At 37.4% G+C, this 72,089-nt stretch overlaps 4 protein-coding genes and 1 long non-coding RNA gene across 5 annotated transcripts; 1 reads left to right on the top strand and 4 right to left on the bottom strand.

Moving 5' to 3' along the window:
* The first annotated feature begins 2,488 nt into the window (after positions 1 to 2,488).
* Positions 2,489 to 15,656, top strand: LOC112685365. Its single transcript, XR_003148789.1, has 2 exons — positions 2,489 to 2,647; positions 13,870 to 15,656. It is a non-coding gene; the product is annotated as an uncharacterized LOC112685365 (long non-coding RNA).
* Positions 15,657 to 50,103: 34,447 nt separating this feature from the next.
* On the bottom strand, positions 50,104 to 51,345 carry LOC112685370. Its single transcript, XM_025557225.1, has one exon. The coding sequence runs from the start codon at positions 51,157 to 51,159 to the stop codon at positions 50,215 to 50,217; it is 945 nt and encodes a 314-aa protein (XP_025413010.1). The 5' UTR covers positions 51,160 to 51,345; the 3' UTR covers positions 50,104 to 50,214.
* An 898-nt stretch (positions 51,346 to 52,243) lies between these two features.
* LOC112685369 lies at positions 52,244 to 53,699 on the bottom strand. Its single transcript, XM_025557223.1, has one exon. The coding sequence runs from the start codon at positions 53,576 to 53,578 to the stop codon at positions 52,553 to 52,555; it is 1,026 nt and encodes a 341-aa protein (XP_025413008.1). The 5' UTR covers positions 53,579 to 53,699; the 3' UTR covers positions 52,244 to 52,552.
* Positions 53,700 to 58,287: 4,588 nt separating this feature from the next.
* On the bottom strand, positions 58,288 to 60,442 carry LOC112685361. The gene has a single exon (XM_025557216.1). The coding sequence runs from the start codon at positions 59,770 to 59,772 to the stop codon at positions 58,636 to 58,638; it is 1,137 nt and encodes a 378-aa protein (XP_025413001.1). The 5' UTR covers positions 59,773 to 60,442; the 3' UTR covers positions 58,288 to 58,635.
* A 101-nt stretch (positions 60,443 to 60,543) lies between these two features.
* LOC112685362 lies at positions 60,544 to 61,989 on the bottom strand. Its single transcript, XM_025557217.1, has one exon. It carries the CDS (start codon positions 61,901 to 61,903, stop codon positions 60,779 to 60,781), a length of 1,125 nt encoding a protein of 374 aa, XP_025413002.1. The 5' UTR covers positions 61,904 to 61,989; the 3' UTR covers positions 60,544 to 60,778.
* Between the last annotated feature and the right edge of the window lie 10,100 nt (positions 61,990 to 72,089).

Raw genomic sequence — 72,089 nt, 5'->3', positions numbered from 1 at the left:
AACAAGAAGGAAAAAAAAATAATAATAATAACACGGACGTCGACGACGACAAGGAACCGGAACAGACTACCGGTGAGGAGCGTCGGGTGGTGCCGCAGCGGTGTAGGGTGTGAAAATTTGTACCTCGCCGCGATTCGGTAGCGGCTGTCACGTATTATGTCAAAACGAGCGTGCCTGCATACCTATACGTACATATCGGTCGTAAGCGGTGGTTTTGACGGACAATGTGTTCGGGCGTAACCCTTAGGGTCGATCGGCGGCGGCGGTGGTGGTGGTGGTGGTGGTGGTGGTTACGACGATATGACTGTCGAAGTCGTCGTTGCGCAAAAGAATGCGGTGATCCGGCGGAAGGAAAAATCGTGAATAGGAGTGAAAAAAAAAAGTAATGTACACCGGAGCGGCGGCGGAAAGAAAGGGAACGATAATACCTATTATGCAGGCATTGTGCTGTCCGGGGCCGACCCTCGTGCGAAAATAATACAAAATAAACACGCGGTGTTCGGAAACCGAGTAATGAGCTATCTGTATGATAACGGCCGCAGCCCGAAATCTCTGCCGCAGACGTGCGCAAGTATATTGCATAACGTAGGCACACCGCGAAACACTTCCGCCGCCGGACCCGGCTCAAACGTTTACTTGCACCTAGGCAAAACCTAAGTTTTGCCGACCACCTCACGTGTAAATACTACATCGAATATTGTTCTTACATAAACAGTACCGAAATAGACTTAATTCCGAGTTGGTTATATTTATTTATGTGAAGTGATAACAATTTTTTAAACTTGTACATTTATAGACAAGTGAACCACTGCCAATTTAAATAAAACAAAACAGTTTTTACAACGCATAATTTGGTATGAGTAGGTACAAGTAAATGTAGTGTTTTTTTTTTTAAATTATCCACTGTTTAAAAATGTTAAATTCCGCCCTAGTCTTGAGCCTACGCCACCTACCCCTCGAGTCGGGCCTGTCCGCCGTCTTCGTGCCGTTATTGCACTCTTGTCGACCCGCTCGAGCGCCGCAGCGTTTTCAAAACCATACAAACGAGCGCATGTCGTCCGCGACGTCCGTTCCAAAATCGTTTGCGATCCAAACGATCGGGGACGGGGTGCGGGCGATTGTTACGTGCCCGTTCTTTTCGATTCGTCCGGGTCGAAAAGGCGCTCCGAAATGACGTGCTGAGAACGAAAAAATACCGTTTTTATGTGCAATCTGTAACGCGTAGCGGCGTCCGAAGTAGATTTCAATCGCAACGCCGTCGTACAGCTCTACCAACTCGCGTGCGACTGTTGCGCCCGTGACGGACGCGAGATCGACGTACGTCCCCAGTCGGTAACAATCCGTCGTCCGTCGGGCGGAATGCTTTCGGGGGCGCGTTAACTTCGCGCACTTCCTCCTCTCCCTCGCACCGGCCACGCGTGTTTCACGTGTAAAATGCGTTCGACGGAACGACGTGTTTAATAAAAATAAAATGAACGTTCATCCCCCATACGGATCCGTTAACCCGTCCGAAAAATAGCAAAACACATTTCAACCCGATCCTAGTGGTTAAACCGAGTCTGTGGTAGAATTGAATGTAAAGTTATCCGTGTTTCGGTATCGAAAACCGTCGGACCGTTACGATAATTTGTGTAAATTATGATTAATGTTCGAACGCGTCATCGACGCCCGGCCAATTTGCGTGTTATTGTTTAAAACATCGCCGTTTGTTTAAAGATAATATATTTTAAATTAAAAACATTAACAGTTACTGTTCATCACGTCTGCTAGCAATTGTAGATGCCGGCAGTTGTCAAGTCGAATTTAAATACTTTTTTTTTTAAAAACACTTTAAATACTTTTTTTACAATTACAACGATAAATTAAACAACTGTATTACAAACATAATAGAAAATGAATTCATTAGTCGATAAAAAAATAAAGTGGTTATTACAACAAAAATTCTTAAGCCGAATCCTTAATAATATTATTAAACGGCTCAAATAATTTTGAACGCTATTGTTAAGTCAACCATTTTTAAGTTTAACGATAAACGATAAACGATAAATTAAACAATCGAAATTTAAGTCAATTAAAATGTTAACTACCCTATGTAGTTTATGTTTCACCTGATAACCTGATATAAATATAATCATAGGTAATCATCAACCCTAAGAGAGATTTTCTTTAATAATTGCATATTCATTTTAATATATCGTGTGTGTTAAAAGCAATTTTTTCAATTGCTTTTGTAGAGGGTTGTAAAATATCAGAACCATATAGCGTATAATATTATTAACATAAAATTTAAATATGTTACTAGTCCACCTTGTCCCTCCGATATTATCGTGCATGATTATCTTAACTTGCTTGTATATTACGTAGAACTCGATATACATCTTTGCGTGACGCGTGCTACAACAATATAACCATAGATACCAAAACAGATGGATTAACACAACAAGAGCAAGGGTAACAATGTTTTATTCCGTTAGTCGTTCTAGATTATTCAACGTAAAAACATTTTTTTTTTTTTCGTGGCAAATTATGCTCCTTCTATTTTGATTTAAATATAGACTTCTACTCCGATCGCGGAAGAGATGCAGGTATTGAGCTTTTGGAAGATGTATAACGCAACAATGTTATAAAGTCACGGCAACGAACCAAGGTATAATAATGTTGTTATTAAAAATATATAAGCCGTAATATAATTTTAAAATAATAAATAATTATCCGATTCGGTACATAATAATATGTGCATTGATTTGTAAAAACAACATTGTTTTCTTCTTTAACATGATACAATTCTGATTTCCAATATAAAAATGCTCACGTTTATTACACATATCCATGTAAAATACAGTTATGCACAACCAATAAACAATCAAGTTGATAAGTTACCTACTTGGTAATTTATTGTTAATTTATGCTATTAATTATTAATTATATTTGTTGTATTGTTCATTAAGTTAGTAATAAATACAAATCAATATTTATAGTCTGATATAAAATCGCTCACTGTTTTTTTTTCTTTTATCCTACATAAAATTATCCTCCGGCTTGTCCCCACTATAATCCATTAATTTCCGCTGTTAGTACTGTTAATACCCTCTTAAAAAGAGATTTAACTGTACAATATTAAAAAAATAAAACAAACAAGTTGATTTATTAATGATTCTTGTACTTGTATGTCATCAATGGCTATCTTATCGTTATTCAAACGATTACATCTTTTTTATCAACTCATATGTTTATTGTTTCGTTCAATCCGAGTACATTATACTAGGTATTTTCAAAGTTCTTGTTAAGAAATTATAGATCAAATCAACATGAAAGTTATGGTGTTGGTTTTTTTTAGCTATTATTGTAACCCGTTGAGTTTTGATAATCATTTCTGTTGATCGGAAACATACTTGTGACAAGAATGTCTTCGAAAAACCATATCATACTTACGTGGCGTTATCGAGGTTATAAGAATTATTGATTTTTCAAATCGCCTATTATTACACGGTAGGATACGACATAAATGTCGAAATACACATCGTGTATCGGTTGCACCGCGCAGCAAAAGGCATACGATCTCATGGAAAATATTTCGTCAGATGACCGCATCAAATGTACGTCTTATCGACACGAGTTTGAGCTGTTGTACGTTATGCATCTGATAATATGTGGTACGATAAAACCTGAATTGCAATAACTTTGTGATGAAAAAAAAATGTTTAAGAGTATTGTGTGTGTGTGTGTGTTTTTATTGTTATTATTACGATAATGTTATGTAATGGTAAAAGTTTAACAAGAGTTAATACAAGGTGCAATACAATATATTTTGATTGCGGTGGTTTTTTTACATCCGTTTTATTCAAAGTAGTGATGTGACCTGATGCTCGTACACATTTCACGGTTTAACGTGCCAAGGCGTGCACATAAAACACAAAAGGAGTTGAAGAACACGAAATTATTATTTTAAAAATAATAAACTCAACGGCAACAACGACGACTAGCGCGCGTAATATATACATTGCGGTACTTGATTTCAAATTGTAGCGTTATAAATAAAAGCGAGAGGGTTCGACATTTATTCTTTTTACCTCTCTCGCCACAAAGAACGGCTGCGACACTGTACGTGTGTAATAATAATAATAATAATAATAACATAATGTAACGTTTTATTGCTCTCGCGGACGGAAGAAATTTTCCACTCTTTCAATGGATGTAATCAGTGTACCACTTTATGCGTTTTTCGGGGCGTAATTTTTATTTCAGAAAACCCGTTTACCACCGCTACGTGCAGTTGTAGACCGGCTACGTGTGTGTATAATAATGCGATGTACGTTCTAGCCTTTAATTGTGAAATCGTATAATAATTATGTTTTCTTCGCCACCTTGTAATTTGACCCTCCCGGCGACGGCGGCGTGGACCTCTTATGAAAACACGCGCACAATGACGATATGAAGTGCCCGATGTAATAATCTCCGCGCGAAAGGGATTCACCGGAGCATCACAATGCGACCGTTTCTAATAAAAAACTCGAGAGAAAAAATGATCATTCGTTTATACATAATGCACACTCGATCGATAAATTATACGACGACGGTCAACGGCAACAACAACTACATAATATAATATCGCGTCGTAAATATTTCGCGCCCAGGTGAACGTACACGGACCGCGCGGATTAGACGACGTCGTTTCGTTTTTCCATCACGGTGATTTCATTCAAGCATAATACTCGCCCGGGTGGACGTGTTTACGAATCGAGTGTTTGGCAACTCGACACCGAGTCCGCAAACATTTGCGCGCGCATTGTTCGGGTTCCGTCTTCATTAAAATACGCGTCCATACGTATATAATGATAATAAACGAACAAATATAAAAATAACTTATTGGTTAACGGTCGAGCTGGCCCGAGATTTTCCCACCCTACCGTCGGACACCGCCACCCCACTTCTGCGAGCCGCACGGCCCGCGGACCCGGTCAGGAAATTTATGCAAATCATAATTTACTGCGAAATTGACCTCCAACCCCCTTCGCCGGCGCGTACGCGGCCGCTCACCGTGTTCGTACAGCAATGTACATAGGTTGTGCGCCGTACTTGACCGCAATTATTATTATCATTATAATATACGAAACCAGTTTTCCTCGTTCGTCCGCAGAAAAGCCCGTGCGTAACATATTGTGATATTTATGTGTGTACACGCATATTTTACGTCACGTTCGACCGAACGAGTTTTCTGGGCGCGATTGAGAAATCGTATTTTTATCCACTGTTAAACAGGGTCTCGCGCAACGAAAACCCGACGCCGACCGGTCGCCACTTTGTGCTAACATAATATTATTGTATTTTCCCGTGACGCGACGTGCAATCGACTCCTGCACGGTTTAATCGGTTCGTCAACTTTTGACGGTAATACGTCAGCAGCATCGCGTAGCAGCTGTCCCGACTTGTACGCGTGTCTACGTCTGTCTGGACGTATTAATTTTGAGCAGGGGTTATTTTTCTTGTGGTTTTATATTTATAGAAATATTTGCGATGTTAACTGTTTATTTAGTCAAACAAATTTCATTGTTTTGTGATATTTTTATGAAATTTGTGCTTTTCGTAGCCACTTGAAATCTTTGATTTACCAAAACTTTAGACGTCTTTTTGTTGAGAAAGTTAGAACATTTAAACGTTCAACCTATCCTATTCAGATATTAGGTTCTTTTTTTTATATCAATCACCTTCAAAAATTTAACCTGATTCGCTTCACTTCTTCCGCCACACCAAATCGTCTGTCGATGTCAATGCTACATTGGTTTTTAGTTTTAAAGACTAATACAGCAATACCATTCATCCATCTTTATATTTTACCCTACCATGGTTCCTCACCTGTCTTAGGAATCTTGCCCTCAGATATAAAATCCTTAATTTTTGTCTAAGTACTAAAATTATTACTTGTCCTTAAATAAATTAATATTTAGTTACATTTGCTTCGTTTTCATCTCGATTGCTTGATAAGATTTAAATTTGATTGCCTATATTTGTACTGGATTTGGATGTTCAATCTTTTCTTAAAAAAATCACGTCACTTTTTGACGGATTCCGTGATATTTGCGATTTCTTCAATGCCAGATTTTTTATTTATACGGTTCGGTAAATAAACTCGTTTATTTTGCATTTTTCATTATTATTTTATACTAATTTTGTCTTGTAAAAAGATACTTGCATTCCGCGGATTTAATTGCTTATATACCTGTATCAGAAAAAACTATATAGTTCTCTGAGGTATTTCCATAAATATTTAATATTCTTCGTTAACTGCCAAATATATAGAGTAAAGTGGGTAAATGCAAAGAAATTTCTTTAACTTCTCCATCTGATACATCGTATTAAAAAAAAAAAAAATAACAAGATGATAAAATAAATTTAGTTTCTATAAAATATGCTATAAAATACTCAACTAAGAATTAATACCGTTTTAAACCCAAATTGAAAAATATCTAGATTAAAATAGTAATTTTAATTAAATAGCAATCAACAAGTAAACATTTTATAAAAAAATAGACGATGAAAAACTCAACGGTGGAAAAATTTAATTTATTTATTATAGTACGAGTATATAATACAGCACATACTATAAACTTGCGATAAACTTCCAAGTTTTATTCGATAACACACGTTTTACTTTTAAGTAGATTCGCGAGAAGGCTGATGATAAATTTGAATGTCACGAGTGGTTAATATATTTAAGCGCATAATGTATGTAAATTGACGATTTGCTACGTCAAGTGGCGCATGACATAATGTTATACAATTCAATTATTTATTGACATAAAATCATATCAAAGACGAATATTCGAAAGCCGTTAGCTGTAATTACATTCCGTCCGAATGTATAAAGAGATTAGGGCGTTTCGCTCACTCTCTCACACACACACACACACACTCGTACGCTCATATGTACGTATTGTTGTAGAAACGCGGAATTACGTATTATAATTTTATACTGTTTCTTCGGCATACTGTTTGTTTGTCGTATACTGTTTGAGCGCGCCATAAATAAGATATTTTCATTGCAACGCGATTTTAACCTCACGTGCGATCGGTATTGGATTTTTTGTGGGCATGTGACTGTTGTCAGTTCCAGCAATATAATCGCGATCGTGTTTGTATTCGTATGAATCGTCTTGAAGGGACGTTTCACGTCAATTTGCCGTACCATTTGCGTCATTCAAATCCGATACGCGCAAAAGGACGGTACTGCGATGTAACTGCATGAAGCATGTTCGGCGTCTTTTTATTTATCATATCGATCCCAACGCCACTCATAGACCGGTGTCGCGAAAACAATGTCAATCGCGATGGAATCACGTTCCTTAGCACCGAGTAAATCGCAACAGCCATTTACACCTATATCGTATTACCATATTGATTACCTATATCCATATCTCGTGCGTAAGAGTGTAAATCAATGTTTACCGTAATTCGGCAATACAAAAGCGTCAACAAATATTTGTTCGCGAATACGTGCACACAATGTAAATAACGTGTATTTAACTTCGTTCTTCCGACACCGAATACGATATTTGTTCTGCCCGGGTGAAGCGCCGCCACGCGCATGTTACATATATTTATCAGCCGCCTCAACCCTTTGGATATTTTGTTCACGAAGTAAACACATGTTTGTCTGTGTGTGCCGTGTATGCGACTCGGTGCGGTTTTTGATTAAATCGACCGTGAGCGATGAACAATGAACACGTGCCCGTTTTAAATAAGCAAAAATTAATGAAGATTTTCGGAAAACGCGCGCGTTGTTGCCCCGCCGCCTCGTGCGAACAAGCAACATCGTTCGCCGTCCGTGCGTGTTTACACGACTTGTACAGGTGTGCGTTGCAATAGTTATGACGAAATATTTCTCTCGTCTCGCTTCGAGTGCCGAGTGGTACTCTGAGAAAACGCATACCGCGTACACAATATTAGGTATTACGGTGGCACCGAACCCTGTATTCGGGGCAGATAATCTAATTGTGCTTCAGCGGCAGATGCGTCGGCACATCGAGTCATCATCGGTTGCTGTGCGAATCGTAAACACGGTTGGTAATCAACTCGTTGGTACACACTGCCCCCGAGACTAAATCCCACCCGTCTTATTTGTTTGATATCATTGTTCGTGCCGTGCAAATGTTATTATTATTGGGCTCCAAGTCCGATCGTCAGTTAGCCTCTAGATTTTATGATCACGTGCCCTATCTGAATTGTTTGGTTTCGGCGCCACCGGAATACAACAATACCCTGTACACTCTACCATCGCTAATATCGTAATTTACACGCACGAAGTATACTCAACAGCGTCTTCAACCGTTCCGAGACGAAATACGTCTTGCTGATCCGTCCGGCTCTCCGAACAACAGCCGTAGAACAAGATATTATCTTCCACTTTCACTGGTTTTCTCGGTCCCGGCTGGTCCGGTCTTATCGTACGAAAAGATCCGACTCCGTATTTTTACGAAAAATGTCGGTCCGTTTCTGGTTTAAACTGTAATCACTCCAGTTCGATCAGGTTTCTAGAATATTATCAGAACGGTAATCGGTATAATCAGGAACTTCACAGTCCGCAATTTGTTTTAGTTCAAATCGTTGGTCCGTTCAATCAAATAATATTTGATTTTCGGTCTGGTCCGGTAGAAAGAAAACAAATGTCCTGTCGTAAACTATTACGGTCCGAAATGTCAGGTCGCGGTCAACTCTAACAAATAAGTTTAAATTTTCAGCAAGGTTTTGTCAAAAACAAAAAAAATTTAGCAATCGGTTCGGTCCAACTCCGGTCTTCTGTTACCATTTTCATTCCGGTCCGGTCCTTAAAATTACGGACCGTGCAGAGTACCGACGTACCACTACGGTCCCGTGGCTATCAATAGTCCCTCCCTGTAATGGATATACCTTATTATTATCGCGGCAAGGACCTATTTTTCACCGGGGAAAAAAAAAACAACCGAACAACGTCGTCGTCTTCGTGACGTACTACGCTGCACTCGTGGGATTCCCGAATGAACGCGTCGGCTTCCGCTCCGGCTGCGGTGACAGAGGGACGCATAAAAAATTTAACGTAGAATATTTTTCAAAAGTACGCGTACCCGTCTCCGTCGATTTGTTTCGTTCGCTTTTTACGTCCCTGCGTATCAATAAATGAACGAACAAAAGGAAACCCAACCGATCGCATTAGACCGATGTTTAAATATATATGTATGTGTATGGATACGCGGCGTGCATCAGTCGTAACGATAATTGGAAGTCTCCAAGACAGTAGCGCACGGTCCCTCGGGTGTCTCGCTAAACTGATGACTCGCAGTTAACCTACTAAAAGCCGGCCCCGGTACAAATTGTCTTCGAACGCCGCGAACACGTGCAGCCGTTTTCGTATTTATTCATTATTATTATTATTATTATTATCATTATTTTTTTTTTTCGTTTTGTTTTTATTTATGCTAATGCGCCGTGACTCACCTGAACAAGGGTCGGCGCCCAACAGTGAGTTTTTGAGTACACTATTACGTTCGCGCGCGCCATATGGTACGTGACACCGCGATAGAACACACATTAAGCGCCGTATGAATAATTATTTTTATGTTATTATATCGTTCTGCGCGCACGAATAATACGTATATTGTGTGCGCGGACGTATGATGTGATATCGCCACTAATGGGTTACCGCGCGCTCGTTCACCTGGCAAGGGCAACGGCTTAAGTGCCGCTAATAATACGACTGTATATACTTATATACACCGGGTGGTGGTGTTGTCACACTCTGCAGCGTCGGGGTTAATTTGACATCGACTGAAATCCGATTTATTACGTTCGAACACGATTTCGTTTCGCGATAGACGATCGGACAAGTGATTTCGTTTCGAGGGGGTGGGCGACGGATATCGAGTCTCGAGGGTCAAATGGACGGTTTGTATACCTGCCCGAAAACCGTAATCTCGCTATTATAACGATATAATACGCCGTTACCTGCTAAACGCCAAAACCCGGAATTAATGAAATGTCGAACTGTTTTGTGTACGCCCCCGACCAAATGTCAAACGTGAAATAAAAAGACCGTAGCACACCTGTGACGCACCTGGATAAAACATGAACGACATAATTAATAAGTGCAATACATATTCGAAATTTTAACAGTTCCGTAATATGCACTACAATAGTATAGGATATACGAGTACTGGAAAATCGTTATTATGCTTCACTAGTTCGCAAGTGCGACTGGAAGCGATTTATAATTTAATGTACGCAAGCATTGTGTAAGATTTTATTCAATTGAATATTTTTTTTAACTGCTATTATTCAGTCGGCAAACGATACATCCAAATTTTGTTCATATCAACGAGGAATCAGCGGTAAAATTTTACTTCGTATCCGAGTTAATAGTGCATTTATCTGTACAAAGGCCATAACCGCCTTTACGACGTACGCAGGGTTAAGTCAGATACACGTGCGTGTTGTATGCTTTCGCACAATGATGATATAGAAAATGTTCGAGGGATAAAAATATTGCATATGAGTGTAATGGAAATAAATGTGTCCGTGTTCGTTTACCGAACAATATTGTGCGATACGAACAACGGTCAAGACGGTTGTTGTTTCGTTTTCCGGTAAAGCGTTGTGCACCGTGAACGACCATCATTTGTTACATTTTTCTTCTATTGACGATCACCATTCACGGACATATTTTATACGTACGCACACGGTGTGTGAAACGTCAAGCCCCCGAAAATGCACTCGGTGGCAAACTATAATATATTACTTTTGACGCAACGAAGTTCCGAATGGTCGCGCGTATTCTTACCCGTCCCCGCCCTTCTTTTTCCGGAAAACGAAGACGGAATTCGGATTTTTGGACGGAAAAGTTGCATCGTTAGCGTTTCTATTATTCTTAAGTGTGGTAATTGATCATTGTCATTGCGAAACGATCCGATCACATCGCGTCCGAGACAAGTAGGGACTGAATCTGTGCTCACGTGCAGCGTACAAAACACTCAGTTCAAAGAGTTCAAAACAAACGGTTCTGTTAAAAAAATGATAAAAATAAGAGATAACGTTAGATAATTAAATAATTTATATCAAAATACGTAAAAACCATAATGAAAATAGAGGATTATTTTTATATTATTACTTTTTTTCCCCCACCCGCACTCATTCCCTTTCGAATAGCTTGTGTCTCAATTAACCTAAAAAATAATTAAAACATTTATAATACGGTATACACGATGACTTTATTATATCCGCATGCGTAAAACTTGAAACTTGAAACGTTGTCTGTGTAAATATGAATATTATTAAAAACCACTTGGGGCGAGATGCGAATGCGGCCCGCGTATATTAGTCAATCCTTCCGGAGGAATTTCTTTTTTTAATTTTCTTTTTTTTTTTTTTTAATTACACGATCTCCCGGCCGAACGATTCGCCCGAGAAAATACCCTTCGGAAAAACATTCACGCCGATTACGGACTAGTCACGTTTCCCGGGCTCGCGTGTTCATAATAATTATTATTATCGCGCGGGTTTTTACGACGTATGGTGGCTTCGGTGGTGGTGGTCATCACGTACGTGGGCGAAACCTACCCCCGAGGGCTCCCGCAGAATCGTCCAACAATCCGCTTGACCGGTCCGACAATCGCATTATTATAATAAATATACTTTATACGACCATATTACGTTATTGCATGCGTATTTATATATATATATGTGTGTAATATACGTCCTGAGGCAGTTTTCGAGTATTCGGCACAATCACGAGCACGTCACGTCCACCCCGTCCGCGTACGCACACCCCTCCTTGGGCCGAAATATTATTATTCCATGTCCAGCGGTGGTCATTATAATATTATAATACGTTATTGCTATTATTACTGCGATCGACAAAACTCGCCCCGAAAAACTGTCATACGCACGTTTTACCCACTCGCACGCGGCGAGTCTCTTATAGTAATTGTATGTGTTGTTGTGCGCGGAGAAAATATAATAAGCTTTCTCGTCGGTTTTTCTTGACCGCGAACCACACAACACAGTACATAATATTAGTGGGAGTGCATTATTATATATAATTATGAACTCGATGGTGCCATGTGGTATAACGCGATAAACGTGTGTAGTACGCAGCAGTTACTTCGTGCACCCTCCCCTAAGCCGAACCGATTGTGTGAAATAATAATTTCCACCACGCGAAAACGAATCTTTCGACGACACTTTACTTGAAATTCAGAGTGAAATACAGTTTACTCCCGATTATCCGTGGAATAGGGTGGCAGGACATCCACGGATAAATGAATTCCGCGGATAATCCGTAAAATTAAATTTTATAATAAAAACTAAATTGGAAATTGAAATTGAAAATTATTATTACATATGTATTATTAAAAAAGATATACATGTATGTACAATGAATGTACTCGTATGTACATGTATAATAAAAAATTAATAAAAATTATAAATTATTTATGTGCAAAAAAAATCAGTCACAAGTTATTGTTTATTTGTTTGAAAACTCTTCTTTTTAACTTGTGATTGAAGTTTTTTTAATAACATTTTGTCACACAGAGTTGTATTGTCTTGTTCTTCTAGATATTTAATGATCCCGTCTATATGTTTAGAGCTGCTTCGTGGCTCACTTGTTTTACTTCATTTACTTCATCGTTTTCTTCTTTTTCACCTTCACTTTCCGAAACTGTACCTAATGCTCCACTTACTATTTGTTCAACACTAAGACGCTCAAATCCTGGATCATTAGCATCACAATTTATCCATTCATTAATGTTTTCTTCGTTAACATTCTCTCCTCCAGTAAGAGATTTAGAAAAATTAGCCAATATACAATACATATATATATTTTTGTATACATATAGGTATGTAGACAATTCCGTAGAAGACAGCAGATAATCCGCTCGCGGATAATCGAGAGTAAACTGTATATACATAACTTCGGAGCTCAGCAGCACAATGAAGCATAGAAACAGGAGAAAAAGGAATATTTATATGAAGGAATGTGCTTTGTTTTACCACTAAGCAATTTACTTAGTTTTATAAAATATATGTCTTTGATATTACTTTCTTAACTTGAGATACATTAAGTATATCTAATGAACATTGTAACCATTGACTATTTCGAATTAACTTCCACGAGTTGTCTTCTGGACTAGACTGCTACATTTGATTAATCCAACTTGAGTTTTCCCAACATAAATTTATCGGAACCCAACTCGTGTACTCGATAAAATCATGCCGTTTTTGAAAATTTGGCGTTCAACTCGATATTAACCATCAATATTCCATAAGCGCTTATGTTATTAATCGTTTTGGCCGCATTGTATACGGATGTAGTCACTTTACACCAAAATTGACCCAAAATATATACATGTGTAATTTGATATGTCCCTAAAATAAAGACATGTAATTTGAACCACAACTAAAATCTATTATTTTTTCGATAGTATCTCGATAGTACAAACGTACAATTATTAATATATATATCGAAATATAAGAAGCTAATAACAAAGAATTTTAGGTTTTAAATTCTAAGTCATTATTTAATTTACTTACACTGAAGTCTATACTGAACTTCAGTGTTGACCTCATAGCTACCTTATAAGAATAGTCAATAATTTATGAGATAAAAGTATTATAATTTCATTATTTTAGGCAAAAAATATCATTTTAAAACACATAACGTTTTGAAATTATTTTTATACTATATAGATTTCAAAAAATAATGTCTATAATCCTAATATAACTTTAGTTTAGTTTTTATTTATAAAATAGCTGAACTTATTATTAAGAATATAAAAAAAGCCAATTAAAAAAATTAAACGTAAAATTAATAAAAATAATTGTATGTTGCATTTGATTTTTCAGATCTTTTTGATAGCATTTTGTGGTTTACGGTTATATGAAGATGGAATAATCTGGATATAATCATTTTTAATTGAAATAAAATAAACTTTGGTACATATTTAATACCATTAAACGGGAAGACTGAACGGTTAGCTGAACTAAGTATTCGATCAAAATAATAAACTGATGTACACTACCTATAAAACATTTTTATGTATTTATATTTAATATAAATATAGCGCGAATATGACCAATAATTGGACGTCAAACATCAAAATATTACCAAATAAGGCGAAAAATCCAGAAAGATTATTATTGTTATTCGAGTCTAGTTTTCTACGTCGACGAGGACACCGAAGAATAATCGAATATTATAATATCGAATAATCGATAGTCGAAAAATAGATACTTATTTTGGTGAAAATTACAAATTATACTTTTGACTACTCACAGTGGTGAAAATTACACATCTTTAATTTGGTGCAAATCACAAACTCCCTTGTGTACATGTAGTGTTATCATTTTTATAGTTTTTGTACATTTTCAATAGTTACGATGGTACGAAAATCAGTACGAATGTCTCTGTTCGATCGGTCGGACGGTAGAGAGGATAAAATGCTAAAAAAAAAAAATATAGTTTATCGCCACGCACGCGAAGTCCGTAATGTATACGAGTATATTACAGCGAATATAAATAATATGTAAATATCCAACGATAAGGACCGCATATAGCAATGTTTAACGTGCGTTCAGCGAAACGCGTCCGCAGGAATCGAACAAGTATAAGAACATTATTATCTATCTCGTTTCCCCCCCCCCCCACATCCACCGCCCCTAACGTAATGTTATGCAGCACGCTGCACGAAATGTACGGTAAAATATACAATACGCGCACGAATAATGCCACGTACCGTTGTGTTCTGCGGGAGCGACGAAACGATATTTACGATACAGTTCTGACTGGGCCTAATGAAATAAATTCAACGGCATGGAGGAAAAGAAACCTGAATTTAAATCAAAACAATATCACACGGAGACAATACGAAAATATTATATCGGACGTTCAGGCCGAACATCATCACCCCATTCCGAACGGTCCTATTGTCGGCGAACTGGTTTTCCCGCCTCTGGCCCCAAATTGACTCGTATCGGGGACATACGCGTATCCTGGGTACGGGGCAGCCCTGCGATCGCACCAACCCGTAATAATGTAATTACTGTGCGACCCACCGCGCGTCAATGTTAAACGAACGAAAACAAAATAACGATAAACAAGTCGAAAGAGAGGGACACCGGTGACAGACAGAGAAATTATACTACAATCGACTTCGGATCCATTCGGCCGTGTAATGTATTTCATTCGTGGACTTTATTTTTTTCGATTTTCACAACCGCTGGCGTGCGATTCGCGGCCTAAACGTCTGCATTTCACTGCGTGCGCATGTTCGCGCGTTCGAATCAACCGAATGCTCAAATCACGGACGCGAGCGATTTGATTGCGAACCGCGGACTGAAGAATGAATTCGACCGGAAACACACGTTTTTAAAAACACGATATTCTCTCTTTTAAAACGAATATTGCATTGAAACTACTCAGATTTGATGAAGCGTACGTACTCATCAATCATGTCGTGGTTCTTTTACAAATCGAACAATATTCCGTAAAATACGATTGTGTAAACGCCGGGGGAGTATAAAATGTTTTCAAAACGACAACAATTTGTAGTGCGTTGTGCCAGAAATTATATTCAAAAAAAATGTATAAATCATAATTTTATGATTAAAATACAAAATATTTCAACTTTCTATTCAAGTGTTATACTTATTTGTAGATTGATTTTAACTGACTTTTTTTCTATAGAATTGTTGAATTATTTTCAATCAAAATTAACATTACAATAACGACGTTTTATTTGAAGTATACAATTTGTATAGTTTCCATTTTTACCATATTTCGTTATATTTGTGTTGTAGTCATTTAATTTTTTTTTCGTATGATTATTGTTTTACCAGAAAAACAAATGCGAATGTACTTTATACATTTTAAACGTTAATTTTGAGAATTTCAATAATACAATAATACATTGTAACGCTTTATAATTTTAAAAATTATTAAATATAATTTATTCATTTATTGAAAAAAAAAACAAAAATAAGAATAAAAGAATAACTAATAAAATATAACTGTTGAATCTTATATTGATTAAACAATGAAATGTTTTTAAATATAATAATATATCGCACGTAGTAAGTGGTGTTGAAAATCAAAATATATTTCGTTATAACTGAGTATTACGTTTTTTTGTTATCGAACTTGTATCACGTGAAACGCAATCGACACATGACTATTTTTGTGTCACATAATATTATAAGATATGTATTTTATGTACGATCGTTCGTCCTGAGAATTCGATTTCACTCTTATTGCTTAATATTATTATTATGACTATTATTTTTTTTCCGATCATTTACTAAAATATCACCACAAAAGAGTCGTTCGTCGAAAAAAAATAAAATAAAAATCTACAGCTGTGCTAAAATAAAATTCGTCGTAAATAAACGCGAACAAATATGTTTCTACGTTGGATATCGTAATTTTCATTTACGCATTTGCCATAAATGTGCTGGAAATAAAAAACGGAAAAAAAACGTGTGCTGTTTGTGTGTTTACCTTTTTGCCGCCTCATCGAGAGGGACAAAACCGATTATTATTGGTGGTGTAATGACTTTCCAACGATAAATTACGCACAACAAAAAAAAACTATCGTGACACTGATGTTAGCCCAAAAGGGGTAAAGTTACCATTTCCTCCCTTGTCCTTTTATTAGCACCAGTCAATCAGGTGTGCTCGGTCCCACCATAAATTTACTCGTTACAAAAATGTATACGAGTAGGAAAAAAAAAAATGAAAAAAAAAAAACAATATGCGCGCGTTTTATAACCAGACAAAAAAAAAGCTGGGGTTATTTTGAGGGTTACAATCGATCGATAAACATCAACGACGATGATTGACACCGATGATCGCCCCGAGGGACCACATAACACAATGACGATTGCAAAAAAAAAAATTGTCATAGATTTGTTTACACAAAAGTTTTGGTTGGGCACTACTGTAAAAAAATGTGATTTTAACGCCAAAATCGTGAGAAAATGAATTTCATAAACTATATAATAATAAATTAGAGGATTTCGTTTTTTTTTTTGTCCGTTATATTTCTATTTAAAATAAACGATACAACTGAATGTGAAATTTCAAAAAGGTCTTTCTAAAGAAGATAAAATACAACTTTGAATCATAAAAATATCGATTTTGGTCTTGCAAATTATTCAAGTGTAATCTAATAAAATAATAAAAAATATTTATTTTCATATATTGACATAAGTTTATCATTGTTGAAAAAAAAAAAAAAATATACATATACATTATTAATTCACTCCATATCACTCGTTGTTCGTCACGCTTTTTAATATTCAAACTGAAACCTTTGGTGCAATAACTTTATGTGCATAATAAGTGGAACGAAAACATAAATAATTATTGTGTACAATTTATGTGAAAACTGTATTGCAATTAAAATGACTAATCGTAAATATACTGTACGGCATTTTACTACGTGCTGTTTGTGATTTGTACTTGTTTTAACCGTACCTCCGTGTACATTGGAGGTATAGAGGTTTTCATATTCGATCGGATTGAATTCACCCACCGAACGGTATCTCCGTCGACGAACGTTCGCGAACAAATTGGTTTTCGAAAATCAACGCGAAATATTTGCGTCCGACGATCGCGCGATAATGCGAATACGTTGCGTTGAACAAACACGAATTGTATTAATCACGCGCAGTTCGGATTTCGATTAGTCTCGAACGTCTGAACGCGGTCCAGCGTTGTTTGCGCGAATTATTCCTGTTTGCGTTGCGCACACGCACGCGTACGGCATTATAAACCGTCCGGACGTACCCGTTCCGTCCCGTGGCGTCGGTCGGGCTAATACATATTATGTTTATGTAAATACGATTACAATAATACACGGTGTCGCGTACAGTTGTTTAGGTAATTCGATCGCGACAGACAACGGTGGTGGCACGTGTTAATGGTATTCTACGATGGAATGGGGTTCGGGGTGGCTGAAGGGGATGGGGGTAGAAGAGAAAATTTCAACGAAATCCGTGCGGCGGCGGCGGTGGTCTCGTAATCCGAAATATCGTTTTCGCTACGGCGCGCGCGTGTACGCGCGTTCGGATAATACGACGGCGCCGCGCGCACGCGTCCGTATCGCTGTCGGAGTCGCGAATCCCTGTCACGGTAACCGAATCGAGAAATTAAATCCCGCGAATCAATATGCACGTTCTGCGACCGGGACGCCGCAACGCGTTTTCGGTTTTGTTTCAGCCGTCATTCCGTTTTCCCATTGTCCGTTGTCATCGGCGGCGACGGCGTCGCGATGATGTAGTAATAAGCCGCCCGACCGTGATGTCGCCGAAAGGATTAAATCCCGCGCGCATTTAAATACGCATTACCATGGCCGGTCAGGTTCCGCCGTGCCGCGTCGATCGGATTACGGAGACGGAAAACGGAAGGGCGCGCGCGACGCGCTCACGAGAAGCGGCCAACACCGCGTGCGGTGACTACAACGAACACTCTCGGTTAGAAGTCCGCGACGCGTGTTGCGAATCAGGGGTACAACCGTGCGGCGGGAGGGGCTGTCCGGCGCCCAACGGGTTTTGCTTTATACGCATTCCTACGATGGCGAAAAATCGGTTAGCTATGTTCGCGTCCGTCCGGAAATCAAAAATCTGCCGGGTTCTTTCGGAGCGCCGGAATCTCCACGACGACGGAGACTTTAACTCGTACTCGGTCGAAACGCGTTAGCGTCGTGCGACCCGCAGAGATGCGCCCACCCGGTCCTCAGGTTCCGGCGGAGGCGCTACGTCGTCCCCCGCGCTGGGTGGTGGGAGGGGGTTGAGTGTTATAACAAAACAGCAGTTAGTATATTTTACACCGTACCGTACACGATGATTATGGAAGGACGAAAACGTCGTCGGGCGCGGCGCGGCACAGGGCCGAAGGAAAAGCTGCTCGGGCGACACGTGACGAGCGTTCGGATCCTTACTTAATCCCGGACGGGCGGTGTCGCTTGAGTGACAACCGCGTCGGTCGTAAACCGGCCACGCGACCGTCGGGCGTTGCGCAACCCGACGTGCACGTGAACGCGACGATATTATTTTCGTTTAATTTGTGGTCTTCGGCTACTAGCCGTAGTATAATACCACGACGACGACGTTTGCGCGATCACGTATTTGTATACATGTATGCATTGTGTTAACGCATTAAACGGACTCTATTATTACTTGTACACGTGTGTCGTACACGCACGCACGTCCCTTTTGGCACCCATTTCACCACCGCGAATGACAATACAATGCGAAGCGCGCACCGTCGACTCGACTCCGACAAATGTTCTCGCCGACATCCGCCAAAGATTTTCCCAATTTGTGTGTTCGTCGGTTACCGGAGCGTTAAATCCATCGAATACACTTACCTCTCTCTCTCGTCGCTTACCCGTCACTCGACCGTACGTGCGTGACAATGGCGAAAAATATCTATAGAAACGTATTTCGTGTACAAAACCGTGATGCGCGCGAAATAAAATTATTCAAAACATAAATTATTTGCAACGCCCTTCGAAGTGTTTTTTATGCCCCAACATTACGTAATATTTGCACCCTTGTCCGCTTGTCACTAATCTAACCGCGTACGTGCTATTTGTCGTTTGTAACACTTATTATACATAATATGATGTGACACGTTAAACGAGTACAACGTTACTTAAAAAAAAAAAAAAAAACGACGAATAGTTTGATATGAAGTATTTTTTCTCACGTGGTGCTTGATGAATAAAAATAGTTGCAGGCAAAGGTAAATCGATGTATAGAAACTAGAAAATATTTATGATCACGTTATTATTATATCATCCCTAGTCCCAACAAATGCTATTTATTTCTACAATACGAGCTAATAGAGTGTGTTATTATTAGCCAACCGTCTAAGCCCAACGATTAGCGGTGTTATATTCTTAGAAAAATATGAGTACACTGTATTTGTACATATCATTACACCCGCGTTTCATTTCACAAGTACATAAATATTTTGAATATGCTAATAGTTCCACGTACTTCTACGCAAAAATGTCGTTCTAGTTTTCCAGACAATAATTTCATTGAAATTAAGTAGAACGTTACTAAGCTTTTCGTATATGTCTTTGGTCGTATAGGATTATTGTAACAAATCAAAAGTCAAATACTTGTTATAATCTACACGGTTTGGTATATAAATAATATAATATTGGGTGAACAGTGTTAAAATTATTAAAACGTTATTTGCGTTACAACAATGTATAAGTATCTGGAACATATGAACGACAGACAATAAATACAATTTGTTCGTTTTGGTTTCCCGGAAACATTATCTTAAACGTCGTCTCTACGGTATTATATGTCTTGAGCGTTTTTGACTTCTATAGGCTCGGACGGATAAGAACTCTAAGATAGATTTATGAAGCTGGTCATTTTGCGAACACGTGTTTATTTCGTCTTCGGAGGAAAATATAATATTCTGTTACCATTATACGGTGTACCTCGTGATTAATAACTCGGGGTGTATGCTATTATGTAACAGACGTAGAGATATTTCCTTCGATAACTTTGTGCTAGTGTTTACGACTACTGAAAACATGTGTGGTCTGACCCAGAGGTCGACCGGAACTTATTTCGGGATTCACATTCTATTATTTATTATTTATGCGGTAGGAATAGACGCAATGGTATGCGCTTCGTCGGACTGTCCCTGGGGGAGGTTTACGTGTTCGTGCGCAAGCGATCCAATTAGACATTTTCGAGACAATCGGGAAAAGATAAAAATTATCATTCTTGACGTTTTAACACACATTGTGCAAGTACAAATGTGTGCCCGTTGATAAATTAGCCTACACCAGTCACCGAGGCGGTGGCAGCCCAGCTGTTGCCGATCAATCGAGTGTCTATAGAGCGCGAACGGGACCAAAAATAACCGTTCAACACTATAAAACCGTATTGGCTATTCTTTAACGGTCGACTTCGGGCGAGCAGCAAAAAATAAGTTGCCGACTTCTCGGCGTGAATACAATTTATTCGAACAAACGGTGCGAGTTGATGGACAACAAAACCGAATGTAAGTGGAAGTGTTACGGAACACAATGTCTACTAAAACGGTTTTGTAACTCAAAGCCCACCAAAGCAGCAGTTATTTGAGCGCATAAATTGACTTATCGAGTCTCGAGACATGTTGTTTAAAGACATTAAAGTGCGCGTTCTGTACTGTTATCGTTTTCGTGTAATGTATTCAGTGCTCGACTTGAGGGGGGACGCAAGGGGACGGAGTACCCCAAGTAATTTTCAGAAATCTTAGCTCCCCCTACTATTATTATGTTATAATTATAACGCTTAACAAGTTTTGGAGACGCTCTTCTTTTTTTTAAAGTAAATAGAGCGCCCCTTCTTAAATTTATCCAAGTCGAGCATTGAATATATTACGTTATTGGTGAACGCGTTCGTCCCAAATGATCCCTCGCGTCGAGATGATTGACGCCGAAACGGACTGAATCGATTGGCAAACGTCGTGCGAGCAGATCGGCGTACGATACGGTAAATTATTCATACATAATCAGCCGTACACGAACTGGTGGGCGGTATCATATCAAGGAAAAGAAAAAGTAGACAATGGTATTACTTATTAAACGCGTCGCGCCGTGTTTGCGTTTCTCGTGCAAAACGGGTAGAAGCAAAAGGAACGCACCGAATGTGCGACGTAATACCATCATAATACGCGTATGCATTTACGTCGTCGATTGTAACAACGTAATAGCCCGCGCAGGGTTCTTCGTCGTCGTCGCGCTTATGCATATTTGATGCGATCGCGTACGTCTTTCTATCTCCGAGACACAGAGAGATTATTGTATAATAATACACTGGAATTGTTTGCTCGTACTTTTTTGTTACTGGTCTTGAATTTTTCAAAACATGCGTAATACCTACCGCCGTACGACGACGGATCATCATCCTCGCGGTAAACACACGCGAGGCAACCGAAGTCAACCGAGCGTACAACGCACGTCCATACATGTATTATTAAACGCGGACATATCGCCGAAGCGGTGAAAAAAATCATATTTTATTATTATTATTTGTACACCCTCCGACCCCCTCCTGCTCGGGGTGGTTTTCAGCCGAGCACTCGGGACTTACGCTCGCTTCGGCCGCGAAACCCGTTAAGCTCGTAAACCTTAAAAATTCGTACGCGAAGAGCTGCCGGCTGACGTGCAGTGCGCCCGTCACGACGATTCGCGCAACGTTTCGCGTTAAGAACTGCGTCCCGTCGTCACGCCTAGCCGTAGCAACCAAACGTTGCGCCCGGGCCGGAACTTCAAAATGCGCCCTTGCGTATTTTCGATTTAAAAATATTATGCATATCAGATATTGTTTTCGATGATTGCGCTTTAATTAATACGAATGATGTTCAAGATTTTGTAAACAAAATGTACTACATTGACCGTTGTAACGTTAAAAGCAAGATTTTAATGTTTGCGCTCTTCCAGGAATCGCGTGTAGGCACCTCTCGCCATCCCCTTGCTACGGCCCTACCTACAGCCAGCGGATCTTAACCCACGGCCGACGGCCCTCTGTTACCTAACCGTGAGTTACGAAAGTTATCGAAATAATACTATCGTTGTTTGTTGTCGGCCCGTAAAACCGAGGGAGTCCGTGGACTCGAAAGATCGTGTGTTCGCGGGGTCCGCGCGCGCCACAAAAGGTCGAGGAGCCGACAACGATAAGTGGCAGAAACGATAAGATACGATTTTTATTTTAATTTTTATTTTTAATTGGCCTTCCATTAGATTATTCTCAGTGACGGACAATGGGCACCGGTCGTTCGCCCCTCGTCGTCGGTCGTAGGTTATCCGCAACACGCGCTACTTCCGTCCTAATGAACCGCTATTGAAGTCCGCCAACCCTCCGCCCGCAGAATCTATCCTTCCCGATCGGTCGATCGTAACCAGCAAAAGTCGTCGTCCGGTTCTCTATTTATTAATTGCAACGCTTGTTGGCAACAACGCAACAACAACAAATCGCGTCGCACGGAAATAATATTGCGGAACATTGCGCGCCGCGAGACCGTCAATCCCTGCAAAGCGCGTGCGTACGCCGATAACGTGTTGCGGACCCTCGTCGAACTCGACGGTTGACAAATCGCCTACTCGTTTCCGGGCGGAGGTCTATTTTTGAATTTTATATTAGCGCACTAATCATATATTAGTACATTAAAATATAACGTTAGTGGCTACTTTTTCTGATTTTCCTTAGTGCACGTATTTAAGTTTGAGTTTGGTTACTATCAAAAATAAAAGGTGAACGTGAATTTATTATAGCAACCGGTCTAAACCGACGTCTTACGGAGTTCGTTATTTTTCTTTCGGTTCCGGCGTTCGAGTAAAAAACAAAAAAAAAAAAACCTCATCCGAAATAACCGCTTGCGTACGCAACAAACCGACGGCCGGGACGATCTCGTAATAGAAAGTTGTCCCGCCGATTTTTTGGGTTTGGGGTCGACTTTCCGCCAGAGACGATCGCGTGCAGCGATTAAAACGTTACATCCGTGCATAATACGTCGATCGTGCTCGAAATCCTACGACATCGGCATTTTTTATACTCCGAGCGGAAAGAGAGGAATGTGATTTTTTTGTTATTGTAATCGATTTATTATTGTTGTATTACTGAAACGGAAACACGTCCCGTATTATTTGAAATTTGTGGGAACGAACGAACACTGGAAACGCGCGCTATTCGTTTTTCGATAAGTTTGGAACGACCGCTGATTGGTTTTCCATTAAAATTTATGGCAATTATTTGTACAGTAACGACGGTACATGCGTGTATACGGCCACCGCCGGAAGGGCCGAACACTTCCGGTGACCATTAAATGTCTGTAGACGAAAACTGACCGTTTCACGGAACGTTAACGGCCCTTAATTAAAGCTCCGCCGGAGGGTTGCGGAAGATAGTGCGTGGTAATAACGTCGTGTAAAAAAATGCTACTACACAGACTGGGCTTCCTGTGCGCTGCCTGGCGACAACAAACAGCATAATAATTGCGGAATGGCTTTCTCTCCTTTGCCCACGCAATAATTATTAATTGACCATATTGTGTCCGTCTCTCGGACAGGAAGTCCGGTGCACCGTTGTTCCTTTTGATGTCCGGAACCCAAAAGTATGCAGCGCGCAACAACCCCTCCGAGCACGGCCGTTTTCACAAAAGGTTTTCCTGCTGGGTAAGAGACGTATGTGCACGGCAATAATACACCACTACAGTGTTTTTTCCCAAATGGTAATTGAAAGGTTTCTGCAAAACGGTCTTTACAGCCTTCCCCGTCATCAACCCTATATAATGTACGCGTAATTGCTGTTTTTCCTCGATTCCACGCCAATATTATATTCATGTGCCATCGGACTTCGTTCTCGAGGCTTTCAAACGCACATCTATTGTGTGTCATAATTTGTTTGTGGGGAGAAAATAATGCCCGAAACTCAAACATTCTAAATGATTTCATGTACACGTTGACTTTGTGCAGACGTGTTAAAAAACGACTGAAAGTTCTGAGTACCTATATATATATATCGATACGTGGACACAATATTGCTGTAATCTAATTTTCTTCCAACTAAATCTAACTATATGTTTATAAAATGTTTCATGTATAACTATATAATTACAATACGTGGATCGTTACGTTGTATAACAGATCATTTAGAAAATTTATTTATCATTATATTAGTTTATTTTATTTAGTTATATTTATTAAAAATAATTTTCATCAGGTCCATTATATATATATATATATATATATATATATTTATTATATAATATGTAATACTTGATTCGGTTTTAGTTTCTCGCAATAAGGTCTACTAGACGTCATTAAAATATACTAATGCTGCATTTACAGTTACGAGTATGATTCAATTATATTATTAAAAAATTAAAAAATTAAAAAATTGTATTATTAAAAAAAAAAAATCGTATGAATACATTAACTAAAATACATTTTACATAAAACTGGATAAGAAGGTTCTACCTTTATACCTTTTCTCGCTCTTCTTGGGCTTCACACGCCGTTGTAGTAATCGTTATGCAGGATACTGCGTACTCACAAATAATTATTTAAACGGTGTAGCAGTTTAACTCGAACTTGAGACGTAGTCGAAAAGATAGATATTTAACGGAACACTTGCATTTGAAATAAGTATTAATTACAAAAATGTATTAAAATAATAATTCATGTAAAAATAATTGCTAACTGTAATGTAAAAGTTACTAGTGCCGGCAATGTCTCTCGGCGATGTGGCTGTAATAAAGTCCACGACGAGCAATAGTCTTACAAAGAGTGAAGAATAGCTTGCCTAGCACTGTAACTATCTTCTGATTAATACGAGTTCTAATAATAACGTATGAAAATCTATGTGGTAATCCATTATTTATATAAATTACATTATTCAGCATTATTCAATCTAGAAAAACATGTTATGTTTCTTTTGCCCTTTAAATGCCCTTATTTCTGGAGATACAATTCATTGGGTGCATTTTCACGCATACTACGTTAATTATATACCCATATGAATGCATTGAAATAATCTATTAATTTATTAACACTACTTTGATCTTACTACATCGTCGAATAATCTCGTACTAGTGCTAACAAAAACTTGATATTAATTAATCTATGGCGCGATACATTTAGTTTTGTAGTGAAATTTATGGTTGTTATATTATTTTAAAAATACAATCATGGTGTAATATCAGTTTTTTAACATTGAGAAAACCGCCTGAGTAGCATATCATTATAACACAATTTTTAAGTGCAAATCAACTGTGTTTTACTTTCCACGGTTAGGATTTCCACATCCATCGGAACAATTCAACGTCCAAGTATTACTATAAAACAAATATTTTTGATCAAAATACATTCGACTATAAGAAGTTAAATGACGTCATATTGCATGGGTCTGAAATTGAATTCGTTTTAAACGTACACGTGTAGAACGCTTATTTATTCGCTGACGGGATCAGGGTGGGGGTTATGATTGAAAGGGTCGCCTACGAACGATCGGGTGACTTTGTTTGATGACTCGGCGGACCAATGTTTGTGCGTGCATGTTTATGTACCGTCGTCATCTTCGTGTTATTTCACGTTCTGGCCACGCGACTTGTCGCCTTCGCCACCGTCACCGACGTCGTCCGCTGACGTATGGACACGGACGCAATGATAACAATAATGCGGTGGCAGCGATCGAAAGGTTTTGGGGGAGAAAAAAATAAAACACCCCCTCCCCAATTCACTACTCGCAAAAAGGGAGGTTCGAGGGATTTCCGATGCGACACCCTATAATCCGCGTGCAGTAATCGTTGGGATGTTTTTAAAAATAAAACGATGTCATAATGTTCGATGAAACTCCGGTGCCCTCGTGCGTACCGATGTATTATTACACACAATAATGAGCGCGTGTTACGTAGTCTACTGAAAAAAAAAAAAAATGAAAAAAAAAAGTGTACAATAATAAAAATGCCCTCATATCATCTGAATCGAATCAATCCATCGTTAGTACAACAATAATTGACAGTTATTCCGGTCGGTTTATTGCGACGAATGACCACTATGATATAAACATACATACATTTATACGTCCGTGTGCGCACTTTGTATACAATAATGCGTAGATCGCACAAACGACTATTTTAATTGTGTAGCCGGAGGTTATTAAATTTCATATACTACGATTTCATCACGAAATTCGTTTTAGACGAATGTAACGGTGTTTAAGCGTACGCTCATATGTCCGTTGAATATTTGAATTGTAAAAACCCATAGGAAGTATAACAAGTTAGAATCGTGAAAACCGAATTATTTACATTTGATTCATATTTTATACTACGCTATGCTATAATATAGTAAACCGATTTATTTTACATAAAAATATGTCACGCTAAAATTATTATTTTACCGACATTTATTTATTTTCTCGCAATATAACATGCATGTGATTTTTACTACTTATGGAAAATTTCAATATTTGTATTCTTTGGGACGATCAAAACACATTTTTCAATTAAAATGTTAATCAAATCAAAGCCGTTTAAATTATTTTAATTTCTAGGAAAGGGTTAACAGTAAAATGTTGTATTTGTTTTCAATTTATACACAAGAGTTTTTATTCTTTCGTAAAACCGTTTGTGTTCAAATATTCATTTTCAAACATTATAATGAAGTTAAGATTACATATTGCGTGTAAATTAATTTTCAAACATTAATAACGTGAAAGAAAAAAATGAAAATACATTTCTTCTTGTTTCGGTGTAGAATCGTAATAAATTTAATCGAATTATAAAACGTTTTTATTTGCACTGTTCGTTAATCATTAAGATAAATTGATTTTATTCGGTTATAAATAAAATATTTATTTTTTAAAGTTAGTATTTTACGTATAATTTTCAATATATTGATCAACAAATAGCTATGATGAATAACCTAAATTTATTTATAATATTAAACTTAAATACGGTTCAACTGAATGCGAGTTTAGTTATTTAAATACTATTTAATATAATACCACCTATTTTTAAATTATTAAACATGTATATTATTCACATATAACAGAGATTATTGTAATAGTTGTAATAGTAAATGTCATAAATAAAACGTTATTTTATTATTTTTTAAATAATCAAATATATTAATTTATAGTATGAAAGTATGTAAAGTAGTTGGTAAATATTTGTTTTTATAGGTACTATAGTTTGCTTCCCTTTATTTTACTTAATGCATATTTCATTTTAAAATCAATTCATACTGGTATTCTACATTACTTTACGTTACTTGAAAGTATATTTACTAATTTAATAATGGTTGATTGATTTTAAAAATAGAAGATTTCGATATGACACATACTACACATTTCAAACAAAATCAAAAAAAAAACATATAGTTAAACTATTATATACGTTAGGATATGGAATTTTTATTTCATGATTATGCAACCCTCTCTTTATTAATTATTTCTTTGAAAATAACAACATATGTAATATACACGTACTCTCTGAGTGTATCTAAGCTATTAGGATTAAATAAAAATTAATTGTTTTTAAAAATTCATTGACATAAAATGTTAATATACCATCATTAAAAAATCTAAAATCAATTAAGTTACGAATATTAATAGTATAGATATTGTTCATTTTAAAAAAAATATATTAAATTACCGAATTTTTTAATTTAAACATTAACTATAGTTTCTAAATAATCTTGAATCTGAATTAAATTACTAAATAATTTAGTCAAAGCTTGAATAATCAGTACTTAAATATTTTGTATAATATCCTTAACCATGATTAAGTCACTTTTGAGAATATTTATCACAAAATTAAATATTGTTGAAAGAGCAATTGTAATTTATAGCACAAAATTTGTATTAAATTACTTTGTTTGCATTATTTGTATTTATTACTTGCGTACCTAATATTTTTTTAAATAACGATTGTATTTTATTAATTAAGTTAAATGCATTTAGTATTAATTTATTTTATAAATATTAAACTATATTTAATATATTCATATTAAATAATAAAATATAATAATAATTAAATAATATATTTATATGTTTTATCATATTTTTAGATATTAATTATGTTTATTGTATGTACTCGTATAAATTAATTTAATAATTTTCTTGTATTCTACAGTAATCTAAGAATAATTCATTTTATTTGTACCGTACAATCTATTTTCAGGTTTGTACTAACAAAATATATATATATACATATATATTTTAACGAATTCCATTATAACAACCCTATATTTTAGTTTGCTATAAAAACCTTACCCTTCGTCCATTTTTGAATGGGATATAAGGCCCATCGGAAGAAAAAGTATAAATCATTTTTATGATGTCATCCACCGAAATACTTAAATAATATTTTTGTATATTTTTTAGGTACACACAATCGACGTACATGCATCCGTATTTAATATTTTATCAATACTTCGAGTGCATTTATAAATTCGCCTTATTTATTACACGATACGTAATATACTACTTATTGTATTATTATACAACCAATTTATAATATTACGATTCCACCTTCAGGTAACACGATTTATTGTTGCCTTGTTGGAAGTTTTACATCATGATCGACTAATGGTATCGTGGTCGACAATAAACGGACGTTAAGAATTAATTCGTGACATTAGTTTTGTACTCGACGGAATGCATTTTAATATAAACCGAGAAAATTATAACACTTCATTATATACATACAGGTAAAGTATTCAAACTATAAATGTTTATGTATTTTTTTTTCGTAGAGACCGTGATATTCCAATTCCAAAACCCACGTAGGCTTACTAATCGGTCTTCATTTTACATATGAATCTTTTTACTTACAACCAATTGCATCCCATTGATTATAACGTATTTTCCCCCTCGTCCTCTGTAACCATGATCACCCTTCTAAAAGACTTAAGATGGCCAATCGAACTTTTTTAACCTCTACCACATTACATGATTGCAGTACTAATATCTGATACTTAAGCTTGTCTTCCAAATCAATAATCACCCATTGCGTTCTATAATAGTGATTATTTTCCCCTAACAAAATTACTTATGAGCTACCGACGTTTCGGCTTAGCTCTCTGCTAGTGAAAGACAGACAAATTTTTTTTTATTTAATTTTTTATCATCGTTTCCCTGCATTATCTCCTTCGTCATCGGACCGTAATTGTCATTAACATTTCGATTATAAACGCTATACGGCGCAGACCGATGTTCGTTTTGAATATCGTACCATTGTAATTAAAACTTGGTTGCAATCACAGCAGGAAAACACGTCCCGTGACGTATACTACAACAGGCGTATGCACTATGTATGTATTATGTATACGTGTATGCAGACGAATATTCAACGAACAAATTCCCTAGTGGGGCGGTGGTTGCGGCGGCGGCGGTGGCGGTGACCGACCATCCGATGACGGTTTTCGGTCGTCGGATAAGCCGCTTAATTAACTGCCAACAAGGATTTTTAATCAGTAATCGTGATTTTCGCATCAATCATCCCGCGCGCATACCCTCAAGAGGGATAGAAGAGAGATGGGGTGGAGAGTGAGAGAGATACCTCGTTAAGAATTATTCTGGAAACAAAAGTAGATTAATTATATACAACTTGGTGTGGCACGGGGTCGAGTTGCACATCGCGCCACCGCGGTGCTGTTGACGGTCACCCTCCGTTTATTTATTTATTTTGGTTTTTTTTTTTTCTGTTTCGCCTTTCCATCTTTCTAAGCCACCGATGATGTTACTTGACGTACCGCCGAGAGGACGCACGTATCGTGTTTAAACAAATTTCCATAGTCTTTTTTTCTTCTTTCTCTTTTTACTTCCGTCTCGCCTTCCATTTCCAATTATAACCACGCGCCGGTAGGTTGTCATAGGGAAGCTGAATAATTATAATCATGCCCAGTGGTTATAATTACATTAAATTCTATTTATAAATCCATTAATGAATATCATTTTTTTTTTTCGGAACGATAGACATTCTTCGAGGACTTAACAAATTACGCGGTTTTATTTAAACGCGTCACCTTTGAACCACACCACACAAGTCACAATTCATATATACAAACTAGTGCATCTACTTTAATTATTTTTATGCAAGGGAACATGAGTAGAGTTTGCTTTCGTTTCTATTCAAACGTTTGGTAAGTCGCGTCATCCATATTTAATAATAATTATTATAGCGTGCAGTCGTATCGCGGTGCATACGGTTTCAAAATAACTAAATAAATATTGGAATTGTATTTAAATGTGTATTCGACCGCATAAAAATACTGTAATGTTTATAATTATTTTGATTACAATATTCATAAATTTTAATGAATCCAAGGTTTGGTTTAAAATATTCTTATAAAATATTCTTATGAAAGTCAATCTAATCATAAAAACTTTGGAATTATGTACATGCGGTTGATAGTTTTAACGATTCAATATCAACAGACACAATAATATTCTTTATTAAATTACTTTTTTTTTCTATGCAAATTTCAATCGTATAATACTTATGTTATATGTTAATAATATGGTTCTATTCGATACTATTGTTTTATTAAGAAATTCGTTTATGTGGTGTATTGCGAATCATAAATGTTATAATCTGTAACATTTTTGAACCGTACTTATAAATCTAATTTACCGTAAATCGGTTTAATCGATTGAACATACATCATAAGAATATAAATGCGTGTAAATAGCCGTTATTCAAAGGCGTTTGATTACGCTTTGCAGGATGATGCGATGAGTTTCGAAAAGTGCACAGTTTTATCATCAAACTTGCCCTCGTTTTCGTGAAAAATTCCATCGAACACTTTGTATTAAAATATGTAGCACGATACGGATCTATTGTTATAGTGTTAATTCTATCGCTCGGTCATTAAATCGGATTTCTCCCCCCCCCCCCCCAAATGCAATGTACATACTATTATAGTATGGTATCCGTGCGTGCACATGCAAAACGTTTAGATTTTTCGCCCGTCGTTTGTACGTTTAAAAAATCAGCCTACAGTCACAGACCGTTTATTCCCGTTGCCCGACTCTTCCCTCGTGTACAAACAGTAATGTGTTTTTTTTTTTTTCAAAAGACCGAAACGAATTGCGCTCATTAATGTCGTCGACGCGCGCGCGTTATCTTAATTGAAATCTCATATTTTTACTGTTTGCGTCAAGTTTTATGCCGTTGCCGATACTGTCCTCGCAGCCACTATGTTTATGTGTGCGTGTGTTTTTTTTTTTTTTTTGACTGACAGTCGTAAAAAACCGCTTTTGAGCAAGTGGTGCATGATCCGGTTATGATTTTTTAATACACACCGTGAGCTGTGGTCGTACACAGCAATAACAACGGTGATGGTGGACAAAAGACCGAAAAAAAGCTCTATCATCGTAAACCCCGCGCGAAATGAAAGAGATGTTTCCGATAAAAGTTGGCACGGTCGAAAAATAACAAACGCGCAAAAAAATAGACGTACACATGTATATACATACATACACACATGAATACAAAAACGCGAGCGATAGAGACATATAATAATAATATATCCTATTAAATCTCCCGGGCCGTCGCGTAATATAATGACTCTAAAAATTGCTCGTAAAAATTCGAAATAGGCTCCGGTAAAATAACACGGCGATAAGGGGATCAAAAAGATAATAACTCGTACATAACTCTATATAATATTACATTCAGTAGGATCTATCAGGGATAGGCATGTTATATTTTTTTTATTTTTTTTTTTATTACCATTTGTCAGTTCATGATGTTTTTTCACCGACCATAATATTATACACACTTATAAAAAATATGTCATAATACACTCCAGTCGGTGTTTGTCGTATTATAGGTATTTATATCTATTCCGGGACGTTACATTTCAATGGATGAGGTTTATTAGGCATTATTTTATTCAGTGTATTATCGTTGGTAGGTTACATAAAAAAATATACTCATATGCAAATCATAATACCGTAGCGAGTTTAACAACATAGTTATTTACAGTGTGTACAAAGGCAACGACATATCGTTGCCTCGCGACTCATCGTAAAAATTGTTTTTTTCTTAATTCCGAACAGGTTATAATTACATATTAAATCTCAAACATTCTACATCAGGGGTCGGCAACCCATGGCCCACGGGCAGCATGTGGCCCGCACAAAATTCATTAATTTTTGTGTTTTATTTTTGTTCAATAAAATTTTTCGTACAATTGTCAATACTATTCAATTATTTTTTCTTTATACATAAAATCTAATCTAATCGATAATAGTTGATGTTTATTCTATATAGTTATATAGTCAATTTAATCTATAAAATTATTATTATTATCTAATCGTAGTCGAAGATAATGATGGCTGCATTACTTAGTCATAGGATAAATTAAATATACTTATGTATTTAAAAATTAAAATTTAAAATATATTTTATCTATGTATTTAATACATATGTATCTAATATATTTAATCTATGGTCATAGTTACTTTGCGTTTGTAGCAATTAGTATAACACCGCGATTACGCCCGTACGTGTGACTGCGTTTGTAATAGTTTCATTTTACAAGTAAATCGAAACATTATGGCGAATAAAAAAAAATAAAAATTTACGATGAACATCTTTTTTAAATAATTTTCGGATTGATTTATACTTTTTCGTCGAAAACAAAGGTAAGCCACTATATTTAATTTGTCAAAAAATTTAATTTTTTCTTAAAAGCAATTTTTTCCAGTAACATTCGTATTTTTTACACTCATATTTCTATGTAAAATAATCAAATATAATAGCAATACAATTATTAGTATATATCATATGTAAAAAAATTTTTTTTAATGTGGAAGGAATAATGGAAGTTTTATCAAATACAATCATTTTTTAATAAAAAAAATGTACGTATGGTTATTTTTAATACACAACGTAAAAATTAATATTATTACAAGTTAATTAAAATATTTGTATCCATTTTATAATATAAATATATAACTTTATAACAAAGTTATTACCGAGTACCTGTTAATGATAACAATAAAATTATTGTCCATCTAAAAAATGAAAAATTATGAATTATTTAATATTTATTCTTGATTAATTAATCGTTATATAAATATTGTTTGAAAAAAAATTGATTTTCTTTGATAATAAAAAACCACGTAATTTATTATAATCTCTTTGATGTATAATAATAATTTGTTGGTTCATTCCTTGCTAAATAAGTGTTTTGTACTTAAAAATCGAGTAAACAAAATAACGCCGAACGTATGATATCAAACAAAATATATATAAAAATAAATAAATCACACGTTATGATGTTTATTAAATTGTATTCGTTTATTTCGTGATCGAAAACGTTACGAAAAAAATATCAATGATAAAAACGAAAAATAATATTATGCCAAACGTTTCAAATGAATAATGCACAGTGAAATCCGAGCGATTTATTGTCAAAGCATCGGAAATTGCTTTTGTTCGTTTGATTGGATTAGATTGTGAGGTCGAACGAAAAAAAAAATTGAAACCAATCAATAATGAATAATGCATAATTATTATACCGTACGAGTACATCGATTTATAATCGTGAGACCCGATCGACCACGAATACTTATTGAGCGTCCTGTCAATGTTGTGGCCGACTCGTAGTTAGTGAGTGCATGCGCGCAGAAAGAGACGACGAAATATCAGAGGATTTTTCTTTTATTTATTTATTTTGTTTTTTTTTTTTGTCTTTCGGACACGCGACCCGATTGCGATCTGTATTTGCGGTCGCATGGAGTACTACCTATATGTAACCACCCCTATGTACCTCGTATGTACGTGGGCACCATAAACGTGCAGTAGTGACGACGAAACACTCGAAAAGTGAAGACTACTATCGACACTGCAATATAATAATGTATGACGTTATCCCATACACTGACGGCAGTGGTGCAGCACACCATAAAGCGCAATAATAATAAATTTCGCGTTATTATCGGCAGGTCGTGTTTTTTTTTTTTTTTTTATCAATTCAAACGGTGTCAATCGACGGCCGTCACTGCAGTAAACCCTTTCGGTGGGCTCATTGTGTTGACGAACCATTGTCACTTATTATCATCAACGATCGTGTGAAAAACACTCGAGCTACATTTTTTTTTTTTTATTATTATTACTTTTATTTCCTCCCGCTCTACCGCTCTCTTACCCTCTCGCTCTACCCACCGCACCGCACCGTACCACTATCGGCCGAATTCGTGCGTTTTGTTCGCGGAATTGCCGATAAATAACAATTCCGTAGTAATAATTGTCAAAAACCGAAAGAGTTGCGACCACGACGACGGCTGCTGACCATCATGTACGCGCTCGCGTCCGGACATTTGCACAATAATAGGCCCCTATAATACGTGTACGCGCGCAGTAGTCGTAAGTCGTAACGCGCTATACATACGACGACTGCAACCAAGGCTCCGGCGGGGGGTGCGATTCTCACGCGCTTCATCCCCCCGCTGCGGTGGCGATCGAACGGACACACCGTGTGACGCCCGCGGGTCCCTGGCGCTGCTCTTCTGTACGCGTTTTTACCGCGCGTCCGACCGGACACCGGTTGATCGCACGCCACCTCTTCGCGCGTATCGTACAACGCATTGTGCTGATGTCGTAAAAATATTGAATAATAACAACAATAACGATAATAACGCACGTACGAGCGACATATCGTTGCCGTCGTCGTCGTCGTCGTCGTCAGGGTTCGTGATTTTTATCGCCGGAGTGGTACACATAACATTTAACACAATATGTTATTAAAACGCGCCCCCGGCGCAACGATGCGATCGTTTTTACCGTTTTTGCATACGTCCATTTTGGGATCGCGTTTTTCCCACCCCCGTACACCGTCTAAATGACTACATCACCGGCACGCATTGACTGTTGCACTTCGTCGTGTTGATAAAAATCGTTAACGACTCTTATACCCGCTCGACCCCTAAACCATAGCTGCGCCGAACGAAATAATTTTTATACCTGACGTGATTCTATTAATTCTTTTACGTACCGTTTAAATCGGTTCATTATTCGACGAGGTTCAGTGGAAATCGATTTTTTTACGCGTCCACATTTATCCACTATACGCTTGCGATTTTTTCGATTTATCCGTTCGTCGTATGCAGTCGGAACGCGAAAACCATTAACTGTTGTAACGCGTTCCACATTGCTAAATTATTAGTTGAACTTCACAATCATTTCAAAAATCTAGCGCAGGTACACCGAACGGTATAAGTAATATGAATTATAATATCTAAAAATATTGCGCGAGTTATATACATATTTCATATTATTATGATTATACATTATTGTGATCCATTGAAAAATACTATATTCTAATTACAGTAAAAAAAAAGGCACGTTATGTAATTAAATAAGTAAATAGTAATGTAATATAATGACTTGATTTTCATTTTAACCGTATAACGTTACAACATGGTTAAGCACTGTACCTTTTTTATCTACTTTTTTGATTGAGCATTTTAAATTTTCAAAACATTGCCAAATTCTTTCGTTTCATTAAACAAAACAGCGTTTAGTAAAACAATAATTGTTATGTATATTTTTTCCAGTGTCATTGGGAAAATAATAATATTAATTTTTTTTTTAATCTATTTTAAATAAAATCAATGCTATTATTTAATAATATATATATATACAAATTAACTAATACTGATTAAGTACAAGGAAGTGAAAATCAAGAAGCCAGCATAATTTATAAAATTAATAATCGAGGAAATCAAAATAATATTCGTCTTACAGTTATTTCGCACCTTTTTATATCATGTTGTTTCAGCCGGACTTATAAATGTAAATCTTCTCATACTTGTGTGCTTTCGCTTAAATATTAATTTTTACGAGTACATATATGATAATCGACTCTGTGTACAGATAAATTTCATGAAACATGTTTCAGTTAACGTTACCAGATAATTAATATATTCATGTAAATAATACGATTTTCGTTTAATTTAAAAAAAGGACATGGTACGGACGGACGACGCATAATCGGGTTTTTAAAATTTTTGGAAAAAACGGTGGCGTCGAACAATATTTCTTGTTCAATCGCGATCGTTTTCGGTAGGTAACCATCGTCGTACGTGGAGTGCGCTCATTCGTGCACGTACGGATTCACGGACTCGCCGAATCGTGTTCTAGCCTGTACAACACACGCATTGCTCATCCGGTAAACGTTCCATTTACGAGTACTTTACACCGTACAACATTGCGGTCGTTCAGTTACCCGTTATCGTTCGCGCTGTCGAATCGTATACAATACAGTAGGGGATACGCGTATGACCGGTATAGCCGTTGCACTTGTTCTCCGCAACGATTATGCCACTGCAGTACATAATATTTACATTATTGCATTGTACATTATAATATTGCGTCCACCGATCGGGAGTACGTGCGTTGCCAACGTGTACCTATGTACATTTACTGCACACATCTGTGACGTTCAAACGAAATGCGCATTCCACGACGACGAAACACGTGGATTGTACTCACGTCATATTATTATTATTCTACGAGGGTGAAACGTCGGAAATTTCGATTTTCCGTGTCACGCGCACGCAGCGCGTATACGCGTTATTGAAATATACGAGACGGCTTTTAAATTACTGTTATATCGCGGACGATATTCCGCGCCCAGTCGTAGGTACCCGCCGAATAGCATATATATATACAGCGTAAGTAATACGTAGAGATTCGCGTACGCCGATCGGAAAGCGCCTGTCACCGACGTATTCGTTCCGTTTACAAAGGCATGTTACCAAAAATTGTATATGATGTACGCGCGCGCACGCTACGTTTTAATATGGGAGTATTGTAATGATGTTGTTGAGCCGAACCGATTGGATTTGACGTCGCTTCGTATCGTTGCAATAATAATAACGGTGCGAGACAGCCGAACGCCAAATTTTTTTTTTTTGTTTTTTTTTTTTTTTGCCGCGACGACGTAAGTGACAGAACAAGGGCGGTTTATTTCAATCGTTCCGGTTCGGTACGCGAAGCGACTGCGTCAATCGATCGATTAAGCCGTCGATTAACCGACCATCGTCGACCGTTGACGTGAAACCGTAACTTTTAAACGAAATAACGTGATCGCACTCCTATAGTGACCAGAGAAGTGTTAGGAGTAAAATTGTAAACGCCTCGCGCCGAGGCCTTTGATGACCGAAGCGGCGATCTCTCTCGATCGTATCGGTCCGTTCGATTAACAAACTCTGTACCGAACTCGGCGAAAACCGACTTGTCTTCGTACGTATTACGTACGCGCTCAACGGGCGCGACCGAGCAGCGGTGTCCGACGTTGGCGTACGCGTAAGCCGACACCGCGGGAACTCGCCCCGTGTGGGAACGTTTTTTAGCGATTTGTTTTCGGAAACCGATATCGTGTACACATCAAACGGGTAACACATATCCGGTACATCCGTATCCACGTGCGTGCACCTACTCCGGCGACCGTAATCAAAACGGCCGAGTGTCCGGGGCGACTCTCGTCGGTCGCGACCACCCTTCCGAACCGTTTACCGGGTGCACGCGTCGGACATCGGACGGACCGGAGTTTTTCCTCGCGGTAAGCAAACACGCGCGCCCGACGACGGACACGAGCGAGGTCCGGCCGCCGGCCGAAAACCAAACACGGCGCACGTACACGTGCACGGAGCTTCGAGCCGAAGTTTTCCCATGGCCGGGCGCCCGCATCGTTGGGTCTCCCGTTTCGGTCGATTCCTTCGGACACAATGGACACTGGTCATTTCGGCCGGGCCGCGTCCGCTGCTGGTACATCACGTGCCGGCCAACCCTTTCGGATTTTTCCCGCTACTCGCCGCGCAAAACCTTTCTCTAAACGTTTGTCCGCCGCCGCCGCCGCCGCCGCCGCCGCCGTCAAAGGGGCCTAAACCCTACCGTTAATGAGCCGAAATATCGCTAAAGGGTCCGGGCGATTGTGTGAATTAATAGACCGTGTAGCGTGTGCGTGTACACATACACACCGTAAAATATATGTATACCGCGGGTTTATTATTATTATTATTATTATAATGAAGGCGGGCGTGACATCCGAGACTTCGGAATCGGTCGGAGGTTGTATTTCAATTTTTTTTTTTTATTTCTCGAGTGATGCGCGACGGGAGGTAAATTGACAGTTGTTGTGGCGACGGCCGCGCGTGGACATCGGTCTTTCGATCGTATACACGCTCCTCGGCACGGACACCGCACCACTATTATATTCCGTGAAAGCCCATCATGAGGGTTTCGAATTATTTTGCTGCGCGCACCGCGGTCCTGTAACATAATAACATAAACATATAGTGTGACTGAACAAAAAAAAAAATGTGTAACACTCGACATAATACGTGTTATAATAGTTTTCCACTTCGACGACATTACGAAATGATTTCTTATTGAAAACGTTTAAAAAAAAAATCCAAACCTCATTGTTCGCTTTTCATTTTGTAAACACGTTCAATACAATATGGCGATTGAATAATATATAATTACGTAAAATAATATGCTTTTTTCTAAAAAAAAGTAATGCGCCAATATGGCTACCGAAAATGTTTTTTTATGACCAAGAAGTATACATAAACCGCAAACGCTCTGTAAAATAATATAATAAATGACTAAAAAGTGAAACAGTTCCAAGTTTGAACGGAAATCATGCTTTAAACACGAGTTTGTACCGACATCATAATACACAACTGTTATAGACTTGGTTGAATTCAAAGATCCTTGAAAGCAAAAAAAAATAATAATAATATTTTATAAGAAAATATAACATTCACAAATATTGTCATTAATTATAAGTATAATTTATATAAACGTTAAAAAAAGAACCCTTATTTCATTGAATCGTGCAACAATGTGTACAATATGTTTTTAATTGTTGCATATGTTGCGTGTTTAGGGTCAGGTTTTTCACGGTGTCATAAAACACCCCTATAAAATAATGCACGAGGATATTTCAATGCGTTTGATTACCAATAAAAAAAATTAATAATAAGTATACTTTTGAAAAGATTTTAAATCAAGTTGTAATAACGTGGTATTGTTGACTGTGTGGTGCCGAATAACGTTCCATTTATTATTAGTCAAAGATTCGATTACCATTATTTTCTTTCCTTATTGTTTAGGATTTACCCATATCTCTCATTTTCAACGAGCAATCGTTTAAATCGAACAATATCTCTTACGAGTAACTATAATTTATTAATTTTATGAGTAGTAATTCGTAGTTACATAATCTTATTGCATGTTAATCTTATAGAGAAAATAACTTCCATAAACACTCTGTAATCGAGTTTTAATCATTGAAAACTCGATCACGTATAATTTTTCCTCCGTTTTTATAATATTCATAATCGAGGAATTCTTTTGCAGATATTCTCACAGACGTAATTATTTTATTGTCAAATCTTTCCATATTTTAACTTCACAAAGTAAAATAATGTCAAGTCATTCGACAAGTCGAGAAATCATATTTTTATTTCCTGAAAAATATTCAAATCGAGCTACGGCATTAAGCTATTTAAGACCGTAATATATTATTTTTACGTCTGCAGTGTGTATCAATCTGTACGGCTGCGGGTCCAATGACGGATGGGGATACATAAGTTGCAGGGGAGGGGTTTGAGTTAGTTGGCTTTTGAAGAAAATAAAAAAATAAAATCCACGTACCGTAAATCATAATCCCGGGGCTAAGCTTTGACACGGTGGTGGAAAGAAAACAATTTAATCGAATTCTTCGCCTCGCTTATTATAACATTCCTTGGCGTTTTTTCCGTTTGACGAGAACTGACGTCTTAAGACCGGGCGCCTGATTTCCCGTGTAATGAACGTGTCACTCCATAATACTATATGTACATATAAATCCTTTAAAAAAAGTTTCTAATTTAAAAATAAAAAAGCGCAAAAAAAATCGTTTCTCATCTCGGATGTAATAATTTTTTCACTGCCGCCTCATCCGAATACGTTCGACCTTATTAACCAATACGTCTTCCAAACGACGAGAATGCAAGGGATTACGCTTTGTGTTGTTGCAGTGTATTTTTCGTGGCCGATTTTTTTTTCCCACTCGCATTTTAAATTAACGGTAGGTTTGAAGGATTTCGAGGACACGACGTTGTTCCATTAACGTCTATTTAGAAAACACCGAGGGAAAAAAGTAAACCGTGTACCCACCACCCGCGCATTGTAATAATAAATATAAAAAAAAAAAACCATTTCCAGAAATCTATAGACATTATTTATAATATATATATGTTTTTTTTTTTTGTAAAAAGTCGAACAAAAAGCTACCGTGATCCGTACCACTGTATACGTAAATATATGTATATATATATATATATATATATATATGTATTCGTAAATATATTCTATATAATATATACACAGCCTTGCGATAACCATTTCGCCGTCATTAAGGAGATTGATTTCGTTCAATATGAAGAGAGGAGGAAGGTTTTATTTTTTTCGAGGAGCCGCCACCGCCGTCGCAAAAAAAAAGGAAAAGCGGACATTGTTGAAACGAAGCCGAGTGAAAAATTGACAGTGTATTCGCCCGTCTTTAATGGTTTGTATATTTATTATTTTGCTCCGCCACATTATTACTATACCAATCCGGACGACTATTCACGATGACTGCGGCGTCATTAAAATAATTTCACCCGTAATCTGCACCATGCCCAATATGTATTAGGAACTTGTTCAAAAGAGATAACCAAATATACCGTGTCTGAACATATTTCATCGACCACCACAACAATTATATGTGCACGGTCAATCAACAAAATGTTAAAGTGCAAATGTTAATATTATTCGCTAAACGATGGATCGAAGCAGTTTCGTATATATGGGGGGGGGGGGGTACTTAATGGACTACATCCCAACACGAAACGTTTTAAAAACTTTAAAAATTATTTTAAACGTATGTTATATTTTAATGGTGCTTATTTAAAATTTGCGTCCAACGTTAAATCGTTTTGGGACATTCTGTAAATAAAAATGTTGATAAGAACATATATAAGTATATAAGTACCTATATAACTACCATATAAGTACCTACTGTATCTTTTTAGTAATTCTTAGATTGCAGTGGTAATTTAATTCTATCCATAGTAGCCTCTCCCGAAAATATTTTCTGTATACGCTACTAGATCAAAGTATTATAAAATAAAAGACAGTGAACAGTGAACAGCATTGAACCGAACATTCCGAATCGCAAGTGATCAGACTGAAAAACACTTGCAATGTTCAACTAACCTTTTGAGGTCACGTTTTATCAAATGATTTATAATAATTGTTTGCGATAATCGTACCTGCGCAATTCGAGAAGAACACTTGTAATAATAACATGTTTTTATTACCAACAGCGCATGGACAATATTTAAACACCTGAAAATCTTAAAAACCAAGAAACCGTATTTATTTACGTTAACAGTGTAACGCTGGGAAATAATACTGTACTTTTTGAATATGGGTCGATAACAAAAATACTGCTACTAATATAATATCGATCTGAAAAGCTCAAACAGTGACAGAAAGACTTTTTTTCTGAAATAATTTACGATGTAGAAGTATATAATATATTATCGTACGAAAAATGTTACCGCAATATAGCGATTGTTAAGCGTGGTATAAATGTTCCGCGAAACTCGACGATCGTTGATCGGTAACATGTAACCGTACATACACGTACATGATAAATGTACGGATAATGATGATGATGATGATGATGATAATACTATCGCATCCGTAGGGATTTGGTGGAACGAAAAGCCGTGTCGCCGCGGACAAGCGAAGTTTTGTGCATTTATTTTCTGTTTTTTATTTTTATTTTTTTATATGACCTGCAAAAAATGCTGGTAATACATCGGGTCACCCCGACGGGGAAAAAAAACGCAAAAAAAAAAAAAAGAAGACCTCGATAGATTATTATTATCCGCGTAATCGCTTAGTCACACATCGTTCGACGTATGCCGTGTGACGTTACCAGAAAAAATATCCTCAACGCTCGGATAAATAAAAAAATAATAAATTACGGACATCCATCGGTGTGTAATTCCACCGATACTGTTACCCCGATTTACGTTTATCAGCGACTTTAAAGTCTTGTCACGTTGACCGCATTAAGGGATGGTTTATTTTTTTTATTAATTTATATCCGTTTAGCGATTCTGTTGTTCAAAGTTGAAAAAAAACATATTCTCTTATTCGAACCCGTTGAAATATTTGAGTTATGCATGTACCAACAATAACCGTGTGTAACCGATTCTTTTTGAAACGACAGAGTAAAATATACGAAGGAACTCGGACGGATTAGAATGACGTTCTCGTTAATTCTCTTATGGTTAACAACCATCTTCTGGTAATAAAATACCGTAAGTAGGACGTTCGTTTAAGTTTAAAAATCATCATTTCGCGATTCCGAGATAATGTAATGGAGTTTGATGGACTTCCCGGTAAGAGTTTGGTGCGGTTTGGTTCATCTTCAGAATTGATACCGGCTATATGTGAGTTGCAGCTCTACGTACCGTTAACGGTGTTGGAAACCGGTGAATCCCGGCTCGATAATATTTTAGCTATAAGTGAGTTGAGACTTGAGTAACTGTTATTACTTACGTATAAACCTATGTACATAAATCACATAAATTAAGGTGTAAAAATAAAGAAAATGCATGAAAAAGATGCGTTCATTAGAGTACATATGACAGAGTTTAAGTCAAAAAAAAAAAAAGAATTTTGATTTAATTTAATCCTTGAGTTACAAGTTTTTGTCAAAACAATAATTAAAAAATAAAAAATATTTTTAAAAAAAAAAGAAAACGAAAAACAATATTATTTATACGAACATTTCAAATGTTAAATATTATGTTATTACTAGTATTATTTTTATTTTGAGACCTAACAAATTTAATTATTTGATTTTAATTTTTATTGGACATTTGAAACATTCGATGTTTGAACAATAAGCGTACTATCACTGTATCAATGTTTTGTTTATTTGTTATCTTATCACTATCATCATTTCGTAACGGTTCGTAACGCGGTGCGATCGACGTCGAATATTGTCCGTCGTGTATTGGCTGCCTGGCACGTGCATACAGCCGTTGCGACGGTATGATTGTGTTGTCTCATGCGTTTTGGAGACAAATATTGGTTACGTTGTATTTGTCCAGTCATTGATCTCAGTGTCACCGAAAGTTTCATAATTTCGCGTGTTTTCAATTTATGTAGGCCCGTGTCACTCTAAAGTACTGGTTGTCAAGTATCGTTTGGCAACCAGTTCTCTCTCCTCTCTCGTCTTTGGTTAGTGATGCGCGTCGCACAGTGAGAGGAATTGCATTTCTAGCTGGCCAAAAATTTAGCACCTATCAAACAAAGTTCGACACTCACAAATAAATATTTTTTTTATTGATTTAATATGCACAAACATTTTCTTACTTTAATTTTAATAACTTTCTTCAATACTTATCTCGAAATAGATAACTGTTTAGAAAATACAGTTGAGGCAAGTAAACATTGAAATTATGAAGTTGGATAATATTACAAACAAAATAATTTTATTTTTTAACAATAAACATTTATGTAAGAAATTTAAAAAAAATGCATTATTTTCAAATATTTAATTTATCTGATACAAAATCGGATAACAAAAATATTAATAAAAATAAAAAATTCAGAATAACTACTACTTATTTCACTGTTACAAGTTTCTATTTCTTTCTGTTCTGAGCTTTCGATATCAAGTAAATTAATGGCTTCTGGAGGTAATTTAGTTTTTGATTTGTTAAGTTGTATTCTTAAACTTGTAATTAATAGATCAGATGACACTAATAAGAAATTAAAAAGATATGTGTTTGTATAAATACGTTATGATTTTCGAGAATGATGTACTCTGAATCGATTATAGTTTTTATTACTTGCCTCTTGGGCATCTTCCTTTGACTTTCCCTTGCCTCTAAAGTGGAATTATTTCGCTTATAATAATATTTTCAGGTTATCATCTATCTTTAGCTAACCGAACTCTATCATACGAAGGATACGTATCAGCCTCATGTTTTTTAGCACCTAATCTAGTTTTGTGATACGAATTTTTAGTCATGCGAGTATTAATGATTAATACTACATCCTTATCATCTGTGTAAGAACTATATTTATTTTTCGCTTCATTTTTATAAAATTTTCTAATCTTTATCACACGTTGAGGAGAATACTCGGTTGCGTGGGAAACAAGATCGAATGCAGCACGTTTTTCTTCAACATACAATGTCAATTTTACTGCACAGATTCATTTATATGATGAAGTTATTTCTCTCAAGTTTTTTTATTTGTCTGCACTTAGAACGATCACTTGACTTGAAAAAGATTAACGTAGCCTATCAGAACTTGTAAAAGGTTCATATGATTCTTTATATTTCTTCAATAGAAGAATTTTAAATTCTAAATCCAACCACATCATTTTTTTTTTAAAAAATGTAGTTAAAAAGTGATTTGAGTCTAACTATTTCTTATTTAACTTACTACTAAATTCTTCAACTTTTTTTAATACATTAATCAAATTTTTCATTGCCTTCTAAACTCCCACTTTTCTCCCAGCCTATGAATTTTGTAAGTACTCATTGCGTTTCGTGATTCATAAGTACTTGATGCAAAAACATTATTTTTCAAAACTTCGAATAAACAGCGATTTTTTACGTTGCTTCTTTCATTTAGAAAAATATATTTATTTCAATAAGGCGCAAATTGGGTCAACTTATAAATTTCATATTTCAAATTGTATATATATAAACTTAAACTAAAAAAAAGTTCACAACTCTAAGAGCCTCTAAAAAAAATGTCTACAAAATGAAAATTAAATAAATTTGAATTTCTTTAAATTCATGATATCTATGAATTTTTATTACGACATTTTAATTAATAAATAGTACTTAGAACAAATGTAACTTAATTATTTCTATTGGTTAATCTATTTTTGATTTAGCAAAAAACAATTAGATTTTTACTTATGAAATAACGACAATGGACAAACTAAAATGAAAACTGCGTAAAAGCGATTACCATATGATACGATAAATTCAATAATCTTTCAGTACTTTACCTACTCCTATCAGTTCATTAATTAACAATTATTACATAATGTGATATATTTACCATCGTCATATCAGTGGAAACAAACATTCCTGGTTGTAATCGTTAATCATCATACCTAAATTTTCTATTTTTGGCCAGCTAAAAATGCAATTCCTCCCACTGTGCATCGTCTCAACGTCTTCGTACTGTTTTTCAAGCGTGCGAAAACCACGTTTTCTTGTTGTGAATCCTGTGACTAACTGTCCGGTAAATATCGTTCGTGACAACAGTCATTATTGTTCTAATTTGTATTCCCTAGTTCTAGGTGGTCAATTAGTACCGACAGTTTTGTGAATCCGTGATGTTGCATTTGTCGTTGTGCTGTGAATATCGGTAGCGTGAATTCTTCGTGTTTAACTGTAGCTACGTGCGCCGAAAGTACGCGGGCCACTGTTTTTTATTGTATTATCTTATTATTATTTACATTCCCCGGTGCGATAGCGTAGGGATTAAACCCACCGTCCATTGTAGTTAAATATTATTGAGTATTATTCTGTCGACTCTTGTCTTTACGTTTTTTTGTGGCAGACGTGCCCTACATAGCTCTTTTTGTTGTATAATTTACTAGTCTAGCAATATCCCAAGATCTTATATTTGTATATATATTATTTAGAATTATTTATTTAGTTACCCTTCATCATCGTTATCGTTCCATATGCACTTATTTATCATCTGTTTTACCTTTTAATATCATTCATACATTTATTATATTTTTTTTCATATATCATTTGAATATTGTTGGTTATACTTTTTATACTGTAATTATTTACTTATATCTTTTGAGCCAGTGGCTATATTACCAAACGTGATTATTTTTATTATTATTTACATTACTATTACTATTATTATTATTATTATTATTATTATTATTGCATTATACAGTCTACTTAAATTTAAATTTGTGTTTTTCTATTTCTTATATTTATTTATTTATTTTCAACACAACGTTTAGTTCTCCCTGAGTGGTTACTGCTGTCACCCGAGCAACACTTCTTCCATTCGAAAATTATTAAATATTATTAATTTACACCACATATACCACTCGATTTAGCTTTAGAAAATACCGCCGATCAATTGATCAGCGAACAGCCAAAATACAAAATTGGTTGATTTGGTATTTCGAAGAAATTTACTTATTATTATATATAGGTGCACTAAATTCAGACTTTTTAAAAATCGCATTTTAAACTGTTTGGGCTCTGGGCTAAACGTATAAATTTGTTTAATTGTATATGTATTGATAAATTCATTGGTATATATGTATGGTATATGTAAACTAATATAGAATACATTTAATTAATATTGTTATGATCAAAAAAATGATTTTCGATTGATGTTAAATTAAGAAATTCTTTATTTTTTTTATATATATTAAAATAGTAATCACTCTAATTTAAAATATTAAAATATCTACCACGTGGGTTCGAGTAATTCAAAAAGTTTTGTATGAAAAAATTATTATCTAAAATAAAAAATACGGTTCAATATACCGTGCATATCTAATCGTTTTATGCGATGTAATACATTTGTCTATTATATATTCACGTTGTGATGTAAATTTCGATTAACAAACATTGCACAATATACGTCGACAATCGAAGATATCTATACGCGAGGGGAGTTTAATTTTACGTGGCTGTTCTTTATATTGGATAAAGTTAAATTTAAAATTTGACATTCAGTTTGATTGATGCGATTTCCAAGTCGACAACGGTAAAGAATTCGAACCCTGCGCGGTAGGATGCACGGAGGGCTCACAATAAACGTGCCGACGAATGAAATTAGCTGTACACAAGAAAAGTGGTAACGGGGAAAAAAAAAAAAAATTAAATTAAATATTAACTTGTATTTTTTTTTACATTGTAATTTATTTGCATAACAATGGATGCGCAGATAATCATATGCTGTTGTGCGTACGCTGAATTAAATGCAATAAAATGAAAATATAATAATCAACAGTTCGGATAGTGCAGTGTAATATTTATTCGAGAATCATTTTTATAAATAGATATAACGGTATAGTTCGTGAAATGCTGCATTGTTAAATACGTAGACGAAAACCGATAAAAAAAAAAGTTAAAAAATAGTCGCTATAACATTCAATTAATATTTTTTTTTTTAATAAGATCATACACAGCTCAATAATAAATATTATAGCAGTTTTGATCTTATTCCAATCGTCCAAAAACTCGATAAGACCAAATGAAATCGTCAAGGAGGCCAACAGATTCGGTAACGCGACGTAATCGTGCGTCGACTTAAAATAATAGCCGACGTTATCCACCCCCGAACACTTGAACACATAAGTTCGCGTGTTGCGATGCACATTACGAACCACACAATACATCATATTATCTTTGTGTCGAAACGCAAACATACTTCCGCTCGCACGGTGCGTACTACAACGGCGGGAGGACGGCGTGAAAATCGACCGTTTGAACAAACTCTCGTGGGCGACGTTTTGTTACGTGTGCGTAGGTATTTTTTTTTAATTTTTTTTTTTTATATACATATATTTTCTTCATGTCTCCGCACACAATACACATGCAATCGACTGCAACGCGGTTTGAGTAATGACATTTCGTGCAAATTTTTTACCTCGGCCGACCACGCCCCGTTGTTCGGGTGGAAGACCGGGCCTGTGTATCGCGCGCGGGGGGGATGCGGAGACTCGACTAGATCTCTATTGTTGACGGGGAGGCGCGAGAACGCTAGGATTTTTGTACTTTACACGTTATACATATTATTATTATTATTATTATTATTATTACAATACTAGATGCTGTACGCTGCGCACGGATGGGGTGTGCAGACGGCGGCCTAGACAAACGAAATATACGCGCCGCGTGGATTCACATTATATAACATTTATATTATTATTTTTATCACTCCGATGACGATGGGTGGTGTGTAGGGGTTAGTCAGGACTTGCGAAATCCCGGACGGTACAACGTAATACGTATATGTACACGTATTGTAGGTACAGTTTGTCCGTCCCCCTCTGCCATCGTCAATTCACACGAGCGCACAACCCAAGCCCAGTGCCATTATTGCGGACGTTCAACGCTGTACGCTACGGTGTAGACAGTGTAGATCGCACATCATACCCTAAGCGCGTTGTACACATAGACGCCTCTTAAAAAAAGGGTTTATTGTGTTCGTACCTTCGAAACGGTTGAAAACTGACGAAAAATGTGACTAGTCATTCGTCGCGGCGACGGGATCGTTGCGACACACGGAGACCCATTAGAGACGACGAGAGAATAGTGGGTACCACCGCACGGCCATGGCGGTGTAACAGTTACGTGGTCGCAGCCGCAGGACCGCTACAGGTGCTGTATGCAAAAACGAACAATTATAAATGAAACTCATCGGTCCCGCCCGGGAACAGCGTGGCTGCCGGGCGCGCAACCCTTTTGTCGCGCCGAGGGAAAACGCGATTATTATTCAGCGCAAAACGTCCGGACGGCATCAAATGCGTATTAAGACCTGAGCTCCGCTCCGCCGCTATTGAATTGTCGTACGCATTGTTGCACGAAACGGTAATATCATATTTTACCATGGCCAAACATAATAATAATGTCGCGGTGTCTAACGATGTTATAACGACGCGATTGGAAAAACAAAAATCGAAAACCATGCAGTCACGGCACATGTATTTGTGCGGATTTTGCATACGGCGCTCGCTGCTGGCGAAACAATAACATCGTTCCATTGAAATGCCGCGGCACACACTGCACGCGGAGGGAAAGGGCACCCGGTTTTTCACTCCGGATAATATAATATTATGCGCACGGTCATGATGTCTGAACAGTTCTTATTCCGTTACGATTAATTATTATTATTATTTTTTAAATATATCGTGTTTTAATGATTTTTTTGAATTTTAACGGTCATCGAACGACGTCTGTGCGTTACGCAAGGGCCGTAACGTGGCTTTATGGGTTACCAATTTTTTTTTTTTTTTCGCTTACCTCACAATGTTCGCCTTCTACCCTTTTACCCTGGGTGTTGGCTATACGCGTACCGAATCTCGTCGATCGTTCGCGATCAACCACTCCGTTTATACGTTTATCAGCTAACCGTGGTGTACGAGACCGTTCGGCTGGACCGACGATGGTTTCGTCGACCGCACCGATTGTACCGCGAGGTAACAACGCGTCGCGAGATGCACACAAACGTTTTCGTACGCGATGTACATGCGTAGACATTTGATAGAACGGGTTGTGGATTGCATCGTACAAAAAGGATAAACGACCCCTGCTAAATGATCTCTGATTCGCAACGGTACGATGCGTAACACGAACTTTAAGGTTCTCGTTCGAGGTGTGTCGTGTCGCAGGAACACCGACGAGACCGTACCGTTTCCAGGACACGACCGACGGACGAGTTCGGCCATCGTAATAACACAAAAACGTACACACGCATAATAGTGACAACAGTATTTATTCAAACGCATTGTACAATGTAAAACAAGAAGGTGTTTTGAAAGAAAGCACCCGTGTAACGGTAACAAAATAGCAGACACGTCGGCGCGGTCAGGGCGACGGTTGGTTGACGGCGGCGGTGATGCGTACGTTGGTCTCGTTCGGCTGGTGGACGGTGGCCGTCCGCTTATCGGCGTAGTAGAACACCTGTTGCCACAGGGTCACGGGCAACGTCTCCAGGCCCAGTCGCTGGAAGTACGTGGTCACGTGGGTCACGTGCGCGCTCCCCATCTCCCTGAGGGCGGCCACGCTCACGTCCGCGATCAGCACCTTGTCGAACACCTTGTCGTCCGTCACCGGTATGTGGCACGCGTCGAAGAACCGCCTGTCCCACGAGAACGGCTCGCAGTTCTCCTCCAGGAAGCTGTGGAGCACGTCGAACACCCTCCACACGCGGTCCTCGACGCCGCGCGGGTACCGGCTTTCGCGCACGTGCCGCGGCGCGTTCGACTGGATCACCCGCACCGCCTCCCAGTACGTGTTGAACACCTCGGGAATGTCGGCCGAGTACACGGCCAGCTTGTCCAGCATCATGGTGACCGTCTCACGCAGCCGACCGGCCTCCTGCGCCACGAGACCGGCACCCGCGTTCTTGATCATCAGCAGTGCCACGTAGTACGTCTGGAACGCTAGGTGCCGCGCCGAGTGGCACATGAGCGCCGTGTGCAGCACGCTGGCCGCGTAATCGACGAACGACCGGATCCCCGTGAACTCCTCCAGCACCCGCATCACCACGGACCGCACGTCGTACCCCATGTCCTCCACAAGGTACTCCTCCGATATCAGCTGGTTCCGGAACCGCGCGTTCTGGTACGGCGGCTGGTCCAGATTCTTCACCCGTTCCGCCAGCACCGGCGTCCAGTACCGTTCGTTCATCAGCACCAGCTGTATGAACTCCAGCTCGCTGAGGTTGCTGCGGTACACCAACGGTTTCGCGGCCACCATGGCCGCAGTGGCCGCGGCCAACACCAGTAGCACGTTCCCGGCGTTCGACATCGGTTCTCTCTCTCACTTTGTGTAACGGTGGCGGTGGTTTTCGACTGCTCTCGACGCCTGTCGTCAACGCACTTTGCGGTCGTCCGGCACCGGTTCGGCTGTTTCGCACTACTCTCCGCCCACCCGCGAACGGCAAACACAGACGCGCTTATGTTGTTGTTTGCACTTTTCGTGCACGGCAACTGCGCCGCGACGGTGGCGAAACACCCTTTGCCGTGTGGACTGCGAAGAACAACTGCTCTTTACTACCGTTATATGGTTATGCTTTTCTATCTAATATAAATTAAGGCCAAAATTAAAACCTGAAAAAACTAATTACATTTATTACTTCTTCGCGAAGTGCTCGAGAGCTGAAACCATATGTGATATACCCGTGAATTTTCAAAATAATGTTGAAAGTATACGGCGTATATGTAGTCTCTACCCTAAGGGAACACCACTTATAATAGGATAATAGGGATAATGATAGTAGTCGTAACCTTGTTAATATATACCGATTCCCCGTTTTGAATCTCATTATTCTGGATCGATACGCGTATATGTTTGTGTTATTTTAAACTCTCCGATAACTTACAATCATTTAATTTCCGAAATACTTTTGTAGTTCAATGAAAAATTGACAGACCCGTTTCTTTCTAAAAATTCTATTAAATTACGTTCCAATGTTAACATTAACATAATTTGTTTGCGTGGAGTTGACATTCAATTTGGCAGTCTATTGAAAATTCGACACAAACTTAGAAATATTTTCTATGTTTCAGAGCATTTTTATATACACGTTATACATATTACATATTTTTTTCTTTCATAATTCATAATTTATTAAAATAATTTTACTTTCACTTCGTTATTTCATACCTTTTATCCCAATTAGGTTTTAATATTAGTCGTATACTATTAGAAATGGTTTTTAAAACTACCAACGTTATACACTACAAATACTTCGCGACCAATTGAAATTTGTTTGAATCCTGTAATTAGAATTCACAAAACATTACACCTCGAATATTAATAAATTATAATTCACGTTTGTGGGAAAAATTGCAGTCGAAACTGCAGGTATATTCAAATCAATATCCATTCGTAAATTTATCAAACAACTTTATTCATTAGGTAGGTATACGGTGTACATTATGGTAAGTGCGAGATGATTGCGGAAATAGTAAACAATCGTAATTGAAACGTTAACAAAATCACGTCGTCGCGATTGCTGATAATAATTTATTAGCATAATTAAAACACGATTATGGTTTTTATTTTTGCGTCGCGACAACGTTTGCACGGAATGAACGATCGAGACGTTCTTAAGAACTATAATATTTTTTTTTATAATACAACATGGTATAAATATTAAAGATCGTCGAATAACTGCGTTCAAGTCCGTTCACAGATTCTAATTGATCCGTTCGACCTTGACGATGCCGCCCTGCGAATCGTCGCTCTTCACGTTGGCCGCGTGGCCGGTCGACATCAAATCGGACGCCTTGACGAAGATGTTGCTGCGGAAGATCTCTGTCCACACGGTCTGCGACATGCCCGTGGCGCGCAGCCCGTCGAACACCCGGCGCATCAGCAACCGCAGCCGGTCGGCCCGTTCCAGCAATGAACCGGCGCCCTGCGGCTGGTGGTCGCCATCGGACGGTCCCGATTCCGAGTCGTCCAGCGTCAGTTTCACCGTCTTGTCGGTGTCCGCGTCGTACCAACGGTCTTCGGTCACCGCGCAGTACGTGTCGCGGTACGATTTCAGCTCCTCCCGCAGCTGCCCGGACACGTTCTTCATATCGGCCTTGACGTCACGCGCCATCTTCGGTCTCATGCTCGGCAACCGGGTCGTCAGCTTGTCCACGTCGTCGAAGAACGTGGCTGCCAGCAGCAGATGGTGCAGCGGCGTGCCCACCGCGGCCAGCCTGGCGGCCACGGCGCGGTAGTCGTCGACCAGCCGCCGCAGGAAGCCGTTGAGCTCCGTGTTGCCCGCGTCGGACCGCAGCGTCTCGTCGACGGCCGCGATGTGTAGCAGCGCGTGCCGGCTGAACAGGCAGTTGACCGCGTGGCCGAGCACGCGCACGCCGTACCTGACGAACGTGCCCGAGTACCAGCACGTGTCCACGACCGCGACGACCACCTCGAACGGGTTGTACGTGTCCGTGGGCTCCGGTTCGTTGGCCACCTCGTCTTCCGGCTTGTCGTCCGGCACCAGCTGCGCGCACAGCCTGGCGTCCGGCGGTTTCGCGACCGCTTCCCTCTTCAGCGTCTCGCTCCATACCGCGGACCAGCCGTTGTTCAGGGCCAGCGCCAACTTCAGCGTATTCAGCCTTTCCACGTACTCGCGCGGCAGTTCGTTGACCAGCTGCCCCGGATAGCACAGCGCCGCGCACGCGCACAGCGACAGCCCGATCGCGGCCAGCCGGTGCCAGTTCATCGTCGTCGTCGTCAAGTCTCCGGTCGGTTAGTTGCCGAATCCGAGCGAAATATTCGCTCGCGCGTGCATGTACGTCGCAGTAACGTTTCGTGCGCTCTGCCGGCTGTCGTTTCCTCCGTCCGGCGCACCCGCGCAACGCCACCGCCTCGTTGTTTGCACAGCTTTCGAGGTTTTCATTTTTTGTTACTTTTTTTTTTTTCTTCTTCTTCTGTTTGCTTCCCGTACGGCACCGGCCGACCGCCGTCGGAAAATAAGACAACTCTTTCGCTGTCGAGCACCGATTTGACGTGCGGTCGAGGTGTAGGATTTTCTACGCGTTTAGACGGCTTAGACGATAACAATATTATATAACATGGTACACGGAAAAAATAAGTGGAGTTAAACACGTCGACGAAAACAACAGTTGTACGAGGTTTTCAAGTCGAGGAAAATATCTTTGATCCGTTTGATCTCCGGTAGTAACTTGTACTAAGTTTTTTAATTTTCTCAAAAAACGTTTCGTCTCTACTCGTTTAGCCGTACAGGCTCTGAATCTAGTGTTCTACGATTATGGCTTCCTCAAAGTGTCTGTTTTAAGGAGACAAGACTATAACCATGACGATGAACCACGTCATATTGTTTAAATTACCCTAATCATTTATGAACTCATTGCTATACGTTAGTATGTAAATGGTTAGAAAAAACAGGGCAGCCGATATAGTACTTTCTTCCACGGTGCAGGTCACCTGTGCGTGTTCAATCGACACGTTTATAATATTTGATAACATTTTACGAGGTAAACGTATCACATTGCTTCTGAACGGTTGATATGATCTGTCCGCAGAATTATTATTAATATAATTCCGGGAAATAAAACGTAAAGTATAATCGATTAATAAATTTAAAAAAAAAAAAAAAGTTGACACGAAGCACCGGTATTTTGATAATTCGATTTGTCTAAACATCGATATTCTTTTAATAATCCGTTCTTTGTTTGATATATCTTTAAGACACGTAATTTTTGGCGCTTCCAATAGGTATAATGCTAATTTATCGAAAAGTCAACATTACCAGTAAATACGTTGGTCTCGAATCTATTTAAGACACAAATAATATAGAATGATCTGTATAGTATTCGACATATTATTATGTATTACATTATCATATAGTTCTGATTAACGTTAGAGAGGCTGGTGTGATCCACATACATTCATTCTGATTTTAGTTTTTAGTCGTATTTGTTTTGCTACCTATAAAATTATCTTCATACTTTATGCGATTCTACCATAATAAGGTTGATACGTAATGGAACGCACTGAATTGATAATTATCAATGTAGACTATTTTGATGTCAGCTATAATTTACCAATACCATTATAACTTGGAACACTGAATACCTGATCTCCGTTCAAAATGAATGTTTGCTACCAGTGCTTTTGCATTCACGTAATGATAATCATTACAGTAATAACGCACCCTTACCTCATGTTGGAATATGCTAAACTATTTTTGGTTAAAGGAAAAACAGATAGACCTCACACAAATATAGTAAAATAATTCGTATTCAATGTACATTCGATAAATGATATGTATTATAAATGATTTTTCAACAACATATTATATACTACTAAAATATTAAAATGACAAATAATAATACAACAATAATATTTTAGCTATAAAACTTTATAAATAAATACCTACTGATTATTATAGTACATTTTTTTTCGATAACATTAAAGTAACACTCTATTAGCTAAAATACTTTAGTCCAAGTAGATTTTCGCTTTATATTGGAACTATTCATTAGTACGCGAATGACTATTTGATTGTTATTGTCATAACAATACGCATTAACGGATGGTCTGCAAAAACTCTTCGTCCTCTTCGCCCGGCAGTAAATGCAAAAACTCATTCCACATATCTATTAACATTCCGTCGGTGTACGGTATATCTCCCACTTGAGATTTGATTTTCTCGGTAGAACTGGTAAACATTTTCTTGAACGTTTTGTCTTTCAGGTCCCTGGCCTGACCCGTGTTGTACAAGCTCGAAGTGTGGAAGACATTCAACTCCTCTGCGATCTCCTTTTCCGTTTTCGGCGCTTTCACGCAATTGTTACGTATGTATTCTAGCATCTCTGAGGATATCCGATTCAACGTAGGAGTGTAAGAGAATTTGCTCGTTTGTCCATTAATCTTCTTGGGCTTCTTTTGGAACAGGTAGAAGAACTTTGCCACTTTGAGCAGGTTGCTGTCAATATATTCCAACTCGGCCATTTTCATGATGATCCCAGCGAGTGACGGTATCGCTTTCCCCGACCAGCTCGACCCTTTGCTCTTAATCACGGTACGGCTTATTTCCACGCGTATCACTTTGAGCAGGTGCACGGTATGCTTGTATGCCAGACAATTGAACGCGTTCTGCATTATTTCGCCGGCCAGTTTCAGAATTGTACCCACTCGATATCGTTCGCCATGCAAAAATAAGTTTCTGAAAAAAACCAGTGGCTTAATAGCTATCCTGGTTGACGGGGTCGCCGCTGGTTCGGATTTAGACGTTTCCGCGGGAGGCGTCGACCCTTCGGACACCGTTTTATCGTGGTTCACGTCGATTTTCGCGTCCAACATGAGTTCTTCGATAATATCCCGATGGTAATGATCATGGTAATCGACGTAAACGTTTTGCCGGAACACGAATTTCCAAATTTCGTCCTGCGCCAGTATTGATGTGAGCATGTTCAACCGCTTGTCGTATTCCGACGTAGCGCCGAGTAATGTGAAACCGTGGACGGGCATCAAACACGCCAGTAAACAGATGACTGGTGTCAACGGCGACATGACGGACCTTTTCTTATTGCCCATGCGGTAATACTGCGATATCCGGGAACAACCAGTCTTCGGTTGTCCTACGATTTCACTAAAAAGCTGCGAAAAACCCTTTGGTCTCCTCGAGAGTATTGCGACGCGCGCGCGTTGTTATTGCGATTCGCGACGATGTTGTTCAAACACAGTCTTGGTAAACACCAGATGCCGACGTTCGTACGGAAACGCGTGCAGGTGTTGAGTAAACAACACACGGCGAAAAAAACGAATTACGCGTTTAGACCACATTGTTACTACGAAAAACGGTATTCTTATTACGCCTTTTGGTTCGATGTCCACGCGATAACATTGTTTTCACCCCGTACGGCCAACGCCTGTGCGTCGAACGTGGAAACGACGTTTAAGTCACCGTATCGATCATAATTATCATTTATGCAGCCCTTCACTGCGCCCCATCATCGGTGATCGAGAACGATTATTATGATGTTTCTAAGTTATCGAATTGCTGTCTCAACAGCTTTATCGCTCACTATAGCTTTTGTTCACTGCGCCACTCGAATGTCTGACGACATATATCCTCAAAGACATATCTAACTCCTAGCGACGTATTGCAACTCGAATTCACCATAATCACACGTGATTGTTGTATAACACGACTGACGCAACGGTATAATGCTAAGCAAACCAAACCCCCAACGTTATCGTTATCGTTTTTGTACTATTTAATATTATTCATTTTTTGGTGTTTGCAGATCATCTTTACTAAACCGAATATTAAAATGCATGTGTCGTACAAAATTGTTTTATACGCATATTTGATATTACAATTTCTTATACGACAGATTCATTGACATCACACACACACACACGCATCCGCTAATATGTTACAAAATACATTGACCGAATTGAAAACTAATGGAACACAGAGTATTTTATCCCTATCATATGTGCAAACCATGAATATATATTTGTTAATTATTTTAATCAATATTGAATTATCAAATTACTGATGAAAACAGTCGGAACCATTCCGATAAAATGTATATTTAAATTTTTCGATTTATGATAATAGATTAACTGTTTATTGGATAAACGAGAATCCAGTTGAAAAATAAAAATGAAAAATGTGCAGAAAATAAAGAAATATATACGACAACTTCTGTAAGACTCATTTTAATTAGATATACCATATTTATTACCAACTGTGTTTAAGATACTAACATTATCTTGTCATTGAAATGTAATGGTATTCATCGTGTTGGTCTTCTAATATCATATTAATAATTATAAAAGTAAAATGGTTGTCAATTAAACTTGGATTATAATTTTTAAAATTTATGTTTCAATTATTATAAAAACTTATTGCGATTGTAATTTAAAAATCTACTGGAACTACATTTAAATATTTTAATTATGTAATATTCGTGTTTACTATGATAAATACATATAAAAAATATTCTTCTCTTAGTGCAATGCTTTTATACTTAAACTATTATTGTTATATATTTCCATCGAAGTTAGTTTAAAATCCATAAAATATATTTCCTTATATATTATGCTTAGGTTGTTACACCTCAAATTTATAACATTATAAATCAAATAGTTGTGCCTTAGTAATCTGAGTATCTGTGACTAACATTTTTACCAATACAAGCAACTTGTTTTTGAAATGCTTACTCTAAAAATAGTTAACAATAAAATGAGCAGTAAATATTTATATAATTTATATTATTACATAAAACTTACGACTACTGATGTACAGTCATATATTTCGATAGACGTTCTTACGAAAGAGTATTTTATTGTATTTTACTAAAAACATAGTTCAATTTAAATTTTTGTATTTTAAAAATAGATTTATACCACATTTATATAATTATATAATTTTAAATATTATTTTATGTATTAATTAAACATTTAAAGCGCAAAGGATAATATTAAAATAATGTTTGACTGACATAATTTAACAATAATTTTACGTACTCATTATTCATTACAATGATTAGTGTATACAATATCTGACTTATAGTAGAACGGTGGATTAATTTTGACAACTGCAGGGGTTTCCGATAGTAATTGTAACATACTTAATGTTCGAATTGGTTAGAAATATTGAAATAATTTATTACTTAGCGCTGACTAAAATTTTAACATTTAAAATAAAAATACACAGTGAAGAAACAGCATCTGTACAATATGATAACTTATAATTAAAAAATAAATATTAAAAATTAAAGGTTAAAAGAAACCGTCTGCTCATTCTACTACTGTACCTGATTTTGGGGAATTTTGTTCTTCACTTGGGTGAGTATTTGCATCGGTAGTCGCTTTATCTTTTTCTGTAACTCTATCGTCTGTTTTTTCCGTAACCTGGTCAGGTAATATTCCGATTTCAAATGGTTCCGTGTCTTCACTATCTGTTGTTGTAATTTCGTATAGTGTTTCGGTATCGATTGACGCCTCGTTTGGATTGATCACATACGGATTTATTATCAAAACGACCGCGCTTTGGTAATTCAGAATTTGGTTCCAAGTCTCTAAATTTAACGATTCGATTCTAAAACTATTGTAAGTAATTATCATACGATCGGTGATTTGATAAATAATCGATTTCAAAGCCTGCAATGTTGTTTGACGGCTTCTCGGTGATCCTCGGACGAACGTAAAGCCCAACTTCTTCAACACGGTTTCCCGCGACTGCACTTCGCACTGTGTTTCGATCAAATTGTCCATTTTCTTTTTCAGCACTCCGACCCCGTTCATCAGGACGAGTTTCTCCGAGTACAAGCTCTCGTTGTACTGGTAGAGCTCCGTAGCTAACCGGTCTACGTTGCCATTCACGGCGGCCACCTTGTCGACCATCACGATGAGCGTGTACAGCACGTCTGTCACCACGTCCTTGCGGTGCTTGTGGATACCCAACTGCTCCGTGGTGATCTCGCTCTCATACTTGTACTCCATTAACAATATGAGTTCGACGATCAGCGATACGTTCTGGTACGTGAAGCACTCAAAAGCGGAGGTCAGCAGCCACGCGGCAAAGTCCACGTGCGAGCCCAGCCACGAGTACTGGCCGACCACCTTCTGCAGCACCGGCAACGGCGACATCAGCTCCGGCTGGCCGTCCACCAGCAGCAGCTCGTCCCGGACCGTGGCCTCGGTGCGCTGGTCGTGGTACGGCGGGCCCGGCAACACGTTCATCCGCACGTTCTGTTGAAGCACCGGTCCCCAGATCACGTCCAGGCTCAGGACGTGCTCAAACAGCTCCAGGACGTCGGGATGGTCCGGACCCGAGAAGCGGAGGACGAAGGCGACGACGTTCGGACGCGGCAACGTGGTGACGAGCCATAGCAGACCGAAGAACGCGGCGGATGCGCCGCCGATGGGATGCATGTGTAAGGATCAAGCAGTCGGCTGGGTTCGTGGGTCGGGTGACGATGGTGCGAGAGTGTCTTGGCGGAAGGTACGCGCGCGACGATTATCGAACCGGATGCCGCAAACGTGATTTACGCATAGCCCGGGCGGAGTTTTCCTTGTTCAAACACAGAGTTCGTCCACCGCAAGTGTTGTTGCGCGACAAATGTGTGCGCTCTGTTTGCGCACGACCACCCCTCCTTCACACCCTCGTGCGGTAACGTGACGCAACAGCAATTCGCACCGAGTTCGCAATAGTGTCGATCGATGAAACGTGTACCGTTCGTTTCTGATAACACGACGGCTAGCCAACCAACACGGAACACGGTGATGCTTAGGATTATCGATCAACAACTCTCTGACGAATAATCGTAAAAAATGCGTAACATGTAAAATTATAATACCCCCCCCCTCCCCGTTGATAATTAGCTGGAATATTTTTTGACCAGTGTTGGGTACGTTTCACAAACCGTTGGTATGATTTTTATGGTTACTCAATTTCTGATTTGAATTCTACATGTTTTTCCGTCCGAATATAAAAATCGACGTGCGGTCGAACACAACATAGTTGAATCGCTACAATGTATAAATGTAATACTGAACAAAGTATGAACAACACATGTTATAACATTTTCTTTGAATTTTCCGTTGAATTATTTTCGAACAAACACACAGGACTGTTCAATATTTAGTACAAATGTATTAACTTATAATGCATTATTTATTTAAAAAAATATGTTATAGACAAAATTAAATTATATTCAATTGGTATAGCGAATAACTAACAATCAGGTCTGCTGATAATTTGGATTATATATGGATTAAAAAACATTTATTTCAACAATATAATTTTAATTTAAAATAACAACCGAAAAGAAGAAATAAAGTCAACGTATAGTATAATAATTATTATCACTGTATTTTTTTTTCAAAACTGGGTCTATCATTTCATTTGGTACTTTTTGTCTTTTTTCTATTTTTCCTTTTATTTGTCTTTATTATTTATATTTTCCTTTCTTCTCTCTTCTTTCTTTTTTCTCCTTTCTCTTTTGATTTCTTCTGCAACCATTTCAAATGGTGCGTTTTTCGAATTTGAGTCCTGAGTAGTTTTACCTTTTCTTAAAATGTGTATTAAAGTTCCATCATATGGTAAGTTTTCTTTAATTATAAATGGATCTATATCTTGGTTGACAGGATGTTGATAATTTAGAATTTGTTTCCATGTATTCAATTGCATTGATTGAATTTTGAAATTTCCATATATATATATAATACGGTGGATGACTTGTTTGATAGCTGATGCAACGTGAATTATTTTGGTAGAACTGCTATTCAATTCACCCTTGACGCGAGTAAATCCCAAGTTAAAAAATACTTGTTCTCGTTTGGGTTGTTTGCACATACGAGAGATCTGTTCACTAATTGATACTGACATACTATGCATCACCAACATGTGAGCGTTTCTGTTTGAGTATATGCTCTCATCGTACAGATACAAAACTTCACCCATCAAGTCCAGACGACCATGCACAGCGGCCAACTTATCCACAAGCATGACGTATGCGGACAACGTGTCCATCAGAATCTCCTTTCGTGTTTCTTGTATCCCTTTCGGATATTTCTCCTTTTCGTCCTGGTACTTAAACTCCATGATCAACATCATCTCCACGACTAGCAAGATGTTGGTGTACGTATAGCACATGAACGCAATGCTCAACGTGCGTGACGCGAATTCCACGTACGTGCCGAGCCACGAGTACTCGTCAAGAACCTTTTTCAATATCGGTCCTGCCTCGATAAGCTCCTCGTTCTCGTCGACGAGGTGTAATTCGGCTTTGATCACATCGGTGTCGTGGTATGCAGAAATTTGGATCATATCTTTTTTGACATGCTGCTGGAGAACTTTTTTCCATTCGTTGTCATTCAAAAGGACGAATCTTAACAGGTCCAGCATGTCCGTTTGATCGGTGGTGTGTGGTTTCCAAATGACCGACGCCGTGACCGGAGGATGCCACGAGACGATGAACAGCAAGCCCAATGCAACCCAAAACCATTCACTTCGTCGGTACATGGCGATTATTGATAATTGACTTCGTATTATATTACGCATATATTATACCGTATAGTTCAACAGAAAATTAGACCTATAGTATGTTTAACAAAATTCGTGTGCGATTCGTCGAACTCGTTCGCTCAGCCACCGGGCAGAGATATGCGCTTTTTTTGCCGTTTTGTTTTGTATGTCTATTGTTCAAACACAGATGTACATTATTCATACACCATGCAAGTGTTTCGCATACGGTACGCCTACCAATACGTCCAAAATATCAAAGCCATACCGAGCCATTTTTTATCCTGAGACAGAACTGAAGCAATGCACCCCCTGGGTTGTAGGGTTGTCACGCTCACAGCTTTTAATATGTATAATACGATTCGGAAAAATCTGAAAAATTAGGTTTCCAGCAAAACAAGAAATAACATTCTTAGCCAAAAGTATAAAACTATCAAATATCATTTTCTTATATAATGGTAAATAAATAAATTTGATACTTGCAAATTATTAGATGTTTCAAAAAAATAATTAATAATAATAACAATAATGTATCAAATTAAATTAAAACAATTATTATTTATAATTTAATTTTCCTTGCTTTTGTGTCAGAAAATATAATATAGATATTAAGCAGATGCCGACTGATCATCGATTAAACGGAAAATAATATTAAGATAACGTAATATAATATACACTATTAATAAAAAATATAAAACTATAATAATAATATTAAATACTAAAAATAATTCAATAATTGTAAAGTAACAAACGAGTAATCAATAAAGAAATACATTTTATATTGAAAATATAATATTATGTTTACGGATCGGTGCGTAGTTTAAATATTTAAATATTATATTGTCAATCATACCGTACTATACAATAATTAATACTTTTTCTTAAGTTAATCATTTAATATTTTTGCACCGTCTCCTTCCAGCTTTAGGCGCCCAAGGCAAATGCCTCGCTCGCCCTAGTTACAGCTCTCCAAAATATGCGTGCAAAATATATTATTTTTATCGGTAACTCCGATAGCGGTGTTCATAAGTAATAACATGTGCACATCTATTTGTCCGTTTGAAAGAATAAATAAGACTGGCTAGCCAAATATACATTATAGGAAGAAAAATCATTTATATTAAACACACTTAGTGATGGTGATCATCTTCATCTGTATATATAAAACAATAAGCTAATTGACTGCTATCAACGCACAGCTCAAACCATTGGACGGATCTGGCTGAAATTTGGCATACAGATAGCTATTATAATGTAGACGTGCGCTAAGAAAGGATTTTTCGAAATTTTGAATTTAAAGGGTTGAAATCGGTTTAATATTTTTTTGACCAGGTCGATAACTGCGCTATTGAAAATGAATTATATTAAATAAAACTATTAAAAAATTATTAAAAAACTATTAAAAACCATTTAAAAACTATTAATTTTATTTTTGGTAGTAAATGAGACGGGTATTGCATAAATATTAAACAAAAAGATCCCGCAACAGGTGCCAAAACAAATAAGAATGTTAATTCAAAAAATTATTATGCATATCGGTTGATGATTAGACGCGATCAGAACTAAGTTATTTTACGATGCATAAGCTTTGTCAACAATTCATAGTCGAAATATATATAAAGATAGATAGCGAACGATTTCGATTCAATCAAAAAAAGCTGCGTACAAAAGATTCTCAAAACAATTGTTAGATATTGGAGATGGGAAAGTTACTACAGATGAAACGGGATGTATAAAATTACCGAACGATTTCTGCACAATCATTTATTCGCAAGATGCTCTCATTGACCAGATATGTCCCAGTGTACACAAACAATATACAAATCATGAGTGGCTGGCAGAAAGAGCAATTTTAGTAGCAAGATACAAAATTTGTTACCAGAAAACTTGGTGTCATACAAATCTAGATATAGTCTGCGATGCTACTGAAGTTGTAAATTATCCAACAGAGTTTTTAAACTCATTGGATTTACTAGGCATGCCACCGCATAATTTACAATTGATCATTACAATTTACCATCGATAAAATACCTCCTTCAGAGTCATTTAAAGTTGTAATACATGCAGATAAAAAACCACCAGAAGAACATAGAGGCAGGTATAATGCACCAACGGCAAATGAAGTTACTTTAGTGTTAGTAGATCAGCAGTTTGATCGAAGAGACATCATCCTCGAAAACCGAAGTAACTCACTTCACCGTATCAGTGAGATACATCGAGCATACGACGCACTGCAGTATCCTTTAATGTTTTGTTGGGGGGATGATGGGTATGCAATCAATATACCACAACGCGATCCAAAAACCAAGTTACCGCTTAAAAAAACTGTCTCTGCATCAAGTTTTTACTCATATAGAATAATGGTCAGAGATGGGGAAGACAACTATTTAGTTAATTATCGTTCTCTTTTCAGTCAATATTTGGTAAATGAATACGCCAAAATTGAAACTGAAAGACTAAATTACATCAAAAACAACCAAGCCAAATTGCGTGCAGATAGTTATATTCATTTAAAAGATGCGATTGGACGACGAGACATAGAAGCTAATCAGTTAGGCCAAATGGTTATACTCCCGTCAACTTTTACTGGTGGGCCAAGGTACATGCACGAAAGAACACAAGATGCTATGACCTACGTTAGACATTACGGTCGTCCTGACCTTTTCATTACTTTTACATGTAATCCTCGCTGGGACGAGATAAAAGAGCTCTTACTTCCCGGTCAAAGATCATATGATCGACATGATATAATTTCAAGAGTGTTTCGGTTAAAAGTCAAAAAGACCATGAACTTATTGACAAAAGGTAAAATATTCGGAGAAGTGAGATGCTATATGTATTCAACAGAATACCAAACTGTAGAGAGGTTCAGGTAGTTGTAAGCTATAACTTATCGAATAGGTTATGATAATCATTATCTTAAAAACTAAATTAATATGTATAAAATATTATTTCAAAAATCTTAATTAATTTAAATTTCAATAGATTTAACAAAATTTAATCTTGGCAGGTTACATACATTTATATACTTAAACCCAGCAACGACGGGTAATTCAGCTAGTTTTCAATAAATGGTAAAAACAAACTTAATAACATTCGATAGTTAGACACTCGTTTGTCAAGTTCCACAATAGTCGGATAAACGTAAATATTTTTGGGGCTGAAAGTAAACGGATAAACGTAATAGAAATTATTTCAAGACAGCATTTTAATATATGGCCCGTATAAAAAATCCGGTTACTGCAAGTGAAAATTATTATGACATGACAAAATTAAAACGTCGTGAGCTTGAATTTTTGGAATTTGGAAGCACGCTGAAATCAAATATAAATTAATAACACGTAGAAAAATATGATTTACTTTATTATATTAACGTAAATGTAATGTGAAGGCAAACATAATAAAATATTTTTATGAACATATTGTACAACTATTCAAATTCCATAAAATATGACTCTATGTAATCTAATTCTAAGATTTCAAAATTATTTGTTTAATCTAAATGCCCTCCAAATATACGTATATTAAAACCATCTATAACACGTATACGAAAATTCATTATCAATTTAAAATTGTTTTTTCTTATTATTATTACTATCACAGTGTTTTTATTCCAATACCAATATCTTTACTTTAAAATTTGTTCTATAAAAAACTATGATGTTAATTTAAGTCTAACAACAATTGTACAACATTAAATTTACAAAAATAACATTGAAATAAGAAATAGTTGGTTTATATTAATAACAGTAGCAGTACAAATACTTAGTATTTTCATCATTTCTCCAGTGGCGTATACATACATTTTGTATGGGGGGGGGAGGGATCATTTGCAAACAAATCATTATTATTACACACTATGAATATTATTTTATAACATTTAAAAAAAAGCCCTAGAGGGATCTGACCTCCACACCTCCCTCTTGTATACGCCACTGAGTATCTCGTACAAGTTTCGACGAATGAAAAGGGAATAATGTAAACAAAAACATCAAAAGTTACATTTGAATAATAGGTTCTATATATTTTTTTATTCGAATACTTTAATACTTATTGTCGTTGGCACCATATCAAGACAATTAAAACTTTTACTGTGTTGAAAACATTTAAAATACTAACCATATCTAAGTCGTTATTACGATGGATATTTTAAATAATTAAAAATTAAGAAAATAAATAATTGAAAATCGTCACTGTCCACTGAAGAACTTATTGAAATTATATTTTTAGAACAAATTTAATATTCTGGAAGTTTTCAAACATTCGAATTGAAAATATGCGTCAATATCAAAATCATAAAATATTCTATCCGTTTTTAGGTAGACTTATTTCAAAATCGAATGTGTTTTCAGAATAATACAACCCCTTCGTAAAGATCAATAGACCCTATCGGTATTGAGTGGGAAACTAGTAACTCCAATCTGTAAGGTGAAGTCGAATTTAATGTTCACACGTATCCGTATACGCACTATATTAGATGGTTCGTAATATTTCATTGTTTAAGACGTGAGTCACAATTTTTAGGACTGACAACCTCAGGGAACAGAGGGGAACTGACGGCGACGAACGCGCATTTAAATTTCACAGTATTTCATAAAATATTTTACACGATGACTTAACATAACTGAGTAGGTGTATAAATTGACCTTTTACAATCAGGATCGAAGCTATTAGTTTACTCAAACAGTCGTTCAAGTGTTACAAAGTTAACAATATGTTCAAATACAGTACAACACATTTATGCAATGTAAACGTATACAAGAGCATTCCGACGTTCGGAGAACACCGTAAAACTTCGTGCACGGTAAAAACCGCGACACGGTCCGCGAACACCAATCGTTCGCGGTAGAACGCGATAAAAAAAAAAAAAAACCTTTGTTTAATGCAACCGGTACACTTATTACGTTGGCGACGACACGTGTACTGACCGCGGTCATACGCATTGATGTCATTCGCACAAAGGTGAATAACCATTTCTGCAAAATATCGACTGCGCGCGAAGTGCACGATAACGCGATGTCGGCCGCGGACCAGCGTTCTTCGTCGAGTCGCTCTTCACGTCGTCCGGACGGCACGTGCAGTCCCCACGGAGACGACCATCGATCTCCCGACGTGTTGAGTCCCGATAAACACATTTTCCGTCCACATAAACCAGATAACTGAAACGTTCGCCCGGGATAGATGAACGGATTAATTATTCACTTATGCCCGGACGAAATAATAATGGACGGTCAATACAGACGGATCAACCGGATAATGTCGACCGGTCGACCGAGTCGGACGGCACCGGACGCACGTCCACGCGCGTAGGTCCGCGTCGTTGCGGCACTGGCACCGGATCGACTTCCGGACCACGTCCGGCCTCGTCACTCGCCGACAGCGTACTTAGGCCAGCAGGTTCGGGTGTCTCGGCTCGGACGCCGACTTGCGAACGCGGAAAACGCGGCCAACACGCGCCGTCGCTGATCGTCAACCGCCCACGTCAGCGCCACGTCCGCGTACGTGAAGCGCGTTAACGCGACGTGGTCCACGTGCGAGCGCCGCCGGACGGGGTGGCCCGAGATTGCGTCCGGCGGCCTCGACGTGGTGTCCGGGTGGTCGCAGTGACCTTTGACCTCTGCACCGGCCACCGCGAGCACGTCGGCCACCTCGCCGAACGGGCACCGATCGTATCGTCAACTGTCCACGCGTACGGGCGTTGGTGCGCGAACCTTCGGACTGCCGACGATCTCGTAGGCATGTCGAACTCTAAGTATCGAGTGGGTCGAAGATATGTTGAACAGTTTACTAAGCGGGCCGCACATACAAATTCAACGAAAATAATACATTTTACATTATTATACATGAATATGCATTATCAGAGTACAAGATCTAATAACGCGTACCATATATAACAGTTTCTAAAAATCTAAGATGTTTGCGTTTCGACATTAATATTTTATAATTTTTTCACTGTTCAATTTCTATTCTGTTCATTGATATTGGTAAGCACGGGCCGCGTGTTCGACATGCCTGTCGTAGGGCGATTCGCGTACACATGCGCGGTCCCGTCCAGCGATGCCTTCGCCACAAAGTGCACCGGACGGGATTACTACGCACGGCGAAAAACTTTATAACATTACTCGCTAATCGTCGATGATTACTGTATGTATTATCATTTTATGATATTAAAATTGCGGAAAGTAATAAAATATTACTATAATGTTATAAACGTCTTCCCCTCTTTTAAAAAATGTATAGTAATCCACGTGCACGTGGTCCGATAGGATTTTCACTTGTTTTCGACCCTGCTGAAATATTTTTTAACCACACATTTAAATGTAAAACCTAAACGAATTCAAAGTTTGATTTTATACATCACCGGGCCAGATGTTGTTTTTTACGTAACGACAATGAACGAGGTTCACTTGGAAATCCTAATTTATCGAACAAAACTGTCCGAGTCCGAGTGTAATCGTACTAAAGTCACCCCAGTCTACCCTGTTTGGCTTTTGCAATGCGAGTAGACATATTTTATAGTATCTGTCGGTCTCTGATCGCGATGGGGAAGTGTATAGCTGGTGTCGAGAAAGGGTGTAATGGCCACGATCTGAATGAGAGCAATGGACAAAACGAGCGATCGTCAATTTTCTAGGATTATTTAAATAAGGGTCGTCGACAAAAGAACCTTACCATTGAAACGGCAGTAGTTTAAATTAAATTATAAATTCTATTATAAAACCCGTATCGTTAAGTATTACAAATAAAATTTTGAATTCTTAATTTAAAAAAGAAATCGTTTAAGACGTTTAAGCTCTACAGAGCAATACTAATTTAGTCCCCTTAAAAAATAATTATTAAAAAGTTCTAATAACAACGTAATCATTTTTATTCACGTAATCTGTGAATATTTTTATTTCTCAACAGTCATCAGCACATAATTAAAGTGAAATATTAAAAAATTAAATTCATTTGTATCATGAAACCAAAAGGTTGGATGAAGTATAACAATTCCTTTAATATATGACATCGGTTATCTTTTGAATTTTAGGCGCTGCGTTTTTAGTTTTATAAATGAGTATGACAAACGTATAAACAGAATTAAAGTATAAAAGGGTTCAGAATGACTATTTATTTTTTATTTTTTATTCGACGCACTGCCAATACGAACATTTCATGGAGCATTCGTCTAGTGGTCGAAAGGGGTTTAAAAAAGAGGGATTGATGTCATTATTAGGGTAAAAATTCGTGGAACTTGTTTATTGTTATTAAAATGTATTGATTATAACGGAATCACTAACGTATAATCGGATACAACAGCAAACATTTAGCTGTTTGTCGTTTTAAATTAATTTTAAATTTCGATCAGGAAGGATAAATGTACTTGTAAAATTCAAGATATACTAGAAAGCATTAAATATTTTAAGGACAACCATTTAATTTTTCGAGCGATCGCCATCATAATTTCAGAAATCATCCTATACCGCATTACAAATGATAAAAAGTATAAACATTAATTTAGGACGCACAAATAACATTTTCGGTGAACGCAATAATGTAATGAAATCGATAACAACGCAAGGTTTGCATAAGCCGAGAACATGGCGCATCGTTTAGGAAAACTCGTTACACAAAAATGCGTTTTTTATAATATACTTATATGTATTTTTTATTATTATTATTATTATTTTTTTAAGATTCCCGTTTCAAACGTAGGTACAACATTAGTGATAAAAATACAAATGGGACTAATAGTTTTTTAAACAGCGCCTGTTACGAGAAGATAACGTATAATTTTTTTACTTTACATTATTTTTATTTTTCCCGTCGGGTGAGAAAGAGAAGAAAAATACCTATAACAATAATCGTAATCGGAACGACGCAAATCCCTCCGCCGGATCGGTTCGTCGGCCTCGTGTGTCGTATAATTCGTATATAATGCTAATAGACGAGAATGACGACGGGTATAATATTATAATAACATAGTAATGACGATATTAAGAAGAAAATAATACAATACGCGCGTGCACGGGGCTAATGGAGAACCGTTTAATACCGTAATAACAATCACAATAATAATATCATAAGATGCGTCACCCGAAAACACTTAGTCAGAAGCGGAGGGTCGTTGTCTGTTCGTGTGTAAAAGGAACGGTGATCAATTTTTTTTCTCTTTTAACGCGTCCTTATTCTGAATACCAAATACTTCAATATCGATGTAGGGATAATGTGTCACATTGTCGTATTGTCGCTTCTGCGTACATAGGTGTCAGTAGACAACATAAAGAATAAGCACTATTGTTTTGTACGAATTCAAATCGAATGAATGCGCAAAAACCGTCCTGAATAAGCACTTGAAAACACATTATAGACGATTTTTATATCGATTCTATTTAATTTTCATTCGCCAGACGTGTTTTAAATTTTGAACACTGTTCAAATATAACTTTGACAAACGATAAATCTATACAGCGTACGCGTATTGCTTGAAAACGTATGATTTTGTTCGAGGGATTTGCCGCGATTCAGGTATCACAATGTATATGCAATTTACATAAGTAATATGATACTTAACTATAATATCCTGAACGTGTAAGTATCGCACGAGAACAGATCCGACCTCACGGGTTCGGTTGGCGGACTACACGTGAGCTACAAAACGGAATATTATTATAGTCTTGCAAGTGACTGCGTTTAAAGCAACCCAAAGCCGGGCATTTAATGCAGTTTTGTTTCACATTGAAAACATCGAGGTGTGTAATTTCCTCGGGACGCACATCCCTCGTGTCGCGTTCACCGCCCTCTGCCGCTATAATATTCTTCTGTTCAAACACCTCGTATGCCCTAGCGCACGTTTAATGGCCTACCGCGTCTTAACACTAACGACCCTGCTGTTTTTCCGTAATTTCTCTCGACAATTGTTTTCACCACCACCGGGGTCTCGTCTAATGCCGTTGATTATACACATGCGGCCGGATTTTTACTCGCGCCATCATCGTAATACTTACACAGACACTTGAACGTTTTTCACGTCGGACGCGTTCGCGTGATACCGTGCCGTTACGAATCCGAAAACGAAATAATGATTGACCTTTGACCCGAGTTTACAATGACACGTGTCTAACCATACGTTTGCGTGCACTCATTTCGGTTACCATGTACTTTTCTTACGATCCTACGAGAGTACATTGCGTTGAAAAAAAAAAATCAAATGTAATTGGATTTCAAATATGTTTATAATGACTGGAAAATTACCTTCCTAACATTTGGTTTGAACATAAACTTTTCAACGTTTATTGTTTTATTCATTTTCAAGGTTTGTTCTGAAATCCTGATAACCTACAGAAGACCTCACAAAATTTAGTGAATTTTTATTCTATCCGTTATAAAAACGGATACATACGTGTAATCAATGTTTCAAGGAAAAACTTTTTTTTTTTTTTGTTTTAAATAACCCAAATTACATATTTTAATTTATTACAGCTTATTGGCTGTTATTTAAGTTTAATTTTAGAGTAATCCAAATAATCACAACATATTATACGCTTCATATAAGAAGTGGCTGCAAATGAAAATACATCAAATAATAACATATTTTCAGAAAAGTAATCTTGATTAAATTCATCATCATTCGCAGCTAACCTTTCATTTTTATCTGTCTAAATTCCAATCTAACATTGTCTATCTTTCAATCTCATATCCTTTTTTATACTATCTTTTCATCTAGTTTTCGGTCTTCCCAGTGAGCGTCTTTTATTTATTTTTCCTGGCAGAACATTCTTCAAAATTATTAAAAAATCAATTACATTAAAGAAAATAATACTAATAATTAGGACTAGGATTTTTATGATAAAATTAAACAATAATTTTCCACGTGTATTATACATTTATACATTAAATATTGAAATTATCCATTTATTTTGTTAGCTAATCTTATCTCTCTTGGACAAGACTTTACCATGGGATAACGAATCGTAATAATCATAGATACTAATTATAAACCTATCGGTAATGATTGTCGAAAGGCTCCGGTCACACGTGTTCCTCCCCTAGATTTTTGATGATGGACGCCATTGATTGTGTATGAGAATGTAGGTGACAAATACTCTTAGCAACACGAATGTATTTTTTAGCCATTTGCGGTGTTCGCGCGTAGTAAAAAGAAAAAAATAATAATATTTGCTATCGTTGTAGGGTTACTGACAAACGTAGAACGTAGACACGCATGTTTTTACAGCGTAGAATA

The sequence above is a fragment of the Sipha flava genome, unplaced genomic scaffold (assembly GCF_003268045.1).
Source record: "Sipha flava isolate LNK unplaced genomic scaffold, YSA_version1 274_pilon_pilon, whole genome shotgun sequence".
Classification (NCBI taxonomy): Eukaryota; Metazoa; Arthropoda; class Insecta; order Hemiptera; family Aphididae; genus Sipha; species Sipha flava.
The sequence above is the reverse complement of the archived record's forward strand: the minus strand, read 5'-3'. Positions and strand labels throughout refer to the sequence as shown.

What these genes read in the sequence shown, in the direction of transcription:
- LOC112685370 (XM_025557225.1), bottom strand. Translation starts at nt 51,159, where the DNA reads ATGTCGAACGCCGGGAACGTGCTACTGGTGTTGGCCGCGGCCACTGCG.
- LOC112685369 (XM_025557223.1), bottom strand. Translation starts at nt 53,578, where the DNA reads ATGAACTGGCACCGGCTGGCCGCGATCGGGCTGTCGCTGTGCGCGTGC.
- LOC112685361 (XM_025557216.1), bottom strand. Translation starts at nt 59,772, where the DNA reads ATGCATCCCATCGGCGGCGCATCCGCCGCGTTCTTCGGTCTGCTATGG.
- LOC112685362 (XM_025557217.1), bottom strand. Translation starts at nt 61,903, where the DNA reads ATGCGTAATATAATACGAAGTCAATTATCAATAATCGCCATGTACCGA.